Here is a 72,089-nt window from a genome sequence, read left to right on the forward strand (position 1 = left end):
TTGGAAGTATTCAGTTTTCCTCATGCAATCACCTTTGTTTGCTTTAGCCACATGGGCAATGGGCAAAATGTCCTTCCAAGTATGGTTTCAGGAAGATGGAACTATAAAGCTAAAACTGGCTTGACCAATGATCAAGTTGGTTTTATAAGGGACCAGGTAGTTCCACAGTCCCCACATCTTCACAGACAAAGAACAATAGGGTTTGAATGTGATCCTGGGAGTCTCCCATATGAGACTTCTGCTGAAGTTGCCAGAACCTTCACTAGGCTTCCTATATTTTCTTCTTTGATGCAGCACTGCTGAACTGCAGAGAACATCAGGGTTGGAACTCAGAACAACACTTCTAGTTCATATCAGTTGTGCCAAAAACCCAATCCAACAGTAAACATTCTACTCTAGGAGCAACAAAAGTGTCCTGCCAAGTGTCCTGAGAACTTAAGACTGAGAGTTTAATTGCTGAACCATGACCATATACCTCAACTACAACCTAACACTATTTAAATATTAGAAGCATCTCAACTTAAAGAATATAATGATAAAAAGCAAGTCTAAATCAATGAAATAACCCTAGAAACATAATCCTCAACATAGTAATATGAGAACCATAAAAAATCAAGACAGTAAATCTCACTCTCATTCAAATTCTACAGTACTGTCAACAATGAGAAGGAATAAGATGAAATCAGCAAGGAATTTAAAAGAATAGTCATAATAATGTTCAGTGAAATCAAAGAGGATACAAATAAACTCCTAAATGAATTCAAAGATGATACAAGTGAATAAAATAACAAAAACAATGTAAGCCATGAAACATGATATTGATACAGAGAGAAATACTGAGAACAATCAAAATCAAATTTTAGAAATAAAATGCAGTAACTCATTCCCTCTCCTGAAAAGAAAAGAAAGTGAGGAGTTGGAAAGAAACCAACTTAGTAGAAAAACATCAAGGGGGGCAAGATACGAGCTCTGTAGGTAAAGTATTTGTCATGTCTGCATGATGACCTGAGTTCAGATCACCAAGAACCCATATACTTAGGTGTGATAGTATCGGTCTGTATACCCAGGGCTTCTATAAGATACAGGTTGTAGGTATAAGAATGCCCTGAAGCTTGCAAACCAGCTAGTCTGGCTCATACAACATCAAACAAGGCACCTTCTTTCAAAGTGTACAACCTGAGGTTGTCCTCTGAACTGCACATTCATGCCATGGCATGATTCCACCATCAACATACATGCACACATACACACTCCACACACAAGAAAGCCTCACCAATAGACTAGATCAAGTAGAAGACATACCAACTGGCAAAAAAGTCATGATGAATAAATTAGAACATTCAGACATCAACTATGATAAAACATAAGTAGAAAATGTAGGTGTGACTAGAAAGATTACCCAGTGGTTAAAAGTGCTTCCTGATTTCCAGTGAGTCAGGCTAATCCCCAGAACCTATTTACGGTATTTTATGGCTGCCTATAACTCCTGCTCAGGGAACTGAATATCTTCTTCTAGTCTCTATGGGTACCAGCACTCATGTGTATAAACAGACACACATACAAAATCAAATATGTTTTTATAAAAGAAACATAGGAATTACTGGTAATATGATTAAAAAAACAAAATTAGTGAAATTAGAGGACAATATGGTCACCAACAAACAGGATAATACCAGGAGCAAATATCCCATATCATATTGTTGTTAAAACACTAATCATACAGAAGAAAGGAAAACATTAAAAGCTATAAGATAGAAGCATCAATCACCTTTGTACAAAGCTCAAGTCCAAGTGGATCAAGGACCTACACATAAAACCAGACACACTGAACTTATAGAGGAGAAAATGGGGAAGAATCTTGACCACATGGGCACAGGGGAAAAGTTCCTGAATAGAACACCAGTGGCTTATGCTCTAAGAACAAGAATTGACAAATGGGACCTCATAAAACTGCAAAGCTTCTGTAAGGCAAAGGACACAGTCAATAGGACAAAAAGGCAAACAACAAATTGGGAAAAGATCTTTACCAATCCTGCATCCAATAGAGGGCTAATATTCAATGTATACAAAGAACTCAAGAAGTTAGTCCACAGAGAGTCAAATAACCCTATTAAAAATGGAGTACAGAGCTAAACAGGGAATTCTCAACTCAGGAAACTCAATGGCTCTAAAGCACCTAAAGAAATGTTCAGAATCCTTAGTTATCAGGGAAATGCAAATCAAAACAACACTGAGATTCTACCTCACAAGGGTCAGAATGGCTAAGATGAAAAACTTGGGACAGCAGATGCTGGAGAAAATGTGGGGAAAGAGGAGCACGTCTCCATTGTTGGTGGGGTTGCAAGCTGGTAAAACCACTCTGGAAATCAGTTTGGTGATTCCTCAGAAAATTAGACATAATACTACCTGAGGACCCAGCTATACCACTCCTGGGCATATACCAAGAAGATGCCCTACATATAATAAGGACATAAGCTCTACTATGTTCATAGATGCCTTATTTATAATTGCCAGAAGCTGGAAATAACCCAGATGTCCTTCAACAGAGGAATGGATACAGAAACTGTGGTATATATACACAATGGAGTACTATTCAGCTATTAAAAACAATGAATTCATGAAATTCTTAGGCAAATGGATGGAACGAGAAAGTGTCATCCTCAATGAGATAACCCAATCACAAGAGAACACACATGGTATGCACTCACTGATAAGTGGATTTTAGCCCAAAAGCTCAAAATAAACAAGTTACAATTCACAGAACACAGGAAGCTCAAGAAGAAGGAGGACTGAAGTGAGGAAGCTTTGGTTCCTCTGAGAAAGGGAACAAAATACTCACAGGAGCAATAAAGGTGACAAAGTGTGGAGCAGAGACTGAAGTAAAGGCCATCCAGAGACTGCCCTACCAGGGTATTCATCCAATAAAGAGTCATCAAACCCCTAACACCATTATGGACAACAAGAAGTGCATACCAAAAGGAACATTCCATGGTTTTCTCCGGAAGGGCCCTGACAGAGCCTTACACATAAATGTGGCAGATGTTTGCAGCTAACAATTGGTCTGGGTATGGGGTCCCCAGAGAAGGAGTTGGAGGATGGTCCAGAGGAGCTGAAGGGGTCTACAGTCCCATGGGAATAACAATGATGTAGGCCATCCAGAAGCCTCAGGACTCCCAGGGACTAAACCATCAACTAAGGGTTACATATGGTTCCAGCCAAAAATATTGCAGAGGAATGCCTTGTCCAGCATCAGTGGGAGGAGTATTCCTTAGTCAGGTGAAGGCTCAATAGATGCCCCCACAATGGGAAATCGAGGGGTGAGGGAGGTGGGAGTGGGTAGGGTAAAGGGGCATATACTTGGAGGCAGGGGATGGGAAGAGGGGTTGGGGGTTTTTGGGAAGTGGGGAAACCAACCAGGAAAGGATTTAGCATTTGAAATGTAAATGAAGATTATATTCAATAAAAAAAAAGTAAATCCAACGTAACTACAGCAAATTTCTCAACCAGAATCCTAACATCTAGGAGTCTATAGAGGGTTTTAGCTCCTTTGTCAAAAATCAAGTGACCATAGGTATATGGGTTCATTTCTTAGTCTTCAATTCTATTCCATTGATCTACCTGCCTGTCACTGTACCAATACTATGCAGGGTTTGTTGTTGTTGGTGATGGTGTTGGTGTTGCTGTTGGTGTTTGTTTTTATTTTTTATATTTTGGTTTCTTCAAGACAGGGTTTCTCTGTGTAGCCCTGGCTGTCCTGGAACTCTGTAGACCAGTCTGGCCTCAAACTCAGATCTGCCTGCCTCTGTCTCATAAGTGCTGGGATTAAAGGTGTGCACCACCACTGCCCAGCTCAGTTTTTATCACTATTGCTCTGTAGTACTGCTTGAGGTCCAGAATGCTGATTCTCCCAGAAGTTCTTTTATTGTTGAGAACATTTTTAACTATCCTTTTTTTCCTTTTTCCAGGTGATTTTGAGAATTGTTCTTTCTAACTCTAGAAATCAGTTTGGCTGTTCCTCAGAAGACTGGACATAGTGCTACCAGAAGACCCAGCTATACCACTTCTGGGCATATTCCCAGAAAATGCTTTAACATGTAGTAAGACACATGTTCCACTAGGTTCATACCAGTCTTATTTATAATAGCCAGAAGCTGGAAAGAACCCAGCTGTCACTCAACAGAGGAATAGATACAGAAAATATGGTACATTTACACAATGGAATACTACTCAGCTATTAAAAAGAATGAATTCGTGAAATTATTAGGTAAATGGATGGAACTAGAAAATATCATCCTGAGTGAGGTAACCCAATCACAAAAGAACACACATGGTATGCACTCACTGATAAGTAGATATTACCCCAAAGGCTCGGAATACCCAAGATACAATTCACAGACGAAGATGAAAGACCAAAGTATAGAGATACTTTGGTCCTTATTAGAAGGGGGAACAAAATACCCATGGGAGGAGATACAAAGTGTGGAGAAGAGACTGAAGAAAAAACCAACTTGAGACTGTCCATCTAGTGATCTATCCCATATACAGTTACCAAACCCAGACACTATTGTGGATGGCAACAAGCACTTGCTGACAGGAACCTGATATAACTGTCTCCTGAGAGGCTCTTCCAGTACCTGACAAATATAGAGATGGGTGCTCTCAGTCAACCATTGGATTGAGCACAAGGTCCCCAATAGAGGAGCTAGAGAAAGGACCCAAGGACCTGACAGAGCTGTCAGCCCCATAGGAGGAACAACAATATGAACCAACCAGTACCCCTAGAGCTCCCAGGGACTAAACTACCAACCAAAGAGTACACATGGAGGTCACCCATGACTCCAGTTGCATATGTAGCAGAGGATGGGCTTGTTGGACATCAGAGTGAGGAGAGGCCCTTGGTCCTGAGAAAGCTTGATGCTCCAGGATAGGGGAATTCCAGGACAGGGAAGCAGGAGTGGATGGGTTAGTGAGCAGGGTCAGGGTGGGGTGGGATAGGGTGTTTTTGGAGGGGAAACCAGGAAAGGGGGTAACATTTGAAATGTAAATAAAGAAAATATCTAATAAAAAATTAAGAGTGGAGCAGAGACTGAAGGAAAGATCATCCAGAGACTATCCCATCTAGGGATCCATCCCATCTGCAGACACCAAATCCAGACACTATTGCTGATGCCAAGAAATGCTTGCTGACAAGAGCCTGGTATAGCTGTCTCCTGAGAGGCTCTGCCAGAGGCTAACCAATATGGATGCAGATGCTCTCAGCCAACAATATTGGATTGAGTGCAAGGTCCCAAATGGAGGAGCTAGAGAAAGGACCCAAGGAGCTGAAGGAGCTTTCAGCCCCATAGGAGGAACAACAATATGAACCAATCAGTACCCCCAGAGCTCCCAGGGACTAAACTACCAGCCAAAGATTACACATGGAGCGACCCATGGCTCCAGCTGCATATGTAGCAGAGGATGGGCTTGTTGGACATCAGAGGGAAGAGAGGCCCTTGGTCCTGAGAAGGCTCAATGCTCCAGTATAGGGGAATGCCAGGACAGGGAAGAGGGAGTAGATGTGAGCAGGGGGAGGGAGGAATGGGATAGGGTATTTTTGGAGGGGAAACCAGGAAAGAAAATAACATTTGAAATGTAAATAAAGAAAATATCTAATAAAAATTAAAAATAAAATAATTACCAGCCCACTTTACTATATCCAGCAAATCATTTATTATAATGAAGGGGAAAATAAGAATTTTTAAGAATAAAAACCAGTCTGAATTAATTGATTAACATAAAAACATTACAATTGATGATGCCTAAAAGGATCTTATGGTCTGAATGGAAAGATGCATTGTGGGAAATAATAAATTACGGTACATGAGTAGTTAAAGAAGAAGAATATGAGACATCATATACTACTAGATCAACAAAATGACGGGATTTAATACATACATTTCAATTATTACTTTGGTTATTAACATACCAACTACACAACTAAAACACAGCAGATTGTACTACAAAATGGCATGTAGTAAGAATTTTTGGTTTCTTTAAATACCACAAATGTGAATATCTTTTTGTTTTAATGCCAGGTGTGGGGATATGGGTTTGCTTCACCATAGGTGACTATGATTTGCCTCATGCTCTAGTAGAGGTGTGATTTTGCCAGCTGCAGATAATTTCTACTAGTGTGTGGCATTTGTAATTCTTGGATCTCTTCAGAGGGTATATAAATGTTAGGGCCTTGAGAAGTAGGGTTTTTATTGGTTGTTGGTGGGTTGCTGTTGGTTTCTGTAGTTGTGTGTGAAGAGATAGCATATCCATATGGCACTTAAACTTGTCCCAAACAACTGGACAAGAATTACTCTAAAAATATTGTTACTCCCTTTCCTACCCCTGACTTAACTTGGGTATCTCTTTTCCTCTCTCTGTCTCTGTCTCTCTGTATCTCTCTCTTCTATCCTTCTTTCTCTTCTATTTAGTGTTTAGTGTTAGGTAGTTAAAAGGATAGAAGAAGAGGGGAGAAGAAGGATGAAAGAAAAACCCACATAGTAGCTAAAATCTAGCTATAAGTGAAGCCCAGACAAGGCACTATGCAGAATGGGAAATTTCAAATGTTGTAGAGTAAATGGCAGGGCATGAAGGAATGAATATTTTGTTCCAAGATGCCAGGCAAAAACATTTATTGCTGCTACTTCTGCTGGGTTATCCCCACTTTGCTCCCAGAGGAGATTTTTCTGTTTTTTTCTTTTTATTCCTACAGTATGTCCAAAAAAAAAAAGGAAAAGAAAAGAGAAAAGAAAAGAAAACAAAAAAGAGGTTGTGAGAATGGTTAAGCAGTTAGGAAAATTGCAGATCAAAATGGAGAAACTCAAGAAACAATAACCAACAAAAAGTCTGAAATGAAGAAATAAAAGGTTTCACCCTGCTCTCTTATTTCTGAAAAGGTTGCAGAGTTAGCTTTGCAACTGGAAAAATTGCAGGTCAGTGTGGACGCACTTGGGAGGTGAGTAGGGCCAGAAAAGGCCTCAGTCTCCATGACTAAGCAAGCAAGCAGAAGCTTCCCAGAGGAAGAAAGAAGGAAAGAAACTGGAGGGAACTATGGCTCCAGCCATATGGGCAGCAGAGGGTGGCATGTTTGGACATCAAAGAGAGGAGAGACTTTTGGACCCATGAAGGCTCATCGCCTACATGAAGATAGGGGAATGTCAGGTCAGGAAAGCTGGAGTGGGTGGGTTGGTGAGTAGGAGAAGGAGGTATGGGATAGGGGGTTTTTGGAGGGGAAACAAGAAAATGGGATAGCATTTGAAATGTAAATAAAGAAAATGTCTAATAAAATGTAAAAAAGAGTAAAATGAGTTTATATTTGGAAAGTTAAAATGAAGGAGAAGAAGAAAAAAGCTGAAACATACTGTTTTGAAATAAAGGGCTAATCTCAAATCAAGTGCACCAACAGAAATAGAGGAGAGCATCTCAGGGTTACAAGATCACCACCATTAGCTCTCCCAGTAGTTCTAAGGAATATGCCTGCTAGTGGGGTTGAACAAAGTCATGACAAGATAGGATAGCATCCTATAGAAATAATAGATCTAAGGTGGTTTAAAGAGACTGTGATTTCTTATTGGATCCATTCACCTTATGTGAAACAAATTCTACATAACTTGGATAATCAAATTGAATTATTCCTGAAGACTGGAAGGAATTGGTAACAGCCGTTCTAGAAGCTGGTCCACAACTGTAAGGGTTAGCATGGTGGAGGGAAAAAGCTGTGACAATTGGACAGAGAAATAGATCAAGGGGGAATGAATATAGTAAAAGATCAATTTCTGAATAAAGGGTGGTACTCTGATATTCAAGAACAGATTCAACTTGTTGCTGAACATTTCTTTAAGTGCTTCTCAGCCATTTGCGATTCCTCAGTTGAGAATTCTCTGTTTAGTCTGTATGCCATTTTTTGATAGTTATTTGATTCTCTGGGGTCTAAGTTTTTGAATATTTTGGATATTAGCTCTCTATCAGATATAGGACTGGTAAATATATATATATATATATATATATATATATGTTTTTTGAGACAGGGTTTCTCTGGGTAGCCCTGGCTGTCCTGGAACTCGCTCTGTAGACCAGGCTAGCCTCAAACTCAAAAATCTGCCTGCCTCTGCCTCTGCCTCCCAAGTGTTATGATTAAAGGTGTGTGCCATTTGCATGCTGAAGATTGCTGTTTTGTCCTATTGACAGTATTGTTCACATTATGGAAGCCTTTCAATTTTATGAGATCCCACTTGTCATTTCTTGATCTTGAAGCATAAGCCATTGGTGTTCTGTTCAGGAAAATTTCCCCTGTGCCAATGTATTAAAAACTGCATGGTATTAGTATAGTGACAGGCAAGTAGATCAATGGAATAGAATTGAAGACCCAGAAATGAACCCACACACCTATGGTCACTTGATCTTTGACAAAGGAGCTAAAACCATCCAGTGGAATTTGAGAATTGCTCTTTCTGTCTCTGTGAAGAATTGAGTTGGGGACTGCATTGAATCTGTAGAATGATTTAGGTAAGATGACCACTTTTACTATGTTAATCCCATTGATCCATGAGCATGGTAGATCTTTCCATTCAAGAACACATCAAAACAATCATCCACCATGATCAAGTAGGCTTCATCCCAGGGGGGATGGTTCAATATACGGAAATCCATCAGTGCTATCAAACTCATAGAAAAAAAGCACATGATCATTTCATTAGGTGCTGAAAAAGCATTTGACAAAATTCAGCATCCTTTCATGCTAAAAGTCTTGAAAAGAACAGGAATTCAAGGCCCATATCTAAACATAGTAAAAGCAATACACAGCAAACCAGTAGCTAACATCAAACTAAACGGAGAGAAACTTGAAGCAATCCCACTAAAATCAGGGACTAGACAAGGTTGCCCCTTCTCTCCATATCTTTTCAATATAGTTCTTGAAGTCCTAGCTAGAGCAATTAGACAACATAAGGAGGTCAAAGGGATACAAAATTGAAAGGAAGAAGTCAAACTATCACTATTTGCAGATGATATGATAGTATATTTAAGTAACCCAAAAAAGTCTACCAGAGAACTCCTACAGTTGACAAAGAACTTCAGCAAAGTGGCTGGTTACAAAAACAACTCAAGCAAATCAGTAACCTTTCTATACTCAAAGGATAAGCAGACTAAGAAAGAAATTAGGGAAATGACCCCCTTCACAATAGCCTCAGGCAGCAAAAATTATCTTGGGGTGACTCTAACCAAACAAGTGAAAGGCCTATACGACAAGATCTCTGAGGAAGGAAATCAAAGACCTCAGAAAATGGAAATTTTTTCCCTGCTCATGGATTGGCAGGATTAATATAGTTAAAATGGCCATCTTGCCGAAAGCAATCTACAGATTCAATGCAGTCCTCACCAAAATCCCAACTCCATTCTTCATAGAGCTAGAAAGAGCAATTCTCACATTCATCTGGAATAACAAAAAACCCAGGATAGCTAAAACTATTCTCAACAGTAAAAGAACTTCTGGGGTTATCAGTATCCCAGACCTCAAACATTACTATAGAGCAATAGTGATAAAAACTGCATGGTATTGGTACAATGTCAGGCAAGCAGATCAACGGAACAGGATTGAAGACCCAGAAATGAACCCACACACCTATGGTCACCTGATCTTCGACAAAAGAGCTGAAAGCATCCAGTGGAAAAAAGATAACCTTTTCAACAAATGGTGCTGGTTCAACTAGAGGTCAGCATGCAGAAGAATGCAAATCGATCCATTCTTATCTCCTTGTACTAAGCTCAACTCCAAATGGATCAAGGACCTCCACATAAAACCTGACACACTGAAGCTAATAGAAAAGAAACTGGGGAAGACCCTTGAGGACATGGGCACAGGGGAAAAGTTCCTGAACAGAACACCAATAGCTTACTCTCTAAGATCAAGAATTGACAAATGGAACTTCATAAAACTACAGTTTCTGAAAAGCAAAGGACACTGTCAAAAGGACAAAACATCAACCAACAGATTATATCTAATATATACAAAGAACTCAAGAAAGTAGAAACCAAATAACCCTATTAAAAAGTGGAGTACAGAGCTAAACAAAGAATTTTCACATGAAGAACTTAGGATGGCTGAGAAGCACCTTAAGAAATGTTCAACATGATTAATCATTAGGGAAATGCAAATTAAAACAACCCTGAGATTTTACCTCACACCAGTCAGAATGGCTAAGGTCAAAAACTCAGGAGACAGCAGGTGTTGGTGAGGATGTGGATAAAGAGGAACACTCCCCCATTGCTGGTGGGATTGCAAGATGGTGCAACCACTTTGGAAATCAGTCTGGCCATTCCTCAGAAATCTGGGCATGACACTTCTGGAGGACCTTGCTATACCACTCCTGGGCATATACCCAGAGGATTCCCCGGCATGCAATAAGGACACATGCTCCACTATGTTCATAGCAGCCCTATTTGTAGTAGCCAGAAGCTGGAAAGAACACAGGTGTCCCTCAACGGAGAAATGGATACAAAAAATGTGGTATATTTACACAATGGAGTACTATTCAGCCATTAGTAACAATGAATTCATGAAATTCTTAGACAAATGGATGGAGCTGGAGAACATCATACTAAGTGAGGTAACCCAGTCTCAAAAGATCAATCATGGTATGCACTCACTGATAAGTGGATATTAGCCTAGAAACTTTTAATACCCAAGACATAATCCACATATTAAATGATGTCCAAGAAGAATGGAGGAGTGGCCCCTGGTTCTGGAAAGACTCAGTGCAGCAGTATAGGGGAATACCAGAACAGGGAAGTGGGAAGGGGTAGATAGGGGAACGAGGTGGGGGAGAAGGAAGAGGGCTTATGGGACTTTTAGGGAGTGGGGAGCCAGAAAAGGGGAAATCATTTGAAATGTAAATAAAGAATATATCGAATAAAAAATCAAAATAAAAGGAGCTTGATAAAAGGTCCACCTGATTTACAAAGTTTATACAAGGCTCTGGAAAAACTTTCACTGGTTTCTTACAAAGATTAGTCTCAGCTGTGAACAAAGGTCTATCAGACCCTAACACAAGACAGATGCTGATAGAGATCTTGGCCTATGAAAATGTGAATGCTGAATGTAAAAATGCTATTAGACCATTAAAGATGCATGTAATGCCTACAGATGAATAGATTAAGAAATGACCAGTATTGTTTTTCATGTGTACCATACTAATATCATAGGTCAAGCTATAGCTAAACGTCTCAGATATCAAAATGCCCAGTTCTTCAACTGTGGGAAATTTGGTCACTTACAAAGAGACTGTGAGACCAAGTCACTAAAAGTCTCAGATCTCAAAACACCTGGTGTGTTAACTGATAAATACAGTACTTTGAGCCAGAGAAGTGAACAAGCCATTTTTAGCATAATGATTTTCCTAAATATAAATCAGAAAGAAGATCTAGGTTTCCAGGGGTGCCCAGGTGATGTTATAAGTACTACCATTGGAGCAATCAGTGTAGATCCAAGACAGATAACCAAGGCAATTCCTTAACATCAGGAAATGGTTTTGGTGTCTTTGCTCAAGGCCCCACATCAAAAAGTTCACTCCCTTTCAGACATGAGCAGCAGAAAACCACTGGGTAATACAAAAATATGTAGAATTAAATCAGCCTGTGATAATGTGTTAATATAGAAATGGAAGCCTGCAAAAGTTTTGCACTGAGCATACCAGTTTGTTTACATTTCTGCAGGAAATGAAAAGTTGTGGATACCATCAAAATTGATAAAGATTAGAGTTGAGTAGGAGAGGTCTCTTGAAAACCCTTGGTTACTGATCCAAAAAGTGCTTAGTTAATTGAAAATGTTTCTGTTTATAATTTCCCACTAAACAATTTATGTGCTATTTTTCTCTTAAAATAGAAAGAAAAGCGTAGTGAGAAATTTGTTTTTTTTTTAATAAAAAACACAGAAATATGGGCATGTGTTTTCATTTCAATCCCAGGTGTGAGATATGGAGCCACTTTGGAGAAGGTGACTATTATTTGCCTCATGATCTAATAAAGGCATGATTTTGCCAGCTGCAGATACTTTCTGCAAGTATGTGACATTTGAATTTCTGGGAAATCTTCAGAGGTTATATAAATGATAGAATCTTGAGAGATTGAGTTATTGTTTGTTGTTTGTGGGTTGCTGTTGATTGCTATAGTCATGCACAAAGAGACAAGAAGAAATTAAATATTCTGACAGTGAAGATGAAACTCGCTCCAAGAAACTTGACACCTCTAATGATAATATTTCCATTTCCCCCTATTCTTTTTTCTTTCCTGCCTAGTTTTAGAGGCTTTGAAAGTGGAATAGAGGTAGCAGAAAGAACCCATAAAATAGTGAAAATGGCAACAACAATGAAATTCATTTTTTGTCTCCAAAATCCACATCTCACCATCAAAAACAAATGACCTTTTAGTCAAGGTCTAGAAAAGGCTTCCCAAGTAAAAACCGCAAAAAGTCAAGCAGGGGTCATTCTCCTAATATCTGACAAAGTTGACTGAAACTCAAAAGTACTCAGAAGAGTAAATAAGTTTACTTCCTACTGGCTAAAGGAAAAATTCATGGAGAGGAAACTACAACTCTAAGCATATATACAACAAAGACCAGTGCACTTGATATCATATGAAAATACTACTATGTGGAGAAACACAGATTAACTCTAATACAATAGCAGTATTATTTAATTGGTAATTTAATTTTCCATTTGTACCAAGAGATTGGTAATTATGAATAAAATAAGCATAACAATTATAATTAAATCATACCGTAGATCAACTAAACTAGGTATCTATTAAACATTCCCACTCTGCAGCACAATAAACTGATTCTAAAACAAGTTCTAAAATAGAATGAAAAGAAAACAAGTTTTAACAAATATAGGAATACTGAAATACTGTTTTGTATTCTCTCTGATCATAATGGAATAAACTAGAATTCAACAGCAGGAACAACTACAGAAGAGATGCTTATCATAGAAACTGAGTAAGATACTACAGAGTGATTAACCAAGAAATTAAGAAAGAAATAAAAATACTAGAACTGAATGAAAATTAAAGTATAACATACCAAAGTCTATGTGATACAATAAAAGCAGCAGTAAGAAGGAAGTTCATATCTCTAATGCCTACATTAAGAAATCAGAGAGAGATCTAAATAAATAACTTAATGATTCACATGAGGATAATCCAAATCCAAAGTAAGGAAAAGGTAGCAATCAATGTCAGAGAAGAAATTAATGAAATGAAAACAATAACAAAAATGATATACATAATCAATAAAATGAAGATTGATTATTTGAAAGATTATATAATATTGACAAACCTTTGGCCAAACTAACCAAAGAAAAAAGAGAAAAAAATCCCAATTAACATTTAAGAAGAAAAGAGATCACCACAGATTATAACAAAATTCATAAATCATAAAATAATTAGAACATATCTTGAAAACTTGTATTCCAAATAATTGCAAGATATAAAAAAAACAGATGACTTTCTAGATTAATGTAACCAAAAATTAAACCAAGGTGAGATAAACAACTTGAATGAAACTATAATAAACAATAACATGAAGGTGGACGAAATACTCTTAAATTAGGAAAACCTGAGATCCAGATGCATTCACTGTTTCTCAAACTCCCACAAAATAGAAAAAGAAGAGACACTGCCAAGTTCTTCCTACATAAACACTATTACCCTGATACCAAAGCCAGGTCATGATAAAACAACAATAATACAAACTAAATTGTAGACTGATCTCACTGATGAATATACATGCAAAAATATAAATAAAATAATTGCAAATAGAATTCAAGAACACATAAAAGATCATTCACCATGATTTTCATTCCAGAAAAAAAAAAACCATAGAAATCACAAACTGTAAGACCAGAAATCACATGATCCCCTCAACACATGTAGTAGATGTAAATGCAAAATATCTTCATAATTAAAGCCCTTAAGAAACTAAGAGTAGACCCTCAGGCAGGAGCCTTCCAGTTGCTGTTGCTGGCTGGAGACCTTCCTATGCCACAGAGCACCTTATCCAGGTGGGGCAGGGAGATAGCTAACCACCCAGGAGTGCAAAGAGGCCTGAGAGTGCAGGTAGTACCATCCCTGTTGCTCAGAGCGACCTGTCCAGAACCATCAGGCAGGAGTCTTCTGGTTTTTGTCCCTGGCTGGGAACCATCCTCTCCCACAGAGAACCATATCCAGGTGGCACAGGGAAGTGGCTAATCTCACAGGAGTGCAGAGAGACCTGAGACCACAGGTAGGACCACCCCTGCTACTCAGAAGAACCTGCCCTGAACCCTCAAGCAGGAGCCCTCAGGTTTCTATCTCCAGCGGGGACCCATCCACAGCTACAGAGCTCCATATCCAGGTGGCACAGGGAGCTAATCAGCCTCCCAAGAGAGAAGAGAGGCCTTAGAGTACAGGTAGGACCACCCCTGCTGCTCAGAAGAGCCTGCCCGAAATCCTGAGGACAGAAGAACCCAGGGACAGCCTGAGACAAAAGTCTTCTGATTTCCGTCTGAGCCCAGAGCTGATCCTGGGCCACAGAAATACATACACAAATACCACAACAAGAGAGTTGGTCTCCCAGGAGTGCCTACATAGCTGTGTATGCAGGTGAGACCACCACTTCCCTTCAAATTCCTGGCCCAAGAGGGGAGCCATCAGGACACAGGAACCAAGGATTAGCTGAGAACAGAATCCTTCTGGTTTCTGTCTGCACACATGGGCTGACCCTGTACCATAGTTCTCCATAACTAATTCCCTCCCAGATAGAACTGGTCTCACAGGAGTACTGGTACAGAGGTTTGTAGGTTGGATATGCCCTGGTCAGAGACAGCAAGACCAGCTAACACCAGAGATAACTAGATGACAAAAGGTAAACACAAGAAAATTACCAACAGAAACCAAGGCAACATGACACCACTCAGTTCTCCCATAACAGCAAGTCCTAGATAACCCATCACACCAGAAGAGCAAGATCTGGATTTAAAATGACATCTCATGGTGTTGATTGAGGACTTCAAGAAAGACACAAATAACCCCCTTAAAGAAATACAGGACAACATAGGTCAATAGGTAGAAGCTCTTAAAGAGGAAACACAAAAATCCCTGAAAGAACTACAAAAAACCAAAAACAAACAAATGAAGGAACTGAACAAAACCATCTAGGATCTAAAAATGGAAGTATTAACAATAAAGAAATAACAATAGGAAACACTGGAAAGAATTCAGGAGTCATAGATGCAAGTATCAACAACAAAATAAAAGAGATAGAAGAAAGAATCTCAGGTGCTGAAGATACCATAGAAAACATTGACTCAACAGTCAAAGAAAGTGCAAAATGCAAAACTCTTGTAACCCAAAACATCTAGGAAATCCAAGACACAATGAGAAGACTAAACCTAAGATTATAGGCATAGAAGAGAACAAAGATTTATAATTTAAAGGGCCACTAAATATCTTCAACAAAATTATAGAAGAGAACTTCCCTAACCTAAAGAACAACATGCCCACGAATATAAAAGAAGCCTACAGAACTCCAAAAAAACTGTACCATAACAGAAATTCCTCCTGTTACATAATAATCAAAACACCAAATGCACTAAACAAAGAAAGAATGTTAAAAGCAGTAAGAAAAAAAGGTCAAGTAACAAAACACCAAATGCACTAAACAAAGAAAGAATGTTAAAATCAGTAAGGAAAAAAAGGTCAAGTAACATATAAAGGCAGACCTAAGAGAATTACACCAGACTTCTCACCAGAGACAGTGAAAATTAGAAGACCTTGGGAAGATCTCATATAGATACTAAGAGAACACAAATGCCAGCCCAAACTACTATACCCAGCAAAACTCTCAATCATCATAGATGGAGAAACCAAGATATCCCATGATAAAAACAAATTTACACAATCTTTCCACAAATCTAGACCAACAAAAGATAATAGATGGAAACCCTGAGATTTCACCAACACAAGGAGGGAAACTACAACCTAGAAAAAGCAAGAAAGTAATCTTCTTTCAACAAACTCAAAAGAAAATCACTATACAAACATAAAAATAACAGGAAGCAACAATCATTTTCCTTAATATTTCTTAACATCAATGGACTCAATTTCCCAATAAAAAGACATAGACTAACAGACTGGATACATAACACAGGACCCAGCATTTTGCTGCATATAACACCAATAGCTTATACTCTAAGATCAAGTATTGACAACTGGACCTCATAAAATTACAAAGTTTCTCTAAGGCAAAGGGCACTGTCAATAGGACAAAACGGCAACCAACAAATTGGGAAAAGATCTTTACCAATCCTACATCTGACAGTGGGCTAATATCCAGTATATACAAAGAACTCAACAAGTTATACTTCAGAGATCCAAATAACCCTATTAAAAATGAGGTACAGCGCTAAACAAAGAATTTTCACCTGAGGAATATCAAATGGCTGAGAAGCACCTAAAGAAATGTTCAGCATCCTTAGTCATCAGGGAAATGCAAATCAAAACAACCCTGAGATTTCACCTCACACAAGTCAGAATGTCTAAGATCAAAGTCAGGAGACAGCAGGTACTGGCGAGGAGGTCAAGAAAGAGGAACACTTCTCCACTGCTGGTGGGATTGCAAGCTGGTACAACCACTCTGGAAATCAGTTTGGCAGTTCCTTAGAAAATTGTGTGTAATAGTACTGGAGGACCATGCTATACCACCTGGGCATTTACCCAGAGGATTCTCCTCATGTAATAAGGACACATGCTCCACATTGTTCATTGCAGCCTTATTTATAATAGCCAGAAGCTAGAAAGAAAACAGATGTCCCTCAAAAGAGGAATGGATACAGAAAATGTGGTACAGTTACACAATTGAATGTTACTCAGCTATTAAAAACAATGAATTCATGAAATTCTTAGGCAACTGGATGGAACTAGAAAATATCATCCTGAGTGAGGCAACCCAATCACAAAAGAACACAAGGTATGCACTCACTGATAAGTAGATATTAGCCCAGAAGCTTGGAATACCCAAGATACAATTCACAGACCAAATGAAGCTCAAGAGGAAGGAAGAACAAAGTATGAATACTCTGGTCCTTCTTAAAAGGGGTATCAAAATACCCACAGGAGCAGATACAGAGACAAAGTGTGGAGCAGAACCTGAGGGAAAGACCATGCAGAGACTGTCCCACCTAGTGATCTATCCCATATACAGTTACCAAACCCAGACACTATTTTGGATGCCAACGAGTTCCTTGCTGACAGGAGCCTGATATAGCTGTCACTTGGGAGGCTCTGCCAGTGCATAACAAATACAGAGAGGGACACTCTCAGCCAGCTATTGAACTAAGCACAGGGTCCCCAATGGAGGAGCTAGAGAAAGGACCAAAGGAGCTGAAGGGGTTTGAAGTGCCATAGGAGGAACAACAATATGAACCACCCAGTACTCCCAGAGCTCCCAGGGACTTAACCACCATTCAAAGAGTACATAAGGAGTGACCCATGGCTCCTGATGCATATGCAGCAGATGATGGCCTTCTTGGACATCAAAGGGAGGAGAGGCCCTTGGTCCTGAGAAGGCTAAATGCCTCAGTATAGAGGAATGCCAGGACAGGGAAGTGGGAATGGTTGTAGAGGAAGGGGGGACAGGTTATGGGGTTTTTGGGGGAGAGGGGAGAACCAGGAAAGGAGACAACATTTGAAATGTAAATAAAGAATATATATAATAAAAAGAAATTTAAAAAAATAGGACATTCCTCAATACAGCAATGACATCATATATACATAGAGGCCACATCACAGCAAATGGGGAAAAATTAAAGCACTTCAATTAAAGTCACAAACAATACAACAGTTATGTTGTTACTCAACATAGTGATTGTGGTCTTAACTAAAGAAATAAGACAAGAGATGAAAATAAAAGAGATACAAGTAGGTAGGGAAGAAATAAAGGTATCTTCATTTGGAGATGATATGATTGATCTATACAGCAGAGATAATGAGGTCCTACATGTTTCAACAGAAAACACTTAGATCAATGGAACACTTCTACAAAGTGGCAGGAGACAAAAATAACATGTGAAAATCAGTTGCTTTCATATATATCAATAACAAACTAGTTGAAGAGGAAATCAGGGAAACAATCTTTTCACAGTTACTTAAAAAAAATACCTAGCAATGAACCAAATCAAGGAAATAAGAGACCTTTACAATGGAGACTCTAAAATATTCAGAAGTGAAGCTAAATAAAAATAAAATTTAAAAACCTAGCGGATAGAAAGAACTCACATGCTGTGTTAGAAGAATTCATATTGTGAAAATGGCTGTGTTGCCAACAACAATCTACAGGTTCAGTGAACACTCAATGACATTCTTCGCTGAAATTGAAAACAAAACAAAACAAAATATGAAATAATACAGGAACACATAGACCCCAGATAGCCAAATCAATCAGGAGCAAATAGAACAATTCTGGAAATATCACCATACTTGATTTCCAGTTGTTCCACAGAGCTGTTGGAATTATAAAACCCTACAGTACTAACACAAAACAGACCCAAAGATCAATGAAACAGCACAGTACCCAGAAATAAACCCATACAGCTACAGACACCTGTTTTTGATAAAGATGCCAAAAATATACATTGAAGGAAAGACATCCTTTTGAGCAAATCATTCTGGCAAAGATGAATATCTATAATTCATGGATGAACTGGGCCTGGAGAGATGGTCCACTTGATAAAGTGCTTGCTCTTTGAGCCTGAGGAACTGAGTTTGGGTCTTCAGCATTCACATCAAAAGCCAGGCGTAGTGAAGCAGCTCTGTAATCCCAAGGTCAGGAAGGCAAACTGAATCAGGAAAAGACCTAGTCTAAAATAATTAGATGGAGAAGGTAGGTACTGAGGAAGGTACTCTGTACTGATCCTTTACCTCCACATATACACACGAGTATATGCATCATCATAAACTAATACAACTGTATACATACATACATACACACACACACACACACACACACACACACACACACACGTGCACACAAGTAAAGTTAAAATAAAATCTAAAAATTTAAAAGAAAACACATCACAGCAAATGTTGGTTTGGTTGCAGACAAAAAAAAAAAAAAAACTGGTTCTATTGAGAATGTTAACTATTCTAACCACTCTATTGCAAGGCAACGTTTCCTTCAAAATCTAGAACCAGATCTATCATGAACCCATTTACAATACATTCTCCATCTTTATCCAAAGGATTCCAAGTCAACCTACTCAGAGATGTTTGCACATCAGTGTTCATTGTGGCACTGTTGACAACAGCTAAGTTATTTGACCTCCTGGTACCCACAACAGAGTGACAGGAGAACACAGTGTGTGTACACTAAGGAAATGCTTTCCAGCCAGAAATCAGCAAGTTTTATCATTGGCATGAATGTGGATCCAAGTTGAAATCATCACATTACGTCAGTCTCAAAAATAGTCACAGTAGAGCAACCTGGATTCCAGATTCATGTAAAAATCATGTGTGAACAGGAGACCTGAAAGCGGAAACAAAACTATATGGGGGACAAAGAATCGAAGGAGCAGTGGGAAGAAGTAAAAAGAGGTAGATATCGGGGCATGGCCAGGAATATGCACAAAGTACTTTATATGCTAACAGGAAGATGGCATATGCCACTCAATTATTGAAAACAGAAAGAACTTCACTATCTGTAGGTCATAAAATGTTCTTTTAAACTAAGTGACACAAAGGTGATGTACCAAGATCCACCAAACACTTTATTCAATGCCACTAAATTGAGTAAGCTTACGTTACCCTCCAGCAAATCTGTGTGCTTCATGGTAAGGCAATAGACAAATCAAGCACACTGAGACCCTCACTCACTGTGCTGTTTAAAATAAGAAATAGCACATCCATTGGATAGCAGTTATTAAATAAGTTAAGTTGCAAAATATCACAGGACCCAGCAATTCTATCCTGAGGCAAATTCCAAAAGCCATAAAAATATACATGGATATAGAAAACTTGTAGATGCGTGTTCAAAAAGCACCTTATTTATAAGAGCCAAAATAAAATGATTAGTGAATGTAGTGTGTCCACCCAATGAAACGTCATTTCACATAAAAGGAATGAGCTAGTGATAAATGGTTCAACACAGCTAAGCCTTGACTGCATTGTGCTAAATGGACAAAGGCAATCACAAAAGAATATACATTATATAAGTATACACGTGTAAAAATTGAAGAGTTGTGAAAATCTATAGGAATAGCAAGCCGATTAGTTGCAGTTTAAAGTGAGAAGAAGGCAGAGTGGGGAGTGACTGTTTGTGTGTAGGGAGTGTATTTCAGAAGTAATGAGAGCATTCTAAACTTGGATTGTAGAGACAGTTGCAAAACTCTGGAAATATAAGACCTAATTATACACAGGGTAAGTTGCATAATATGTAAATTATATATTAATAAACGCATTACAGGGAAAGAACAAAACAGGCAGTTTGACCAAAGCTAAGGAGGGAAGGAAACATTTTAAAAAAATATCTGTGGGCAATAATCACAGATGAATCATTCTAGGCCAATAAATTGGAATATTAGCTCCCAACCAAGGGAGATTTTGCCCTCCAGAGGACACTTAGTAATATCTGGAGTCATCTTCGTTAACATAATAGAGAGGGTTGCAACTGGCATAAAGTGAGCAGAGGCCAAAGATGCTGTTAAAAATCCCATGGTACACAGGAGAGCTCCCAGTAACAAAGAATTATTCAGCCCAAAGGGTCAAACATGATGAAATTAAAGTATCCTTATGGGACGGGAGCTAGAAAAATGGCTGACCCTAATTTCATCAGGTTACTCTTTGAATGCCCCACCCCAACCAAAGAAATCTAGTTGAAGCAGAGACAAACATGTCTTACTGAATGGCAGTACTTACACAGAAAACTTCAGAGTCTATGTTCTGACTCTCAGGGATTCTGTCCACCAAGAGTCTGCAGTGTACAAACCTACTCTTGTTTAATCAGTTTTTAAGCATTGATGGATATAAAGCAAATATGAAGTACTATATCACTAACTCACCCTAAGAGGTATGCCTTGTGTTTAATCTATCTTTTACAAATTTACAAGTCTCAAAGAAGCATTATTAGTCCTTTACTTCCAGTATCTAGAAAATAAACTTGTCTTTGTTTATAAATAATCAGCACCCATTGTCTCTGTGTTATATTTGAGCTAGATTTTTCCAGGATCATAAAATATTAACCAAGTCTTGGTGGTATACCACCAAGCCAAATTGTGGACAAGAACATTTGTTGGTGAAAATTGTACTCAGAAGCCAATAAAAATATGTGACAGTGAGTACTGCTACTATTAATAGATATTTGTTAAAATTGGCCATAGCTACAGACAAGTCAGGCAAATGAATCAGGAAAGTTATTGGCAGGAATTTAGAAAAAGGATATTGTCATTAGACTGTGCATGCAGCAGGCACATGCAGGGAATTCTTCCAGACTGGAACACATGAACTTGTACACAGCTTGCCCTTCAAATGACAGGAGTTGCCAGGGGTCAGGAATTTGTTTCATTGCCTTTTAGTGGTTTCAGAATCTCCTTTTATTTATGCATAAAAGTATTGAAATAGTCAGAGACTTTCCAAATTAATGGAGCTTATTAAATCAGTCAGGATTCCTAGGCTGAATTTTCAGGGCATGGAGACAATAACAGGTATCCAGACTTCTGGTCCTCAATTATTTTCATTCGCATCTTAGTTTAGGAAAATGGTGCATATTTAACATGGGCACTCTAGCTATAGCAAAATTCAGACCTTAGTATGGTAAGGCAGTAGGTACTCACTGAATATAAATCATGAAGAAAAAATAAAAAAGAGATCTTCCATGGAAGATGAGGCCCTGGCAAGGAGGGCACTAAGGGGAGGGAGGATTTGAGAGTGGTGGATACTGTTGCTATGGCAACCCCATCCTTTCACAGCATGTGTGCTCAAGGGCTGTCTGTGCTGTGAGGTGGGCCACACATCTGATAGAGTGCACATCACTCATATCATCAATTTGTAGGTGAGGACTTGTGGATACAGAAGGATAATTAAATAAATGTAAGTCTGACTATTAAGAGCCAACATTTCTTAGTAATCTTGAGTGCTTGGCTCACATCCACAGGAGGTAAAGCTAATGGAGCTGCACTCTGTTTTGTTTTTCTGTACAGAGCCTTCTCTGAGATCCTTACTGTGATGCTCATCCCCACTTGAAGCCCTTGCCTTATGAAGGAAGGTTCAGTGTTTCTGTTTTTAATTCGGAGGAAAACCAAGAATGACACAAAATGTTTAGGTTAACTCCAACAATACCTGTGCTGGTCCCTTATAGACAGTTGAGGAGAATTGACTCTAAAGCACCTGTATGGTGTGTTTTGTCTGTCTTCCTTGCAAGATAAGATGACAGGCAGGGTGGAGCTAATGTCTGACACATAGTCTGACGTACTGGAGCCTTTACCTCTATACTGGTGACACAGCAGTCTAATGTGGTGAGCTGGGGTTGACTGGAATGTGACATGTGAAAACTTACTAGACAACTGACAAGATTTAGGTATTTATTGACATCTCTAGTATACTGGCTACTACCCTAAGAATTCCAAATGAAAGAAATGTTTTCAAGACCTTCTCAAACCTGTTTATTATGTTAACAATCCAATAAAACAATCATTATATTTCATTTTTCTTCCACTTTGGAACATAGTTCTCTCTCATCTTCATGACTGCTAATGTAGAAAACACTATCTTAGAAAATAATAATATTTTGATGGTCTTCAAGGAGCATATTAGCAGCAACATAAGCATTTTCTTTCCCTCACATGCTCATATTTGTATTTCCAATGTGTCAAATTTTCTCTGTTCTTTTCCCTTACCTTTGAAACCATCAATTCTATACAAGTATTACTTATAAAGTATGTGTAAAGTGTTTAATTGGTTTTGCTCTAGTGAAGATAGTATATGGGTAAATAGATATTTAATACTTCATTTATCCATTTATCTACAGATGGGCACGTGGGATGCTCCTATATCTTGGCTCTGTGAATAGTGCTGCAGATAACCTAGCCAGCTGGCCATTCTTCCACACATATGTTATTTTCTTTTCCTTTGACTGTATATTCAGGCATAGATTTCTGGATGATAATCCTAAATTCTAGTCTTAATGATTTTTGAGATCTCAATTTGTCCCTAACAATAGTGGTAAAATATTTACATCCCTCCTCAACCACTTCCACTTTCCTCAACACCATTCTCAACATTTGTTACTATTGACTTTTTAAATTATTATTGTTGCCATCCTAAGAGATATAAGGGATATCTAATCATGGTTGTTGACTTGCATTTTGAGATAACTCATGGTATCAACTCCTTTTTTCATATTTGTATACCGTTTTTTGGAGAAATGTCTTTTCAGATCTTTTACCTCCTTTGAGTGACTTTTGCTCTGCTGTTGAGTTCTTTATATATTTGAATATTAACCCCATCAGACATATGCTAAATATCTCCTGTATTCATAGGGTTATTTCCTTTGCTATTCATACATTTTGTAGTTTGATAAACTCCCCTGTCAGTTACTGCCTTTGTTGCCTTTGATTTAAGAATCATATCCAAATGCCATAGTTAAGTTTTTATTTTATCACTGTGAGAAAACATCATGGCTGAAAGCAGCTTGGAGTGGAAATGGTTTGTTTCATTTTCTACATTGAAGACCATCATCTAGGGAAGTCAGGGCAGGAACTCAAGCAGGCAGGAACTGAAGCAGAGGCCATGGATGAGTGCTGCTTACTATTTTGCTCCTCCTACCTGGCTCAGCTTGATTTCTTATACACCCCAGATCCTGTGCCTGGAGGTGGCACCATCTGTATTGGGCTGGGTCTTCTGCCATTTACCACTAATTAGGAAAATACACTTCAGGCTTTCCTAGAGCCTGATATTACTGTGATATTTTAACAACTGAGTCTTTCTTCCTAAATAACCCTAACTTGTATCAAGTGGACAATAAACTAGCCATGATAGAAGATTAAAAATAAAACCAAACTAAATACATAAAAGAGTGAACCTTTGTGCTATAATTTCTCTGATCTAGTACATTTTGTCTTTTATTTGAGTCTTTAATAGATTTGGAGGTGGTTTTTGTATATAGTTTAAGAAAGTGTGAATCTTTATTTCTCTGTTGTAGGTTGTTTGTTGTTTTTTGAGACAAGGTCCGTTTTGACTGCTCTAAAATTCACTCGATACTCCAAAGTGGCCTTGAATACTTGATTCCCTGCTCTCTTCCTCCCCGATATTGAGCTTACAGTTTTGAATCACCACATCCACTCACCACTCACTTATAATGTAACTATAAAAGAGAGATTGTGTAATTGGGAAAAGATCTTCACCAATCCTACATCAGATAGAGGGCTAATATCCAATATATATAAAGAACTCAAGAAGTTAGACTCCAGAAAACCGAACAACCCTATTAAAAAATGGGGTACAGAGTTAAACAAAGAATTCTCACCTGAAGAACTTCGGATGGCGGAGAAGCATCTTAAAAAATGCTCAACTTCATTAGTCATTAGGGAAATGCAAATCAAAACAACCCTAAGATTTCATCTTACACCAGTCAGAATGGCTAAGATTAAAAATTCAGGAGACAGCAGGTGTTGGAGAGGGTGCGGAGAAAGAGGAACACTCCTCCACTGCTGGTGGGGTTGCAAATTGGTACAACCACTCTGGAAATCAGTCTGGCGGTTCCTCAGAAAACTGGGCACCTCACTTCCAGAAGATCCTGCTATACCACTCCTGGGCATATACCCAGAGGATTCCCCACCATGTAATAAGGATACATGCTCTACTATGTTCATAGCAGCCCTATTTATAATTGCCAGATGCTGGAAAGAACCCAGGTATCCCTCAACAGAAGAGTGGATGCAAAAAATGTGGTATATCTACACAATGGAGTACTATTCAGCCATTAGAAACAATGAATTCATGAAATTCTTAGGCAAATGTGTGGAGCTAGAGAACATCATACTAAGTGAGGTAACCCAGACTCAAAAGGTGAATCATGGTATGCACTCACTAATAAGTGGATATTAACCTAGAAAACTGGAATACCCAAAACATAATCCACACATCAAATGAGATACAAGAAGAAAGCAGGAGTGGTCCCTGGTTCTGGAAAGACTCAGTGAAACAGTATTTGGCAAAACCAGAACGGGGAACTGGGAAGGGGTGGGAGGGAGGACAGGGGAAGAGAAGGGGGCTTACGGGACTTTCGGGGAGTGGGGGGGGCTAGAAAAGGGGAAATCATTTGAAATGTAAATAAATTATATCGAATAAAAAAAAAGAATTCAAGGATAACTTAAAAAAAAAAGAGAGAGATTGTGTGTTCTTAGTACCTTTTTCAAGTTAATTGACTACAAATGCACAGATTTATTTTGTGGTTTCTGGCCTATTGGTCTATCTGGCTTATTACTCCTAGGCCTATCTTGTTTTCCCTTTTAATTTAATTAGTACAAAACACTGATCAAAAGGGACATCATATCAGTCATGTAAAATCACTTGGCTCCAGAGCACTCATTCCGCCTTTCACTGTGACATGTAGTTCTTCAATAATCTGACCCACAGAGGAGAAATTAAAGGTATGTGTGTTTGAGGAATCCAGGGAATTTTATTTTTTAGGAACAGTAAAACAAAGGACCCAATCACCATGTTACACAGAAAGATGCTTGGCCTTTCAACAGCATTTATGTGAAGAGAATTAATTTTACAATCCATGTCATTTGGAAGAGCTGTTGGGATTAGAAAAATGTGCCTTAACTGAGTCAAGTTTGTTGGAGCTTCTACTGTGGGAATAACGATTTTCTAGATCCTGGGGAGAGAGGGGAAGACCAGTTCTAGCTATCAAGGGCTGAAGATTCTAGTGTTTCCTGTATTACTCTTTGTCTCAGCATTCAGGAGTTTCAGTTTTATGGATAAACAAGATCAAACAGTTTGTCATTAAAAATGATTTATCAAGTTCATTTTTTGTATGTTTGACAAGTTTAGAGATTACTTAAAGCTATATCATTCAAATGTTTTCTCAAAAGGTTAGTAAGAAACATATATGTATATATATATATGTATATATATATATATATATATATATATATCTTTAAATGTGATACTGTCAAAAAACCCATCTGACTTTTGAATATAATTACAAATTTTTAATGGCTTTTTACATGGCTTTAGATAATTTTAACTCCCAGTCAGCCAAAACAATTAGTGGAATGTCACAATCTCAGCCCAGTAGGCATCCTAGACAGTCTCTGAAGGGACAGGAAATGATCTGTGTGTAGTGACAGTTGAAGGATAGCACCTGACAGCACTGCAAGACACCTGTGGTTTCTTCACAAGACAAAGACTCATGATACATTCTGTTCAGGGTCACACAGCAGGCTAGTGCTGGAATAAAGCAAGAAATCACAGGAAATGAAGCAAAATATAGTTATAAATTTGCTACTCTGGGGTGAGATGGATCCTGAACATCAAAAGGAGAGCTCAGGAGACCCTAGCAGGCTTCAGCTAGAACAGGAGACAATCAGGTAGGTGAGCCTGCAGTGGAGGGAATCACATTTATAGGGAGATACACAGAGAGACAGAGACAGAAAGAGACACACAGAGACACCGACAAAGATAGACACACAGAGAGACAGAGATTGACACAGAGACTCAGAATGAGAGAAAGAGACAGACAAAGACAGGCAGTTGGAGGGTTAGTTATTACCATGCCTGTATGCGTGCTTCTGTCTGTGACGCACTGTGGATGGAAGCAATTGTCAGCTATATTTTTTTAAAGGCATAGTCTCACTATATGGGTGGCCCTAGCTTTCCTGGAAGTTAACACATAGACTAGGCTGGCAAGAAAACTCAAAGAGATATCTGCCTCTGCCTCCTGAGTGCTATGATAAAACACATGGGTCAGCATATGCAGTGTGATTAGCTATTGTTTTGTTTACCTTTGAGATTAGAATAAAATTACAATATTTCTCCCTTCTCTTTCCCCTCACAAACTCTCTCATACAACCCTCCTCATTCTTCCTCAAATTCATGGCCTCCTTTTTCATTAATTGTTATTGCATAAAACAGACTATATATATCCCAAGATGTCTAAGAACAAACAAAATTAAAAAAGGGAAGAATCCCTGAATTTACCCAACTCAAAATCTTATTTTATTTCAGAGACTGTAATTTAATTGCAATGCTTTTACCTCCCTCCTTCTCAACCCTTCCATATACCCCTCCCTGCTCTCCTTCAAATTCTTGACTTTTTTTCGTCAATTGTTCTTGTATGTATGGGCTTGTATATACATATCTATCTCTAAATATAGCCTATTGGGTACACATAATTTGTCTCTGGGGAACCCACCCCTCCCACTTCCACCTTTCTGAAGAAACCTGTAGTTCATTCTGTAGAGCTGAGGTCTTGTGGACTTTCCCCAGTCCAATTTGGCATGTTGTCTTTGTTGAGTTCATGTATGGATGTTCATGTCAGGGAGACTTTACAGGTCTGTGCTCAGGCCTTTTTTTTCCTTTTTTATAGTCCAGTTGTTGCTCCCCTCCAGGTTTGCCCTCCCACAGTTCCTCATCCCATTCTTCCTCCCCGCTGTCTCCAGGAGGATGTCCTCCCCTCTCCACGCCAGGCCTCCCCACTCTCTAGGACCTCAAGTCTCTCAAGAGTTAGGCCCATCTTCTCTCACTAACACCAGACCAGGTAATACTCTGCTGTATATGTAGTGGAGCCTTGGACAAGCTCATCTATGCTGTCTGGTTGAAGGCTCAGTGTCTGAGTGGTCTCAGGCATCTGGGTTAGGTGAGACTGTTGGTATTCCTATAAGGTCACCCTCTTCAGCTTCCTCCAGCTTTTCCCTAATTTAGCAGGTTCCCCAACTTTAGTCCATTGTTTGGGTGTAAGTATCTGCATCTGTCTCAGTCAGCTACTTGTTGGGCCTCTCAGAGGACAGCCATGTTAGGTTCCTGTCTTTACAGGATATGGTGATAGGACAGACATGGTTTCCTTAGATAGTTGGGACTGAAGGGTGTTGAGAACAGCTTGAGTTATAAGAGGTATGGAGGTGGCTTCATTTCCAGAGCACTACTGCCCACGCTTCCCGCTAACCATTTTAACTGTAAGATTCATTTGCTATCTATTTATTTGCTCTCTCATCTGTTTATCAGTTCTCTGAATAGCATCATTTTAAAATTCCCACTTAGCCCTAGAAGTAATAACTGTGATCTAGGTATGTGCCAGGTTGCCAAACATTGTATTGCTCCAAATTGTTAAATAGAGCACTTAGTTAAAACATTTTTTAATCATAGGCATATTGGCTTCTGTAGAACACTATTGAAAGATCTGGGGGGTCCTTATTCAGAATTAAAACTTCACGGAAACTTAAAATATGTGTTTTATGTGGTGCTCGCTCAACTGTGAGCTTTGCTACAGCATCTCCTCTGCCTCAGCGTTTGGAGTCCATGCAGCTGTAGCCCTTTGTCTTTACTCTTGTTTCATTCCCACACTTACGGCATTGCAAGCTCTTAGACAGTGCACACCTACTGGGCCAAATTTGTTCTAGCTCTTAGGGGTGATGCCAGGCTGGGGCTGGCTGCCATGTCAGTGAACCATGGAGGAAGCCAGCCCAGGGCTAGATACTGTGCCTTTTCTTACTGAAGCCTATTGCTGACTTCTAATTAAATTACCCCATGTTTACCTCCAGAAAACTATTTCCAGACATTTTTTTTCTCAAATTATGTCATATTGTCTAGCATCTACTTTCTCTGTCTTGAATCATCCTGGTTTAAAATAGTAGTGTCTAAGTAAGACAGAAAATATCAATAACCTTGGCTTTCAGGAGGTTGAGACATGAGGAGCGCCAGTTCAAGGACACCTGGGCCATGCATGCAGCAAGGCCATGTTTAAAATATACACTAGAACAGGAAATGATTTAAAAAAATTCAGATCTGAAATATTTAATCTCTTGTGAAATGTTTTGAGTTATTAGGTTTGAGACCACAAAGCAGGTCTCAGTCATCATCTTTGACCACTTAGAACCCAGCACAGTGCTACAGAAACAGTGGTTACATGTTTAGCACTTGTCCTTGGTTATCTTCTAATTCTCATCATTCTGTGTTGGAGCTCCAAGACTGCTTGGTATTTGGCTCGTGGTTCTCAGGGACGTCTTCTTCTTCTTCCCACTGGCCTCATCCCAATCTTATCATTAAAGTACTCATGAGGGGGGATACCTGAGTAGAAGGAAGAGAGTCTGTGTTAATAAATGTGCTCTAGCTGCATAGGTATCAGCGGATGGCCTTATCTGGCATCAATGGGAGGAGAGGTCCTTGGTCCTGTGAAGGCTCATTGCTCCAGTGTAGGGAAATGCCAGGATGGTGAGGTGGGAGTGGGTGGGTGGGTGGCAGAGCGTCCTCTCAGAAGCAGGGGAAGGTGGGATGGGGTAGAGGGTTGGCAGAGAGAAAACTGGGAAAGGGGATAACATTTGAAATGTGAATAAATACAATGACAGAGACATTTTCATTTGTGTTGTATTGATAGCTAAAGATGCTGAACATTTTAAGGAATTTCTCATGCATTTGCATTTCATCTTTTTAGAACTCTCTATTCAGTTTCTATGTCCCATTTTAATTATGTTGTTTGGTTTGTTTGCATGTTTGTTTAATTTTTGAGTCCTTTATATACTCTGTTATTTCACTTCAGCCTAATCAGAATGGGTAAGACAAAAATAAATGATGACAAGTGATGTTGCTAATGGAGGGAGGAATACACTTCTTTACCACTGGCAGCAATACATGCTAGTATAGCCACTATGGGAAACAGTATGGAGGCTTCTCAAAAGGCTAAAAACTGATCTATCACATGACCCATACTCTACTTTAGAGATACCTGATCATTCATTTTCATTACTGCTCTTTTCAAAATAGCTACAAAATGGAAATACCCTAGAAGTCTATCAACTAATGAAAGGACAATGAAACTGTGGTATAGCTGGGCGATGGTGGAGCACGCCTGTAATCCCAGCACTCTGAGAGGCAGAGGCAGGCGGATTTCTGAGTTTGAGGCCAACATGGTCTACAGAGTGAGTTTCAGGACAGCCACGGCTATACAGAGAAACCCTGTCTCAAAAAAAAAAAAATCCAAAAAAACAAAAATCCAAAAAAAACAAAAAAGAAAGAAAGAAAGAAAGAAAGAAAGAAAGAAAGAAAGAAAGAAAGAAAGAAAATGTGGTAAAGCTGTACAATGGAATATTATTCAGCTATTAAAATTTTTCATGTATATGAATGGAATTGGAAACAATCATTCTGAGTGGAGTAATCCACACCCAGAAAAACAAAGGTCACATGTTCTTCCTATATGAGTATTAGATCTTCATATATGAGTGTTTCGTTTGGAATACCCAGAGGTCAGAAAGTTACTAAGGGGCTGTAGGGCAAGGTGTTCAAAGGAGGGAAATAGAATGCACTCGATGCAGCCGTATGAAGGGTTAAAGGGGAATATAGAACAGAAATGGGTAAAGTTAGTTTGGGGAGTGGTAACACCCAAGAGCTTTTGAAGAACACACATGGAAATTTACCACTGTAGAGTCACACACACACACACACACACACACACACACACACACACACACAAAGAGAGACAGACAGAGATAGAAACAGAGACAGAGAGACAGAGAGAGACAGTGCGCTAATATGGAATCACTTTATAATAGGGAAACAGTGCTTCTCCTAGATACCAGAGAATAACAATACATCCCAGTTTTCAGCTATGAGTTAGCCCCCACGATTATTGGCTATTGCCACTACTTTTGGTTATAGTCCAGAACTTAAAGATAAAACAGTATTGCTTTCAATAATACCTGCTTGAGACACAGAACAATGGTAAAATCAAACTGTTATGAACCTGGAAGTTTTAACCCCATTGGATAGCTTTCAAAGTGCAGAAAGGGGTTATGTAAGATACAAGGGCAGAAAAGTAGTCACCAATTATACTCAGTTATGAACCCTTCTAGTGCCAATTAATGGCTTGCCTGGAAAGACATGTCCACTGGGGAAAATGGCACAAATATTAAGGAAGTGACAAATCTTTCTTTGTAAATTTAAGTCCAATTCTGCAGGATAAACTCTTATCTGGCACCATTATGGGGCTAAGAACCTAGGTCTAAATAGGTCATAGGTTCTAGGGGAGAACTTCCTGCTAAATGTGACTAACTAGACATAGTATTAACCTGATTTGTCATTATGCCAATAAATCAAGAACTTTCTCATTCGTTGTGTGAGAAGTTTCTAATTAAAGTAGATGGTGACTAACACAGAAAACAACTGGCCTAGGTGCACAGAATGAGACTACAGAATGCTCAACCCAAAAAAGGTGTGTGTGTATGTGTGTGTGTGTGTGTATGTGCACGTGCGCGTGCATATATATATACTGTAATACCCTTCTAAGACTCAGAGAAAATTGCAGAAGATGGGATGGAAGGAGTGTAATAGACTGAGGCAGTAGATGACTATAAGGAAACATGATCTGGAAATGGAAGGGCAGCTACACATATAAACTCGGCAATTCCAACAGCATGTACAAAACATATGTCAGCCCAAGCCAGAGCAAATCCTAACAGAGAGAGGAGTTGAGAGCACACCATCTTATACAAAAGTGTGGAGCTATTGTCAATTATAAGATGATGGGAAAGAGCTGGAGGAAAGGGAGAGAGAGAGAGAGAGAGAGAGAGAGAGAGAGAGATTTATTCAAGAGTATAGCTCCTGGTAAGTTGATCACTCTACACTAGAAGACCACATATGCAAGAATATTTGGGCAGCACAAAATTTGTCTTGCAAGATTAAAAACAATGACACAAACTTTGTTGTGTAGGGAGGGTAGAAGTGAATATGAGTTAAACATATTGTATGAACCACTCAAAAAAGTGATAAAAAAGAGAAAGACAAACCTTCAATTTACTGATAGTAGATGTAATTTGAAATTTAAATTGTTACTGAGGGCATAATGCGAGAAGGAGCACATGACTATGTATAAAAACTGGCTGGTGAATATGCAGTTCACTGTTTATGGTGAACAGAAAAGAACAGAGAAAGATAAAAAAACTGAGTTGGACTATAGAGCGTGGCAAAGCTCACAGAATTTGAAAATGGGGCATGAAAATCAAGAAAATGGCCAAAGAAATAAATGGGGGAGTGTCAGGATGTGTCAGGTTCAAGAGATAATGGAAAAAACTGTTTTAAAGTCTGCCAGGGTCTTGTCAGACAATGAGTTCTCTTGAAGATCAGACATCAGGGCCATTGAGGTTGAAGGACAATGATCTGTTTCATTCTTTTCATTTTCTAGTTCAACCATTTCACTACAATTTTTTGTAGCATGGTTTTAACAGCACAGAAATAGATACATTTAGAAGCTATGATTGAAGCATTGACTTCGGTAGTTTTCTTGTGCTATCGAAATGTTCTTTGCATCTTAATAGTAATCATTAGCCAGGGGGTGGTGGCTCACGCCTGTAATCCCAGCACTCTGGAAGGCAGAGGCAGGCAAATTTCTGAGTTCGAGGCCAGCCTGGTCTACAAGAGTGAGTTCCAGGACAGCGAGGGCTACACAGAGAAACCCTGTCTTGAAAAAAAAAAAAAACCAAATCCAAAAAACAAAAAAAAATTAGTTATCATTATTATGCTTGCAATTATCTATATTTTCAGATATAGAAATTCCCTCTATCTATATTTTTTAGCTATGACTGGGTTGTGAGCTCTCCTTTGTCTTTATAATAAATTTAGCTGCAGTCTGAATATTTGGACTGACTGAACCTCTAACCTGACTTCATTTCCAAGACTGTCAAAAGTAATTAGGGACAGAGATTCTCCCTCTCAGCCTCTGGAAATGCAGAGATATCAAGAAGGAGTCTGAAGTGTCATTAGCGTCACCTTTCTGCCTGCTTTTTATATCACCGTGTAAAATAGTCTATTTCACAGCCAGCAGGGTCTATTATGGGAGCTGTCCTTATCTTCTTGAAGCATCAGATTTCCCACTTCTACAAGGAAGAAAAAATAAGCAATAGGTTCCTATCTCCTGAAGACATCATAAGGTTTGCTGCATGACCCCCCATTCATGGCCACATGATACCAGACAGGCAGACTATTAAATTTGTCTGCCTTGGTTCCCTTATTAGAGATTAATAACTTCTAAGGGTTTTGTGAAGAAACCATGAAAAAGCATGTTTGAAGCAATTTACAACATAAATAAATGGCTTATTATAAAAATAGCATGTGGTTCCTACCAGAATTGGTAGATACAGTAGTGTAGGACTTTGAACCCACATGGGTTTACGCAGATTGCTCCTTTAACTAAAAAGTTTATAATATATATTATATGTTACTTATAATATATGTTATATATAAGCATATAACTAAATAGCAATATAATATTTTATTATTTTTATTTAGGATTTACTAGGATTTTTATTCTTAACATATTTTGCTAGTTTAATATATATATATATATATATATATATATATATAAAATCATCTTGATTATATCTATTACTATCCCTCCCCAACTCCTCTAATATCCATGCCACATGTCCCATCCCCTCTCACAAATTCTTGTCCTTTTTGTTTTTATGTAAATCTCAAGAAGATCAATTTGTGCTGCACATATATGAAGGGTATAGGACCATCTACTGGGGCCTGGTCCATCCACCAGGGACCACATCCTTAAGTTAAACTAGCTTTTCATCCCCTAGTAGCCACTAACCCTTGGTAGCTCCTCAGCTAGGGATAGGAACTTGCATGCCCCTCTAGTCCATTCCAGGGTATTTACTGGCATAATATTGTGTCAGTCTTATACAGTCAACAACAGCAGCCATGAATTTATTATTGCAGTGGTCCTGTCATATCCAGAAGACACTGTTTTGCCTTGGTCCACTGTGACCTCTGTCTTGTGCAATCTTTCTGACCCTTCTTACACCACAGTTCCCAAGGCATGTGTGAGGAGAGAGTATGGCAGAGATGTCCTGTTTGTGACTGAACACACTTCATTCTGCAGATGTCTATTCTTTTAGTTCTGACGGTTTGAGCTTGACTTTGTACTTTGAGTTTTCTGAATGAAGCCTCCATTTTCCACTGAACAAAGAGACTTCTTTGATGGGGACTGAGAGCTGCATCAGTCTATGGATACTGAGATGCATATTTAGAGGACAGTTTACTACTACATCCATTTAGGAAAATAACACTGGTAGGTTTACACCTGGGGCCTATGAGCTCCCCAGTCATGGCTTGTCATCAAATCTATAGTGTCAGTCATATGTTTTCTTTTGCAAAGTGGGTCATAAAGCCAATTGGAAAGCCGTTGTTTGCTCCTGTGATGTTTGTGTTACTATTGCAGCCTTTGGTCTATCTTAGCAGGCAGATTATTACAGCCTACAGGTGGCGCAGCTAGGTAACACTGCTGATGGCTTTTCCCTCCCAGCATCCTGTGGAGCATTTTCTGATAGCTGAAGGTTAGTCAGCAAAGAGGAAGCTTCTCAATTGGCACCAGCTTGAGTTCTCCATTTCCTCTGACAAGGGCATGTGATGCTTTCAGCAATAGAGTCTTATCATCAAGTTCTGGTGGGTAACTAATGCCAATAAGCTGTATTGTCTCAGAGGTCTCCAAGACACTCTTGACTAAGAATTTTAGAAGCATTCTATAGCCAGCACTAGGCAACTATGGCATCTGGGATGAGCGTTATTCTTGATGTAGGGTAATTATAATATGAATAAATATTAGATATGTATATATTAGATATATACATTCATATTATAAAATAATAAATTTCCAATAGAGTTTTCAAACAACAGCCTTAGCAATAATTAACCCTGCCCACTCACCCTTTCTTCTACAACACCTTTCCATCAGACATTATATTTTAGACACATATTTGTTTTTTGTTGTTGCTGTACACAACCATAACCCAAGGTATCCATACCCTGTGGTAATGAGATAGTACCCAGAGCATGCCTTACGTTTTAAAAAATGTGTGTATTTATTTTAATTTTATGTGTATGAATATTTACTTTTGTGTGGCCAGCACAGTATTGGAATTAATCTAACTGAGGCAACATGGTCTGGAGAATGAGAGACACATGTACAGAAAAGCTGATATTTAGTGGGCTACACACTCCTATGCAGACACACCAGCAGGCAGGAAACTGAGCTCATCTGTTATGTAAAGCTGAACAGGCAGTAGGCTTATTATATACATTTGAAGAAAGAGGCTGGTTTATTCTACACAGATGAGCAAGGGGCAGGTTAGCCAACCTAGGGAGGGGATCTCAGTAGGAAGCAGAATCAGGCATCAGTCACCCAGGAGGAGGAAGCTGTGGTTAATTCTTTCTGCACATACAGTTATAGAACATATTCACACCAGGAGAGGTTTTGGCAATACCATGAAACTTAAGGAAGAAGGGCCATCCTTGACATGGTCTTCCCACAACAGCAATATACATTCACTCAGGACTGTATCAGCTCCCCTCATGCCTGTATGCATACCTGATACCTGTAGAGGACAGAAGAGGGTCAGATACCTGGAAATGCAGTTACGTATGGTTATAAGACACCATACTGATGCTGCAAATTAAACCCAGGTTTTATGCAAGAGCATATCCCCAGCCCTGATTTTTAATGTCTTGCAACTTACAGAAGAATGACAAGAGTGTCTACATACATAAAATCAGGTGAGCATAAAGTATAAAGAAGTAAGCTGATACCTACACAATCTTAGTCGAGCCCACATCATCGCTAAGAACTTTCTTCTTCAATCAGTGGAGAAAAGACAGTGCATTTTCAATATACTGTGGCTCTTGAGTCTAATCCTGTCTACCCAGTGCTCCAGAGGAGAAGATACCCTAGCTTTTCATGATTTAAGATGAGCTTTGTTTTAAGCATAAATCCCTTCTGTTTTAAAAGGGGCTTATTAATAAAGCTATTCTGCACTGGCTAGACTAGCTAAATAGGCTAACCTCAAGTTAATTCAATTAGTTGCACTGGTTTCCTGGCAGTATGTTTTTAGAAGAAACAGGCAATAGCAGGAAGAAAGCATGAATAATTGCAAACAATGCTACAAGATATCTTTATCTGAGGCATATCTGGTGAAGCATATAATAAACACAAAATTTCTGACTTTAGATACAATCTTAGAGTAATAAGAAGGAGCCACAAACGGGGGCTTTATGACTTCGCTAGATACTGCATCCATTGGGGCATGTAACAGTCAATGGGAAAATAGTTGTGGTAAGTTTGGCCAAGAATGACAGATGCCATTTATCAGAGTGACAAGGCCACCAGGTGACAGAAAGAGCTTAAAATGGGTAAATCCCAGGGTCATTGGAAATTCTTGGAGAAATGGTTGCCCTGATGAAGATAGAATCTGTCCCAACAGAATCTTCCCTAGACCCTCAATTCTTCTTACCTCTAATAGACTATGAAAGAATGTACAGATTAGCTACTGTGTGTGCTGGGAACTGAACTCAGGTCCTCTACAAGAGCAATATACGCTCTTAACCAGAGTCATCTATCCAGCCACTAACAGAAAAGTTTAAATGGGACCCTAAGCATTCAACTAACCCAAAAGAAGTACAGGAACAAACCACAGACAGAGAGCTAATAATAAAAGCGTAAACCCAAATCCAACCCTATTAATACTAATATTAACTCAAATGCTTTTGGGCTAAACACTCCAGTTGTGATGGTTTGTATATGCTCGGCCCAGAGAGTGGCACTATTAGAAGGTGTGACCCTGTTGGAATAGGTGTGCCACTGTGGGTGTGGGCTATAAGACCCTCATCCTAGCTGCCTGGAAGCCAGTCTTTCATTAGCAGTCTTCAGATGAAGATGTAGAACTCTCAGCTCTGCCTGCACCATGCCTGCTTAGATGCAGCCATACTCCAACCTTGATGATAATGAACTGAACCTCTGAACCTGTAAGCCAGCCCCAATTAAATGTTGTCCTTATAAGAGTTACCTTGGTAATGGTGTCTGTTCACAGCAGTAAAACTCTAAGACACCTGGCCTTACCGTCAGATTAGGATGACATTTTTTTCCTTTGTCTAAAAGCCCTGAAAACATTGTACAACCAGAAGGTCCTGCCTTCTAGAAAGACTGAAAACTAGAGGATCTATGATTCTGGATTACAGTAAGTGAAGTAGGTCAAATATGGTAAATATGGTATGATAATGTCTTCATTTTCTATGATTTTTTCACAAATATTTTCTAATTTGCCTAGGACCAGAAAGGGCCAGCACCATAATAATGAAAATGAAAAAATGAATCCACAATTAGACGAGATAATATAGGTTTTAAGTATGCAAATCTGTGGCTCATTTGGCCTTTTTTATTTATATCATTTCACTCATTAGCTCCGGCTGGCCCTGCAGTTGTTGATTCTCCTGTCTCTCAAGTGCTGAGATTACAGGCCTGTACCAATACCCACACCAAGAAGCGCGGGTTTTAAATGTCAAGGTTTCTAATGTGCATAAGAGAACAAATGCCAAGGTCTATGACTGTTCTACTAAATCAGAAAGTCTTGGATGCAGGACAGCGATCTCTCTGTATATGTATGTGTGTAGGGGTGTTCTTTGTTGTTGCTTGTTTCAATTTTTTAAATGTTTTATTGATTCTTTGTGAATTTCACACCATGCACCCCAATCCTATTCACCTCCCCATACCTTTGTATCTGCCCTCTGCCCATGCAACTTCCTTCCCAAAGGAAAAAAACAATTAAAAAAAATCATCTTTTTGTGGTAGCTGTAGTGTGTCACAGTGTGTCCGACAGTATACCTTTTGTCCACACATCTTTACTTGCAAATGTTCACTGCAATGAGTCATTTGGTCTGGTTAAAGGCCTTCCTCGGCCCATTTTCTGCTACATGATCAATACTGGATTCTTACCAGGACTTCTCTCAGATCTCCTGTTGTTGCTCCACGTCGTTGAGTCTGCTGCTCTGAATCCCCAGAACCAGCCCTTTCATGCCTTTCAGCAGCTTACAGATGCAGTAGATGCTGGGATGAATCAACTCAAAGCCCAGGATCTGGGCCTGGATGGTAGATGAATTGGTCGGTCTGACAGCTCTCCCACACCCACACCATCAAGGTAAGCTCTCTAGCACTGCCCAATGCTAGCTCACCCAATGCTGCGGCAACAATGAGCCTGGCCAGCTCTCTGACTCTCATGCCCTTGGGGCCAGTTCACCGGCCTACACCACCAGGGCCAGGTCTAGTGTGCTGGCTAGTTGTGGTGTAGGGCCCACTCTCCTGAGTGCTGCAGCTGGCGAGGGGCAGGGCCAGCTATCCCTCTTCTGTGACCTGAGCCCAGCACTCCTGCCTACCACGGGCAGAGAGGGGTAAGGAAAGGGAAGTGAGACCAACTCTCCCACCCATGCACAGCTGGTGGGGCCAGCTGTCCTGTGCTCATAAACTCAGGACTGGCTCACCCCTGCTCCTGCCACCAGGACCAGCTCTACTATGCTGACTGATGAGGTGCAGGGCCCACTCTCCTGAGTGTGGCAGCCAGTGAGGGGCGGGGGCCAGCTCTGCACAGCCCCTGGGCATCAACATGGTTGGTGGTAATGTGAGCCATAGCTATTGATACAGACCCTTGCTATTGCATGGTCCTGGACCCAGACAAGGCTGTCGGTGGCATCACAGTCCGTGACTTCAGCACAGCCTCAGGGGTCAAGGCAGTTTACTCATATCAGACCATCCCTTTGTATCCTCCAGTCTCCAGTTTCTTCTCTCTTCATAGTGCTCAAACTATTATACTCTATCTCGCCCATCTCTCCACCACATTCTTGCACATCTTAGTGGCCTTCCCTGCTGGCTACTAGCAGGCCCATGGAAGATGGGCCTCTGGGTGTCTTCAGACCTTCCTCAAAGAAAGGCCTGGCTCTGGACAGGCTTCTGAGACCCAAGTTAATGAATAAAAAAAATGCTGAATGATGGGGGGGTGCCTAAGAGGACATTACAGTTTTTATCTCTGCTAGCTATAAAATTAAAGCACCCTTGGTTTGACACTTATTGTGCTTTGGAGAATAAATGGCCAGATGTTAATTTTCATAAAGAAACTAGGATTTCAATCTCATATAGGTGACTTTAGAGAGTAAACTAAAGTGCTATAAACTGTAAGAATTTGTATTAAAGCTTTTTACTTCCATGGGCATCTTAAGTCCCTCTTATACAATCTATGCTCAGACCCAAGGCCAGTGCTAAAGAGAGCTGTGGGTTTCTTTCCAGCTCTTGCCCTTTTCTTGTATCAGAGGGCAATTGTTCCTAAACTCCTCGTAAACTTGCGGGTGCTCCAGAGGAACTCATATCCACATCCACACAAGTCTGGGGAAACAAAGAAAGTAGACCTTGTGCTGATGTGGAGAGGAAGCTTTCATTTTCTTAAAGACTGTGGGCACTAGGATATCTCTGACTTGGGAAAGGATTCTTTACTTTGGATCACGTCAAACTTGAGGAGAGAAAGTGAAGGATGCAGGGCAATAAAATAGTACCAAAGAGCTTGGCATGGCAGAGGGAAAGTAGAGAAATGTGGGCAAGAGGGTCACCATTGCAAGGCTTTGCTGGGACTTACTGTTAGGAAAAGGCTAATAGACTATTCTCTATGTGGCTGTGAATATGAAAGTTGAAGGATATGTCTTATTACATTAGGATTATGGATGTTCCTTCTCTTCTACTCAACCGTTAGCACTTGTGTGCTGGACACTCAATGTTTGAAGACAGCCAGGTAACTGACTGGATGGATTTGGGAAAGAAACTGCAGTTGGACACAGATCACTAGTGTGCTGGGAATACATGCACAGATCTCAGCGGAGGCTTTAAACTTCTCCAGTGGAAGCAGAGTTTACAGTGAACTTACCCTCTTACTGGGTTGCTTCCTCCAGCCTTGATCTAAAGGTGGGTGCTTCGCCATATTGCATCTTGTTATACCATGTTTGGTTGATATCACTGGGAAGCCTACCCTTTTCTGAAGAAGCAGTGGATCTCAGGAGATGGAATGTTTATATGGGGATTACTAGGAAGAGGGGATAGAAGGAGGTTGAGATAGGATAGTGTCTTAACACTAATAACTTAGCTAAGTTCACTGTGACTGTAGTTCTAACCATGATCAGAGTACATACAGTGAAGATAAGATCAGAATTTGTTTTCAAATTTTGTATATTCTGCTCCCTTGGTCTTGAGCCTATAACATAGTCTATAAACTCTTAATTCCAAGTGTACATAAAAACCAAGTCATGCATATTCAGTAATATGTACTTCAAATCTTCTGTAATCTGTCTTCAATGAAACTGTTTGGTCTAGCTTCTATTCCCTGCCTCTTTTTATGAGTGACTTCCTAGTTCAGTCCTTTGATTCAGGGTCTGAGACACTTATCCTAGCCATTCAATGATGCGATGTAGCTAACACAAGTGAATGAATTAAGATGGGTGTAAAGAGTGGGGCAGGAAGGTACTGGCACTAACCATAGAGCTTGTGCCTACCGGTTGAAGGTTACGGAGCCAAGTCAATAGATAGTTCACTAATGAAAAAATAAGTATAAAAAATGGAAAGGAAGAAGTCAAACTATCATTATTTGCAGACGACATGATAGTCTACCTAAGTGACCCAAAAACTCCACTAGAGAGCTCCTACAGCTGATAAACAACTTCAGCAAGGTGGCAGGTTATAAAATCAACTCAAGCAAATCAGTGGCCTTCCTATACTCAAAGGATAAGCAGGCTGAGAAAGAAATTAGGGAAATGACCCCCTTCACAATAGCCACAAACAGTATAAAGTATCTTGGGGTGACTCTTACCAAACATGTGAAAGATCTTTATGACAAGAACTTCAAGACTCTGAAGAAGGAAATGGAAGAAGACCTCAAAAAAATGGGAAAACCTCCCATGCTCATGGATCGGTAGAATCAATATAGTTAAAAATGGCCATTTTGCCAAAAGCAATATACAGATTCAATGCATCAAAATCCCAACTCAATTCTTCACAGAGTTAGAAAGAGCAATTATCAAATTCATCTGGAACAACAAAAAACCCAGGATAGCTAAAACTATTCTCAGCAACAAAAGAAAATCTGGGGGAATCAGTATACCTGACCTCAAGCAATACTACAGAGCAATAGTGTTAAAAACTGCATGGTATTGGTACAGTGACAGGCAGGAGGATCAATGGAACAGGATTGAAGATCCAGAAATGAACCCACACACCTATAGCCACTTGATCCTCGACAAAGAGGCTGAAAACATCCAATGGAAAAAAGATAGCCTTTTCAACAAATGGTGCTGGTTCAACTGGAGGTCAGCATGCAGAAGAATGCGAATTGATCCATCCTTGTCTCCTTGTACTAAGCTCAAATCCAAATGTATCAAGGACCTCCACATAAAGCCAGACACTCTGAAGCTAATAGCAAAGAAACTGGGGAAGACCCTTGAGGACATCAGTACAGGGAGAAAGTTTCTGAACAGAACACCAATAGCGTATGCTCTAAGAGCAAGAATTGACAAACGGGACCTCATAAAATTACAAAGTTTCTGTAAGGCAAAGGACACCATCAAGAGGACAAATCGGCAACCAACAAATTGGGAAAAGATCTTCACAAATCCTACATCAGATAGAGGGCTAATATCCAATATATATAAAGAACTCAAGAAGTTAGACTCCAGAAAACCGAACAACCCTATTAAAAAATGGGGTACAGAGTTAAACAAGGAATTCTCACCTGAAGAAATTTGGATGGCAGAGAAGCATCTTAAAAAATGCTCAACTTCATTAATCATTAGGGAAATGCAAATCAAAACAACCCTAAGATTTCATCTTACACCAGTCAGAATGGCTAAGATTAAAAATTCAGGAGACAGCAGGTGTTGGAGAGGGTGTGGAGAAAGAGGAACACTCCTCCACTGCTGGTGGGGTTGCAAATTGGTACAACCACTCTGGAAATCAGTCTGGAGGTTCCTCTGAAAACTGGGCACCTCACTTCCAGAAGATCCTGCTATACCACTCCTGGGCATATACCCAGAGCATTCCCCACCATGTAATAAGGATACATGCTCTACTATGTTCATAGCAGCCCTATTTATAATTGCCAGAAGCTGGAAAGAACCCAGGTATCCCTCAACAGAAGAGTGGATGCAAAAAATGTAGTATATCTACACAATGGAGTACTATTCAGACATTAGAAACAATGAATTCATGAAATAAATTCTTAGGCAAATGGATGGAGCTAGAGAACATCATACTAAGTGAGGTAACCCAGACTCAAAAGGTGAATCATGGTATGCACTCACTAATAAGTGGTTATTAACCTAGAAAACTGGAATACCCAAAACATAATCCACACATCAAATGAGGTACAAGAAGAAAAGAGGAGTGGCCCCTGGTTCTGGAAAGACTCAGTGAAACAGTATTCGGCAAAACCAGAACGGGGAAGTGGGAAGGGGTGGGTGGGAGGACAGCGGAAGAGAAGGGGACTTACGGGACTTTCGGGGAGTGGGGGGTCTAGAAAAGGGGAAATCATTTGAAATGTAAATAAATTATATCGAATAAAAAAAAAGAAAAAAAAGGAAAAAAATGTGTACTCTGTGTAAAACATCTTCTAATCTTCAAATAGACAGTTTGTTCCAAATTGTTAAAAATGGGTGCTTCACAATTAAGAGTAGGACCTATGCCCAGTAGTAGATACTTGCCACAAAAGAAACTCAGTAGTACTTTTGGAGACTTCCATGGGGGTTTCAGTTTGCTTGTTTTGTTTTGTTTTGCCTCATAATGCTTTGCCGGGGCTTACTTCCTCTTATGAGTCTTTCACTTATTTATTATGGCTTCCAATGTTGTGCTTTTCTGGGTTTTCTGTATGTGCAGGCATCACTAAATGTGTACTGCTTCTCACGCTTTACCACAACCCTCAGCCCCTGTCTATTTGTTTGTGCTAACCTGGTTCGTTTGTTTGTTTCTGTCTGTTTGCTGAAAGAAAGAGGGAGGGGGAGGGGAGGGAGAGGGAAAGAGGGAGAGAGAGAGGAAGGGAAGAAGGGAAGGGAAGGAGGGAAAAGAAGAGGGAGAGGGACAGAGAGAGAGGAAGGAAGGAAGAGGGCAAGGAATTGGCTAGGTAAAGGTTTATGTACTATCTGAGAGAGGATGAGGAAGGGAAAACTGGGATTACAATAGGGGAAATCATCTGAAATGTAAATAAAAAATATATCGAATAAAATTTTAAAAAAAGAATATATTATATGGAAAATCCATAAGAACAAAATAAATTATTGTTTCGAATAAACAATCATATGTCAAATAAAACAAGATAGCATAGCATAGTCCTACGTTCCCAGTTTTAGAGATTTTTGTACTGCAGTTCCTGCGTCTTACAGTTGATTGCTGAATGATCTTAAACAAATGGATTTATCTCTTTATTGCTTCAGTTCCCCCATCTTTAGATGGGGAGAAGAATAATCCATCTTCAAAGTCATAGTGAGGATGAAATATATTGATCATAGTTACCGAGGGGCATCCTTGACACACTAGAGACATCACATATGTGTTGGTGACTGCTCGTAAGCCTTTGGGCTGTCTTATATTCATAGGTCTTTATGTCTTTTGATATAAGGCCTGACATTTTATTTTATAATGCCTGATATACTCTAGAAAAGCATTCCATCTGCCTGTCTGTCTTAGCCTAGATTGGAAACCATCTGCAACAAATCACTATAATCAACCCTGATCTTAATGTCCAGGCCTCTTGTGAACTGATAGTCCTGACCTTTGGACAGTGTCAGGCCCTGACTCTACAGTGGTGTCAGCACCTGCCCTAGGCTCCAGATCCTCATAAGAATTCTTCAACTCTATTACTTCTTATGTGCCCTTGACTCTACAAGGGTGTTTGTCCCAAACCTGCAACTGCAGAGTTTTGATGGCCTTATCCTGCTTGCAATATCATTGGCAATCTCTGGCCTCGTCTATCCACCCTGAACTGTTCTAGCTCACACATGCTTACCTCATGATAGAGCAACAGTTAAGTCACTCAGACATTTTTTGCATTCTGAGTCTAGTCTCACACTCTTAGAACCTCTACAAGAGGCCTGGTCTCAAAACTCAAGATGCACAGTTCTTGAGAATGACATATAAAATTGGCCTCTGGTCTGAACACATGTGTGCATGCATGTGCATTCACACATGAGCATGTATATATATACACAAGTATGCATATGCATGCATATATACAAAACAAATAAAAGAGAGCTTTGAAAAATAGACTTTTAGATCATGCCTAATGATAATGGCATTTATATTTCCTTTTGTAGGTTATAAAATAGTATCCTCTTGAAACTTTAGTCATTATGAGTTTTTAATCAGACCACGTGTTCTTTGAAACAAGAATATGTCTTTCCAACTCTAATCTCTATACCAAGAACACAGCATCTTCAACTTATCCTATCTCCAGCACCTCCAATCCTCAATATTTCACCATTTTCATTTGTGTCTCTTCATGTCTCTAGCATGACTAAGGATAGCTTGGGTTGAAGCTGCATTGCTACTGGAGACTCTGTTACTAGAGGTTGAAAAGTCATCAAAATGAGCTGGCAGTAATGTTCATGTTGCCAGCAGGTCTAAAATATTAGTGTATTTCCATCTCATGAAAAATATGAATATGGGCCTAAAAGCGGGAAATTATGTAAAAGAAGTTTCATTTCTGCAGTGGAAGATAAAGACAAATATTATAAAGCAGAATATATGGATATTTATGTATAGATATTTTATGGGGACGAATGAGTTAATCTTAGCAGCATATATATATATATATATATATATATATATATATATATATATATACCCATTTGCTTTTTATAATTTATAACTCCCAGTTTTAATGTATAACCATGAAATTAAAATGCTCCAAAAATAAAACAGTAGATTTTTGAGCCAAATAAATCCACTGCCATTAACACCCAGCAAGCTGTATGCTGCTAATTACTAATTATTCATAGAGCTAACACAGCCCAAGCAGAAAGGAGACAGAAGAGAGCTTGAAAAGATTAAAAAGATGATTTAGATTAGGCAAAGATACTTGATCTTATTCCCTGAAAGTACGGTAAATTATTAGAATATGTTGTCTGTCACTCATACCTTCTGAGATACCAAACTGTTGTGCAACCTGAGGATAGACCCCTGGCAAGACTGGAAGGCATGGAGAGACTTTTTTATTCTGGTTTTTCTAGGCTACCAGAAAGGGAAGCTTCTTTCAGAGCCTCAAAGCACGGCAATGGAATCTTGACTGGGTGGCCCTGGAGCAGTGCTTTCTCTCCTTTGTGTATTTTTGGTGCCCATCTTTAGCAAATGAAATTATTCAGTTGGCATTTATAGATGAATTTTATAGGCAAGAAAATGATGAGGTCAAAGCAGTGATGTGTTGTCACTGACCTCTGCTCAGGTTCTGTCATTCATATTCATCCCTGGAATAAATGCTGGGTCTCTCCCGAGAGGGATATATTTTCAGGGCTGAGTAGGAACCAAGAGGCATCTGCTTCAATTATCACAAATAAATGACCAATAGAGAGGGCTAAAGGTTTACATAGTGTCACAGCCAAAAGTGGAGTTTGAGACAGATCTGCAGATGTTGGACAAGAACAGTCTCTCCTCCCTCACCTGCCCCTAAGTGAAATACAGCCCTGCTCAATTACAAGAGGTCTTTGACATACTTTCTTTGTTTAAAGATGTAACCATTCATTTATTTGAAAATCAATCTATATGAACAAAGATGTGTGCCTTCCCTCTGAACATGTGGTTTTTTTTGTTTGCCTAAATATGCTCAGAACAAAAATTATAAAATTTATAGTTTGAGAGCTCTCCAGTTAGAGGCTGTGGATTTTAAACGTGCATGTGAATTTTTAGTTATAATAAGCTTAGCATTCATCAGATTCTTATTATGTGCCAGACACAGCTCTAAGCACTCTCCATGTGGTTATTCATATGACTCTCAAGACAGAGTTACAAAGTAAAGGTTATCATTCCTGATTTAAGAATAAGAAATGTGAGACCCGTGGACTTCATACTATTAGTAATAGGATGTGGAGTTGATTCCAGAAAATCTGACTTTATGGATTTTTGTCCTAAGCTACCAACAAATGGAAGAAAATATCAAAATCATAAAATAAAGATCAAAGTCTTATTCTATGCTCTACTAGCTAAACCCCTCCATAAGTAACTAGATTTTAGCTTTTCACTAAAATAAAACAACATAAATCTTGCAAATGTCAATGCACATCGTACATAAATTTGTAGGTGTGCCCTACACATGTCCAAATGACTACATCAGGAGCCCCCATTGCATGGCTGGCTCAGTGGGTCTGTAGACTTTGCCGCTTTGTGGATCACTACAGTATTAGTGTATATGTGTGCTATGGCTTTAGTAAGCACTAGAGGTTCCTACTGTAGCCTAGTTTACCAGTTGACAGGTAATAGGGAAGTGGTAGACTCAGGAAGGTGCCACCTCTGTAAATAGACAAAATCCACAGATGGAATTAAATAATGAATACTGTTGGGATGTAGTCACACTGTGGAGAGTGGGCCATAGTTGGGAGAAATAGTCTGGTAGGGATGTGTCCTTGGGAGTTGCATATCTCACTTTGGTGGCTGACATCACTACTTCATCCTCCTTTTCCTCCTCACCTCCCCCTCCTTGTTCTGACACTCTGTTCTATCTTCTCTTTTGCCTCAGAACCGAAAACAATGGGTTGAAAACTTTGAAGTTATGAGACAAAAGAAACAATTTCTTCCTTTAAATTGTTAAACAGTAGTCTGGCTAATTCTGCAGCCTTCCAAGCTCCAGGCTCCTGAATTGGAAAGTAAATAGGTAGTGTTCCTTCCTGAGCTCAATCACCTACGGCTCCAGTAAGATCCAGAAGGCTCATTTAATGCCTTTTATTAAAGAGAGTCCAATGTCAGGGCAGGATTGAGACAGTGAAGCTAACAGGATGCAGTCCCCAGGGCCAGCATAGTAGGAAGCTGTTCCTACCACAGGAACTAAAAGGGCAAGTTATTGGAGCCCCTCCAATGCATGGCCAGTATAGGACAAGAGGAATGTCTGTGGGGGGCTGCACCAAACAGAAGCCACAGCGAGATATGGGGGTAAACCGCAACATCTTTCTCTGCTTCAATCCTCCACTAGCTGAATTCAAATGGGTTCTAGAAGGCAAAATGTAGCTGATGCTGCCCGTGGAAATCAGCTCTGGGGCTGGAGGAAGATGGTAATAATTGGGGAAGAAGTAGGCAAGGGGAGTGGCAAGGGAAGAAGTTCAGTCCGTTGAACTCAGGATGGTAGGCAGATCCAGGAATCCCAGCACTGTCCATTGAGACTTCCAGCCACCTGTGTCCAGAGCCCCACGGTTCCGTGTTCCCTCCTTGTGAGAGAGTCAAGGGTCTGTTAGTTTATTGGGCCAGTGCCCTCCATTTTGGATGGCTTCCCAATGCTCTAGCAACTTCTACTCTCTCTCTCCCACTTTCTTTCCTCCAAACCTAGGGGATCAACCTCATCTGAACATTGCTATACCATCCATGCCTTTGAATTTACCAGATTAAAGCATTACTTTTTAATATTCTTTGAAAATTGAAAATAAAAAGCTTCATTTTTTATTACATTTTTCATACATTTTGATCTTGTTTTTCTCATTTCCTCCCAGATCTTACCCACCTGTAGTCTGTATATAATAGATGTTCTAACACTATCCTACCATGTGAACTCTACTCCTGTAGAACTTCATTTACACCCCTGGAAGGAATGGCTCTGACTGCCCAAGGGAGGCCATAGGCAAGATGCAGCCTTCCCCTAGTTAGCATTCAAGGACATTATGGAAACAGTTCCTATTCAGCCATGAGACTCTGTCTCCTGAGCACATCTGGTGACAGTGATGAGAAATACTCAGTATGTTTTTTTCATTGTTTCTCTGTCCCTGCTTTGAACTCTGAGCTAGCTGGAACAAAAGCTTTACAGAATGCCAGTAAAGGCTCTTGAACAGCATAGCCTTGAGGGCCCTGCTTCTGCTGAATATCAAATTTGATTTCAATTCTTTGGCTTCAGTAATCCCTGGCAGATACAATACTCACTTTCCTATCCGCCCAAGTTTATGTGCTCTCTTCCACCTCCCTCTCTCTCTTCTTCGTCAAATTAAATTATAAACAACCAAACCAAATCAAAACACACAATAAAAAATCACCCAATGAAACACAAACACACACACACACACACACACACACACATTAATTTAATAATAGTAAAAAATACATGGATTTTGTTTTGTGTTGGCCCACTGATCCTGGGCATGGGGCCAGCCCTGGAGTGTGGTTGTTGTGCCAGTGACACTCCATTCTTTGCTTTTTGGTTGGGGTCACTATCCCATATCCACTTAACCATTTTCCATGCTGGACCCATCTAGCTTGAAGCCTGTGCAGGTCCTGTGCTTTTTCACAGTCTCTGTGAGTTCATGTGTACATCGGTCCTGTTCTTTCTAGAACACACTATTTCCTTACAGACATTCATCATCTCTGACTCTTACAGTATTTCTGCCTCCTCTTCTTCATAGGTCCCTGAGCCTTGAGGGGAGAGGATTTTATGAGGACATTTCATTTAGGTCTAAGTGTTCCCAGTCTCTTCTTACCTTCTGCATATTGGCCAGATGTAGGTCTCTCTGTCAAGTTCTATTTACTGCAAAAGAAAGCATCTCTGGTGTAGGTTGACTGAGGCACTGATGGGTAAACCAATATGGTATTAAAAGTGATGTTATTGCTATGTTCCATTAATAGAATAATAGAAGTAAGTATTCCCCTAGTCCATAACCTATTTATTCTCAGGTTCTTGGCCACTTTAGCAATAATGTCAGGTATAGATTGCAGTTCATGAAGTAGATTTAAATCCAATCAAAAAGTGACAGGTGTATATATATATATATATATATATATATATATATATATATATATAAAATGTGTGTGTGTGTATGTATGTATGTATGTATGTATACATGTGTACATACATACATACATACATACATACACAAATACACTCAAGTCTGGCCTGAGTCAGTGAGTCAGTCTCTCCTAGCTGCGGTCAGACCAAGAGGCAGAACTCTTGGCTCCTCCAGCACCATATCTGCCTCACCCTACCATGCTTTCAGCCATGATTATATAGACTGAACCTTTGAAAATGTAAACCAATACAAAGAACTCAAGAAGTTAGACCCCAGAAATCCAAATAACCCTATTAAAAAATGGGGTACAGAGCTAAACAAAGAATGTTTACCTGAAGAACTTTAGATGGCTGAGAAGCACCTTAAGAAATGTTCAACATCATTAGTCATTAGGGAAATGCAAATCTAAACAGCCCTGAGATTTCACCTCACACCAGTCAGAATGGCTAAGGTTAAAAAGAGACAGCAGGTGTTGGCGAGGATGTGGAGAAAGAGGAACACTCCTCCACTGCTGGTGGGACTGCAAGCTGGTACAACCACTCTAGAAATCAGTCTGGAGGTTCCTCAGAAAACTGGGCACAACACTTCCAGAGGACCCTGCTATATCACTCCTGGGCATATACCCAGAGGAATTCCCTAGCATGTAATAAGGATACATGCTCCAGTATGTTCATAGCAACCCTATTTATAATAGCCAGAAGCTGGAAAGAACCCAGATGTTCCTCAATGGAGGAATGGATACAAAAAAAATGTGGTATATATACACAATGGAGTACTATTCAGTCATTAGAAACAGTAAATTTATGAAATTCTTAGACAAGTGGATGGAGCAGGAGAACATCATCCTAAGTGAGGTAACCCAGTCTCAAAAGAACACTCATGGTATGCACTCACAGATAAGCAGATATTAGCCTAGAAGCATGGAATACCCAAGACACAATCCACATGTCAAATGATGTCCAAGAAGAAGGAAGGAGTGGTCCCTGGTTCTGGAAAGGCTCAGTGCAGCAGTGTAGGGGAATACCAGAACAGGGAAGTGGGAAGGGTTGGATGGGGGAACAGGGGGAAGGAAGAGGGCTTATGGGACTTTCAGGGAGGGGGGATCCAGGAAAGGGGAAATAATTTGAAACGTAAATAAAGAATATATCGAATAAAAAAACCGAAGGTGTAAATCAGCCGCAATTAAATACTGTCCTTTACAAGAGTTGCCTTGGTCATGGTGTCTGTTCACAGCAAAGGAAACCCTAACAAAGGCAGTTACTCCCGACATTATACCACTCTTACAGCAGTATATCTTGCAAGGCAGGTCACTGTTACCGGTCACAGGGTTTGTAGACTGGTGATATTGCCGTTTACCTTTCTCCTCTGGTAGCATGCAGAGTAGAGATGAAGGAAAGCATTGTTTTTTAAACTGAATTTTAATGAGATCTGAGGAAGGATTTAAAGTATAAGAAGTCAAAACATTCAGTTTAACAGAAAAACATTAATAGAGCCTTAACATTTTAAAAATAGATTCCGTATTTTTTCAGTAATTTGACTTTTAGCTATTTTACCTTTTAGGCATAGAATTCAAATTGTGCATTTTGTCTCTTTCATCATCAACCCTATAACTTTTTATAAGGAAATTTTTATTTATTTCTATACTGAGTTATCTGTCAACTTCCTGCACTGCTTAGTTGTTTCTGGTTATATTTTGGCTGAAATACTCAGAGCATTTTTTAAGAACAAATTATATTAATACTATATACTTCATTCCAACACATATGCTTTCTATGATTTTTATAACTTCCTCCACTAAAGAGTCCAGAAAAATATTAGAATTTGATAGCATTTTAATTTCATCTGTGAGTAGAAATACTTGTCACTCCTACCCTTAAACACAGTAATTTCCATTCTACATATACTTATCCCACCCCACAACTTGTGCTCTCTCTGTTTTCGCCATGTTGTTTTTCCTTTGCAATAAGCAAAAGAGAATGAAACATTGCAAATGTCAGTGCCTTTTCAAATGTAATTAGTTTGGGTTTATCAAATTGGTTCTGCTATCAGAGAAATATATTACATTACCACTGGCTATATATTACCAGTGGCACCATGGGAAATTGCAAGATTCTCTCTCACACTACTTGGATTCCAGAGGGGCGGGTGGATCTTTCTTACTAACTCTCTGGATCCTTCCTCCATGGGGATGCAATGGGCAGACAGTGTTGTGGTGCTATCTACAAGAGGCGCAGGACAGAAGAGGACCAGTGACATTTTTTTGCTCTCTCTTTCCCCCAAACCAGGGCATAAGTTCTCTCTACTCAGTCCTTCCAAGGATTGATACTCCTTTTGCCTTTCAAAATCCTTCTTTCTCTCTCTTCCCAGCAGTGGAGTGATGCTAAGACTGATATGTGTTGCATCTGGACATTAGCTATAAATTATATCTTGCATCTCTTTAGCATACAAGCAGGGAGTCTCTGCAACTATACCGTGGAGGTGAAAGAAAAGAACATCGATGAATACTTTGATGACTCTTGCTAGAATTCTAGCAATAAATGCCGCCCCCCCCCCCCCCAGCTGATGACAGTCTCTGAGATCTATGCTGTGGTGAGTTAGGGTGAGTGACCTCAGGTTTGCTATACTACAGTTTTTGTACATAAATTCAAGATCAAAGCTCTGTTGGAATAAGGCTGCACCACAGAACATGCGGGTTGAGGCCACACATTCATCATGCCTGTTTTTCACATGTCCCATCTTCTGACTCTCCCAGCATTCCTAGGAACCCTAACTGATTCATGTCTCACTTCAGATTACAGCAGGTACCTTCACTACATTTGTTCATAAAAGAATTTGGCTGCTTAATGATAATTTAACTTATTTTCAGTTTCTGTTTGGAGTTCCTAAATATACCTCACACATGCTAAAGAGCCTTCGTGGTGGTGCCAGTTATGTTCAATCTGGTGTCTATCCTGAGAAGCAGATAAGCAATAGGGGAGTAAGTTAGCAAAGAGATATTTTTAAATATTTTATTTTTATGTTTATAGATGTTTTCCCTGCATGCATTTTTGTGTACCATGTGAGTGCTGTGCCTAGTTAGGCCAAAAGAGAGTGTCAGGCTCTCTGAGAGTTAGAGATGTTATATGCATTCCATGTGAGTGCGGAGACTTGAACCCAACTCCTCTAGAATAGCAACCAGTGCTCTTCACTGCTGAGCTGTTTCTCTGGCAATATACCACGAGCTCTTAATCTCAGCTCCCTAGTAAATACCTTTAGTCATGAAAATCACAGACTTGGAAATCACTTACAAAACATAGGTGTAAGCAAGATGAATGTTCTACTAACATTTGGCATTAAATCAGAGTAGAGACTCCTGTGGCATCATTTCATATGAATCACATGCATGTGATGATGATAAACAGTGACTTCACATTTTTGACTGGGTTGACAGTATAGCATACAAGTATAGTATAGTTGACTACATGAAAATAGCCCCACATTCAAAGGGGCATGCTCTCCTTGGAAACTTGACTTCAAATGGGTAGCCTTTCCTTGTAAACGTGATTATAGAGACGTGAAGGTTGTGATAATCAGAAGCATCTGTCTGGTTAAGGGTGTTCAGCTTCTTGGTTTTTCTGGTAATTAAAAGTGACTCTTTGGGGTATATAAAAGCAGATGAAAGTAGAAGCTTTTCCAACACAGCTGGGACTAAATCTTCAGATGAGAAGTGAAGCGGAGCCAACCTTCTCCAGCCCTTCTGCTGCGAGGGGCAACTCTTCCTTGCTTTCTTTTAGGTACCAGATGGAAACCACTGTTAAATGACCCTCCTTGGTGGCTCCCTGGCTCATTATTCCATGGCCAACCTCTGGATTCATAACACAAGCATTTGGCCTAGTGAATTCCTCAGAACATTTGTGCCTGATGGGCCATTTTATTGGGCCCATCATTGGCCATTGTGTGTGGCATTTAATTGGGAAAGAATTTTCAATGCCTTGTGTGTATATATAAAGGCAGGAGTTTGTTCAAAGCATCTAGTCACAGGAAAGGAGAAGAAAGGGCTCTTTTTCTTATACTCTAGAGAGATCTTGCAATGTACTGTCCCTGAGTAAAGACAGACACAACCACGTGCATCTCAGCTCATGCTCGACCAGTCAAAATGACTCAGCTGTAATTTTTTTTCCTTTTTTTTATTCGATATATTCTTTATTTACATTTCAAATGATTTCCCCTTTTCTGGCTTCCCATTCTTCAAAAGTCCCATAAGCCCTCTTCCCTCCCCCTGTTCCCCCATCTACCACTTCCCACTTCCCTGTTCTGGTATTCCCCTATACTGCTGCACTGAGTCTTTTCAAAACCAGAGGCCACTCCTCCGTTCTTCTTGGACATCATTTAATATGTGGATTATGTCTTGGGTATTCAAAGTTTCTAGGCTAATATCCACTTATCAGTGAGTGCATACTATGATTGATCTTTTGATCTTAATAATAATTTGATCTTTTGAGACTGGGTTACCTCATTTAGTATGATGTTCTCCAGCTCCATCCATTTGTCTAAGAATTTTATGAATTCATTGTTTCTAATGGCTGAATAGTACTTTATTGTGTATATATACCACATTTTCTGTATCCACTCCTCCTTTGAGGGACACCTGGGTTCTTTCCAGCTTCTGGCTACTAAAAATAGGGCTGCTATGAACAAAGTGGAGTATGTGTCCTTATTGCATGCCGGGGAATCCTTTGGGTATATGCCCAGTAGTGGTATAGTAGGGTCCTCCAGAAGTGTCATGCCCAGATTTCTGAGGAACTGCCAGACTGATTTCCAAAGTGGTTGCACCATCTTGCAATCCCACCAGCAGTGGAGGAGTGTTCCTCTTTCTCCACATTCTCACCAACACCTGCTGTCTCCTGAGTTTTTGACCTTAGCCATTCTGACTGGTGTGAGATGAAATCTCAGGGTTGTTTTGATTTTGCATTTCCCTAACGACTAATGATGTTGAACGTTTCTTAAGGTGCTTCTCAGCCATCCTAAGTTCTTCATGGGAAAATTCTTTGTTTAGTTCTGTACCTCACTTTTTAATAGGGTTATTTGGTCAGCTGTAATTTTAACCTACCAATTATTTTCCCAAGAAAAACATGCAACTGTGTTGTATGTAAGAAAAGCATGTGTCACAGCCACAAACAATATAAAGTATCTTGGTGTGACTCTAACCAAACAAGTGAAAGATCTATACGACAAGAATTTCAGGTCTCTGAAGAAGGAAATCAAAGAAGACCTCAGAAAATGGAAAAATCTGCCATGCTCGTGGATTGGCAGGATTAATATAGTTAAAATGCCATCTTGCCAAAAGCAATCTACAGATTTAATGCAATCCCCATCAAAATCCCAACTCAGTTCTTCACAGAGTTAGAAAAAGCAATTCTCAAATGCATCTGGAATTACAAAAAACCCAGGATAGCCAAAACTATTCTCAACAGTAAATGACTGTCTGGGGGAATCAGTATCCTGGACCTCAAGCAACACTACAGAGCAATAGTGTTAAAAACTGCATGGTATTGGTACAGTGACAGGCAGGTAGATCAATGAAATAGGATTGAAGACACAAAAAATGAACCCACACACCTACAACCACTTGATCTTCGACAAAGGAGCTGAAAACATCCAGTGGAAAAAAGATAGCCTTTTCAACAAGTGGTGCTGGTTCAATTGGAGGTCAGCATGCAGAAGAATGCGAATTGATCCATTATTATCTCCATGTACTAAACTCCACTCCAAGTGGATCAAGGACCTTCACGTAAAACCAGACACACTGAAACTAATAGAAAAGAAATTGGGGAAAACCCTTGAGGACCTGGGCACAGGGGAAAAGTTCCTGAACTAAACACCAATAGCTTATGCTCTAAGATCAAGAATTGACAAATGGGACCTCATAAAATTACAAAGTTTCTGTAAGGAAAAGGACACTGTTAAAAGGACAAAATGGAAACCAACAAATTGGGAAAGAATATTCACCGACCCTAAATCTGATAGAGGGCTAATATCCAATATATACAAAGAACTCAAGAAGTTAGACCCCAGGGAACCAAATAACCCTATTAAAAATGGGGTACAGATCTAAACAAAGAATTTTCACCTGAAGAAATTCGGATGGCCAAGAGGCACCTTAAGAAGTGCTCAACATCATTAGTCATTAGGGAAATGCGAATCAAAACAACCCTGAGATTTCACCTCACACCTGTCAGAATGGCCAAGGTCAAAAACTCAGGAGACAGCAGGTGTTGGCAAGGATGTGGAGAAAGAGGAACACTCCTCCACTGCTGGTGGGGCTGTAAGATGGTACAACCACTTTGGAAATCAGTCTGGCGGTTCCTCAGAAAACTGGACATGACACTTCCTGAGGACCCTGCTATACCTCTTCTGGGCATATACCCAAAGGATTCCCCGGCATGCAATAAAGACACATGCTCCATTATGTTCATAGCAGCCTTTTTTATAATAGCCAGAAGCTGGAAAGAACCTAGATGTCCCTCAAAGGAGGAATGGATACAGAAAATGTGGTATATTTATACAATGGAATACTACTCAGCAATTAGAAACAATGAATTCACAAAATTTTTAGGCAAATGGTTTGATCTGGAAAATATCATCCTAAGTGAGGTAACCCAGTCACAAAAGAATACACATGGAATGCAATCTCTGATAAGTGGATATTAATTAGCCCAGAAGCCCTGAATACCCAAGGCACAAATCGCATAACAAATGACTCCCATGAAGAAGTATGGAGAGGGTCCTGATCCTGGAAAGGATTGATCTAGAATTGGAGGGGAATATAAGGACAGAGAAAAAGGAGGGAGGTGATTTGAGAATGGGTGGAGAGAAGAAGGTTTATGGGACATATGGGGAGGGGGGATCTGGGAAAGGGGAAATCATTTGGAATATAAACAAAGAATATAGAAAATAAAAACATTAAAATGAAAAAAAGAAAAACATGTGTCTTTTTCAATTGCCCTATGTTCTTTGCACTGTTTCTGAATTTCAATTCCCTAAGAAAGCTCCCTTCTTCACAAGGTATCAGCTTTGATATTACTGCAAAGTCTAAGTTCCCAGGAAAACTATGAATTCTTTGTTGTAAATCACTTTTGCATTGTGACTTCGTTGGTTGTATTATAATTACAGCAGGTGAACTGGTAGGTGTGGGCAGCTTCTCACCCATGAGCAGAGGCCACCCCTTTGGGGGTTGTATATCAGATGTCCTACATACAAGATATTTGCACTAAGATTCATAACTAGCTAAATTATGGTTATGAAGTAGCAACAAAATATTTTTTTACTGGAGGGTCATCACAACATGAGGAACTGTATTAAGGGTCAGAGTATTAATAAGGTCGAGAACCACTGCTATAGACCATCTGAGCTGTGCTTTTAGATACTGCTGCCTTGTAGAAGAAACCTGAGGATTAAGATAAGATCAAGCACTTCTCTGGAGAAATGTATTAATAAGAAGGAGGGAAAATCTTGCTATTTCTAAGAAAATGTGTTTTATTCTTTTTTCTGATTAAAACTCTATGAAAGGAAGATGAGAACCACTATGTGTCACTTCCACATTTGTGATATTCTCACATATGCATTGATTTGTGATCCTTCATTTAAGAGAATAATAAGCATTTTCTAGCTAGGCGTTTTTTCATACTATTAATTCTGAATTAATATTAATATCTTAACATATATTTGATATTAACATATGAATCATAGTGTACCAAATGGTTACTCTCATGACATATTTTGTGCTGTCATGGAAATTCTATGTATTCTCCTGTTTAGATGTTAAAGTGATATGGCAAGGCACACCTATTATTTACTTAGGCCCTGGTGTGCACTTACTCTCTTCTACCAAGATAGCCACTGAAAGTACCGAGTGGAAATAAATTCTGGCTTATATCTTTGGTCTTCTTTAGCTTACAATGCTGAAAGATTCCCTGCTGGTTCAGGAGTTGACAGGTGAAGGCTTTTGCTATCCATGGTCTCATTACTGTTTAGAAATGTGCCAATTTATACATTCCCAGTAGTTGATCACACAATCTTGAGTCAAATATAGTATTTCACAGGTGCTCACACAAATCTAAAAACAGCTCCACCCACTGGAGAAAGCTGATGGAGACTTAATTCTGACAAACAGATTTTTCTGTCTTCTTCAGAAATTCACTAGAGTGAATAAACCAGATTAACTCATTTAACTCGGTAAAAATCATTTGAAAGCATGCAAAATGGAAGTGAGGGAGGGTGGGAGAATATCACCTGGGCTACTGAATTACCTAGTGGTGCATTCTCATAAAACAATGATGCTTCAAAAGGTGCCTGGGTTGAGAATAAATCTTCAGAAGCTCTATGATAAAACAGTACTATAATGGAATTGCTTGTGATATCAATCTGCTCTTTTGTCTAAACTGTTGGGTATGTGGTAATGATATACCTCAAAGATTGGTCATATCATTAGAGGAGAAATGAAGTGATAGCTTGACACCCTGCAGTTGCCAGCAACACTGTGAAACTCAATAGGCATTCAAATGTGATGAATGAAAGCTTGGCCCACTGATTTTGCTGTGAAGCTTGTTTGAGGATGCTTTGTATTGAAAGGAAAAGCTCCCTTTTTGACCTTGGAGCCATAAATTCACTTGTGTCCCTCTCCTTACAGTAAAGAGCTACTTGCTTGGTATTTTAAAATACCAATGGTATTACCAATTCCTAGTGAAATATTTATGACTTTATCAACAGGGATAGAAACAAACTCAAGTCGTTGAGCACATAATTAGAGTAGGCCATAAAGAGACAATAGGGAGACTGGGGAGAGAGCTTAGTGATAGAAAATCTGGATAGCTTGTGAAAGATGCTATATTCACTCTCCAGTACCACACACACAAAGAATACAGTTGTCAGTATCATCCTTGTGGATCCATAATGAAGCCACATCTCAAAGGGTGAAAGCACAATATCTGATTAGTCTAGGTCCTGCAGAAGACTTGCAGGAAGGCTTGGGATAGAAGTGGGATTCCTGTTTGTAAAATAATTCAAGTTTACCAAACTACATCCCTTAATAATCCTACTAAAAATAATAGAAGATACTACTGCCATGTTTCTGCTTTATGCTAGCTATTTTACAAAGTACTATTATATAGCCCAACTTATTATGCTCTCTGCAAATACAGGAGTAAGGTATTTTATTCCTCTATATGAAAGTTGCAAAGTAATTGGGTTCAAGTAATCACTTAAGGCCTCACAATAAAGAATACTTTGATTATCATAGATAGTTGGTCAATAACTTAGCTAGAGACCAGTGAATGATTATAATCAGCAATCCTGAGATTCAAATAATTTGGAGCATCAACAAGGACCTACTCTTAGCAGATGAATTCAGGGTTAGAGATCTGTAAATCCATTTGCTCAGGAGAAAGTTAACCCCAGGCTTTAGGGAAGTCCTAGGAGGTGCTCTTAGTAATAAAGGTTAAAAACTCATTGGAGGAGACATGGGTCCGTCCTTTAAGCTCTAAGCCTGTCTTGGGGCTTTCTAGAGTCATCTTCTAGGTGCAACTTTCCTAATCAAAATTCTAAGACACTTATCTAGGTTTAAATTAATCCTTCTTAGACACGTATGATACTTTAAAAGAGACCGAGATAGGCCAGATCTGTTCTGAAGTCCTGCTTAAATAACAAGTCTTACAGAAAAACTTGAGAAAGTGAAGGATTGATTGAAGACCCCTTTGACAGTACAGAGTATACCCCCTGACGATTCTGCTCATTTTTAGAAAAAGCTGTGCTCACTACGGAGACGATCTTAGCAAAGCAAGCTCTGTTAAAGAAAGGGATGTTCTCTTCTCAAAGTCCTGTTTGAATTCTGGCAGCACACCTAAGCTGACCTTCTCTCAAAGCAGAAGTCACAACCACTGAAGTACAAAAACTGAATATGTTTAGAAATTTCAATGGCACGTTGGCATTGCTGCGTGCTGTGGGTAACTATTGTTGTGTCACAAAGCACTTCAAAGATAGCGGTCTAAAATGAGAACTTATTCTCTTCTTTCATGGTTGTGTGGGTTGCCTGGGCTCCTCTGGGCAGTTCTCACATAAGAGTGTTCCTGTGTTTGTTGTCAGATGTCCACTAAAGCTGGATTAGCGGCAGGTTCCCTGGCAAGATTTTCAGTGGCAAGGTTTTCCTTTCCCATATCTGGCATCTCAGTGGAGCAGTTAGAGGCTGGATGGTCATCTGACTTTATGAAGGTTCTCTGTGTGACCACCATAGACTTCTCAGCATGATGGGTGAAGGGAATGTGGCTTTTTAATTGTTTGCTCCTCCCAGAGGACATACTCAATGACAAGGGTGGATACTGTAATGCTTCTTAGGAGCTGACCTCAGACTATGTCACTTCACAGAATTGCAAGGGAAGGTGATCATATAACTACCAGAAAGTGTCAGTCATCAGTGGCATCTTTGGAAGATAGCCCCCAGGATATCCTATCCATGTCTCTGGTCAGTAAAGCACAGTAGTTCTGGTTCAAAGTGGTATAAACTAGATTAGGAATAGAACTCACATGGTGATTTGCATCAGGCCTGTACTACTAGTGGTTATTAAAACCAAGCCAAACAACAGATAGGCTGAGAACTCTTGACCATCTTGGTGCCTGATTCTGCTCAAATTGTCTCTGTTCTAAAGTACATTCAATACTAGTTTTCTGCTTCAGTACAGACATGAGATTCCAATATATGAAATTCTTTTTCTCCCATAATTCCCTGGGAGCAGTTCACCCTGTATCTACATGTAGCTGTTCTTAAACTGTACTGCGTGTGTTCGCCTTTTCTGTGGTCCACTCTCATGTAGAATCTGAGGCAGGTTTACTTCCATTAGACTATGTTGCCAGTGTTTTGTTTTGTTTTTTTTGTTTGTTTACTCTTGATTTTTGACACAAGCGCTCAAAAATGGGTAACATTGACCTCCCAATTCTCCAGCATCTGCCTCCACAGTACTGGGATTACAGATGTGCGTCAACATGCCTGTCCTAAGTCCTGCTTCATATGACCAGCACATGCCACTGTGCCCTCTGCTCAATTTTAAACATTGCTTCTTGGAGGATTTTGGGTTGCCATAGGTTTTGGTTCTATTCACCAGTCCCCCATCTCTTCTCAGGCCCACCCCCTTCCTTACCTACCCAACTTTTCTAGGATTTTTTTTTAAAAACCCTCCAAAATCAGTCTGTTCATATTTGCGTTATGAAATTTGCACGTAAAAATAAAGCCTGGGCTGGGGATTGGCTCACTTGATGGAATGCTTGTCTACACAGAACTCAAGGCTCCGTGCCCAGCATTGGATGAAACCACACCTGGAGAGCAGTGTTTTGGTTTAGTTTGGTTTGGATTTTTGGGTTTGTTTTTTGTTTTTTTTTTTTTTATTGGATATTTTATTTATTTACATTTCAAATGTTATCCCCTTTCCTGATCCCCCCCCACAAGAAACCTCCTATCCCATGCAGCCTCTTCCTGCTTCTATGAGGGTGTACCCCCAAGCCTCCCACTCCCCCCTCCCCATCATCACAGTCCCCTACACTGGGGCATTGGGACTTCTCGGGACCCAGGGACTCTTCTCCCATTGATGCCTGACAAGGCCATGCTCTGCTACATATATGACTGGAACCATGGGTCCCTCCATGTGTACTCTTTGGTTTTTCTTTAGATCCTGGGAGGTCTGGTTGGTTGATATTGTTGTTCTTCCTATGGGGTTGCAAACCCCTTCAGCTCCTTCAGTCCTTTCTCTAACTGCTCCATTGGTGACCCCAAGATCAGTTCAATGGTTGGCTGTGAGCATCTGCCTCTGTGTATGTCAGGCTCTGGCAGAGCCTCTCAGGAGACAGCTATATCAGGCTCCTGCCAGCATGCACTTCTTGGCATCCATAATAGTGTCTGTGTTTGTTTACTGTTATGGGATGGATACCCAGGTGGGGCAGTCTCTGAATGGCCTTTCCTTCAATCTCTGTTCCACACTTTGTTTCCATATTTCCTCCCGTGAGTATTTTGTTGCCTCTTCTAAGAAGGACTGAAGCACCCACACTTTGTTCTTCCTTCTTTTTGAGCTTCATGTGGTCTGTGAATTGTATCTTGGATACTTGAGCCTTTGGGCTAATATTCACTTATCAGTAAGTGCATACCATATGTGTTCTTTTGTGATTAAGTTACCACACTCAGAATGATATTTTCTAGTTCCATCCATTTGCCTAAGATTTTCATAAATTCATTGTTTCTAATAGCTCCATTGTGTAAATAAATGTACCACATTTTCTGTATCCATTCCTCTGTTGAGGGACATCTGGGTTCTTTCCAGCTTCTGGCTATTATAAATAAGGCTGCTATGAACAAAGTGGAGCATGTATCCCTGTTGTATGTTGGCTTATCTTTTGGGTATTTGCCCAGGAGTGGTACATCTGGGTCCTCAGGTCCTATGTCCAATTTTCTGAGGAACTGCCAGACTGATTTCCAAAGTGGTTGTAATCCCACCAACAATGGAGGAGTGTTCCTCTTTCTCCACATCCTCACCAGCATCTGCTGTTACCTGAGTTTTTGATCATAGCCATTCTGACTGGTATGAGGTGGAATCTCAGGGTTGTTTTGATTTGCATTTCCCTGATGACTAAGGATGTTGAACATTTCTTTAGGTATTTCTCCACCATTGTAAAGTGCCATTATGCTTGGCACTTATCCAGATATTTATCCATTTTATCTCTATTTATCTATCCATCCATGCATCAATGCATCCATGCATCCATGCATCCATCCATATTCAAGTTCTCAATCTGCAGGACCAGCCAGCATCAAATTTCCTTCCTAGTTCTGAGATAGTTTTCATTAATTTTTTAATATCATATATTTTGATCTAGATTCCTACCTTCCCAGGTAGGAATATCCCTACTCCTTACCCACCCAACCTTATTTTATTTTTTCTCTTGCTCTTTCAAAAACAAAAGCAAGAAACAAATACCCTACAAGAACAAAAGTCAAAACAAAGAAGCAAAAGACTACTAGGGCAAAAAGGCCCAAATAAAGCAAAGTGAAACAAAATGTTCACATACAAAAATTACTGTTGAATTCAGTTGTTGTTGTTGTTGTTGTTGTTGTTGTTGTTTAACTACTCATGACCATGGGATCTGCTCTGGAGCATGACTGATAAACTTAGTGACACTCTACTAGAGAAAATTGAATTTTCCTTTTGCTTTTGGTTAGGGGTCACACCCCAGGTCTACCTCTTCCTCTCGGTGCTGAGACCCTATGTGGCTAGAACCCGTGCTGATCATATATAATGCATGATCTCTCTGAGTTCACATGTGCATTACTCTGTTGTGTCTGAAAGATACTGTTTCCTTGGACTCATCCATCCCCCTCTGGTTCTTATAATCTTTCTTCACCTGCTTATTGACAGATCTTTGAGCCTTAAGAGGAAGGGTTTGATGAAAATGTCACCTTTTGGCCTGAGTGCTCCAAAGGTTCTCACTGTCCAGTTGTTGATGAGTGGTGAAAATCCAGTTGATAGTGTCCACTGTGCAAGCATGAAGACCTTAGTTCAGATCTCTAACACACACATTTACAAAAAATGCATAAAGAAAGGAATAAAAGAAAAATAAATAAACAGGTGCGGTAAGACCACGTCTGTAACCTGAGTACTGGGAAAGTAGAGACAAAAGAATTTGCCAGTCAGTACAAACCAGTAAGCTCCAGGCTCAAGGAGAGACCCTGCCTCACAAGATAAGAAGGAGTGTGATTGAGGAAAGTACTCAACAACAATTTCTGGCACACACACACACACACACACACACACACACACACAGTCTACTCACATGAACATGTAAATATACCACACACACAAGAAAATTCTAGAACTAACTTATGTTACATTGAAAGATGGAACACAATCAATCTAGCCTAGCCAAAGATCAATTCAGCAGATAAAGTCCTAAATATGGGTTTTAAATATATACATTAAATATATATGTATATATATGTATATATATGTATATATATATACTTGTACACATGTGCACACACATAGACACACATGCATGTATACATACACACATATATTCATGCATGTTCAAATGCACAATTTAAAACAATGGTCAGATGTAAAAGTATCTTTTATTTTCCTGACATATGCTAACTAGTCCTAGAAACTTCTAGCCTCTATAATGTTAACAAGGTCTAGAATGTTTTCAGTCTCTGAGACTTACAGTTGAATAAGCTCATCCTGTCTAGTTCTTTCCGAGCTCTGGCTGGCTGGTTCAACTCAGCTGCTCTGGCTCAAAACTCCTCTCCATGCTAACTGATTCAATCTAGCTTCTCTCTCTTGAATTGCTCTGCTTGGCCTCAGACTAACTTTGGCAATCTCTGGCTCCTTCTCATTCTCTGACTCATTCTGTCTTCACCTGTGTCTAGCTTGTTCTCTCTCTCTCTCTCTCTCTCTCTCTCTCTCTCTCTCTCTCTCTGCAACCCGCATCTGTACAACTGCCTGCTTCTCTCCTCTCCCTTTCCCTCTTCCCCTCCCCCTCCCTGCCTCTCTCTCTGCACTGCTCTCTTAAGAAGCTCCCCCTCCCCCTCCCCTCTCTTCTTGTTGCATATATCCTATTCTGTCAAATGTTTCTCTGATTAATCTGTCACTCAATTAGATGTCACTTTCCAACATGGTGCTCCCTTCTACAAACTAACTTTATCCTCATTATTTAGGATTAAAGGTATGTACTAAGAAGCCAGATTGTATGTCTGTATTCCAGCCAGAGGGATTAAAAGTGTATGCTAATCCCACTGAAATCAGGGACCAGACAAGGCTGCCCCCTTTCTCCTTATCTTTTCAATATTGTACTTGAGGTACTAGCTCGGGCAATTCGACAACATAAGGAGGTCAAAGGGATACAAATTGGAAAGGAAGAAGTCAAACTATCATTATTTGCAGACGACATGATCATCTATCTAAGTGACCCAAAGAACTCCACTAGAGAGCTCCTACAGCTGATAAACAACTTCAGCAAAGTGGCAGGTTATAAAATCAACTCCAGCAAATCAGTGGCCTTCCTATACTCAAAGGATAAGCAGGCTGAGAAAGAAATTAGGGAAATGACCCCCTTCACAATAGCCACAAACAGTAAAAAGTATCTTGGGGTGACTCTTACCAAACATGTGAAAGATCAGTATGACAAGAACTTCAAGACTCTGAAGAAGGAAATGGAAGAAGACCTCAAAAAATGGGAAAACCTCCCATGCTCATGGATCGGTAGAATCAATATAGTTAAAATGGCCATTTTGCCTAAAGCACTATACAGATTCAATGCAATACCCATCGAAATCCCAACTCAATTCTTCACAGAGTTAGAAAGAGCAATTATCAAATTCATCTGGAACAACAAAAACCCCAGGATAGCTAAAACTATTCTCAGCAACAAAAGAAAATCTGGGGGAATCAGTATCCCTGACCTCAAGCAATACTACAGAGCAATAGTGTTAAAAACTGCATGGTATTGGTACAGTGACAGGCAGGAGGATCAATGGAACAGGATTGAAGATCCAGAAATGAACCCACACACCTATGGCCACTTGATCCTCCACAAAGAGGCTGAAAACATCCAATGGAAAAAAGATAGCCTTTTCAACAAATGGTGCTGGTTCAACTGGAGATCAGCATGCAGAAGAATGCGAATTGATCCATCCTTTTCTCCTTGTACTAAGCTCAAATCCAAATGGATCAAGGACCTCCACATAAATCCAGACACTCTAAAGCTAATAGAAAAGAAACTGGGGAAGACCCTTGAGGACATCGGTACAGGGAGAAAGTTTCTGAACAGAACACCAATAGCGTATGCTCTAAGAGCAAGAATTGACAAATGGGACCTCATAAGTTTACAGAGTTTCTGTAAGGCAAAGGACACCATCAAGAGGACAGATCGGCAACCAACAAATTGGGAAAAGATCTTCACCAATCCTACATCAGATAGAGGGCTAATATCCAATATATATAAAGAACTCAAGAAGTTAGACTCCAGAAAACCGAACAACCCTATTAAAAAATGGGGAACAGAGTTAAACAAAGAATTCTCACCTGAAGAACTTCGGATGGCAGAGAAGCATCTTAAAAAATGCTCAACTTCATTAGTCATTAGGGAAATGCAAATCAAAACAACACTAAGATTTCATCTTACACCAGTCAGAATGGCTAAGATTAAAAATTCAGGAGACAGCAGGTGTTGGAGAGGATGTGGAGAAAGAGGAACACTCCTCCACTGCTGGTGGGGTTGCAAATTGGTACAACCACTCTGGAAATCAGTCTGGCGGTTCCTCCGAAAACTGGCCACCTCACTTCCAGAAGATCCTGCTATACCACTCCTGGGCATATATCCACAGGATTCCCCACCATGTAATAAGGATACATGCTCTACTATGCTCATAGCAGCCCTATTTATAATTGCCAGATGCTGGAAAGAACCCAGGTATCCCTCAACAGAAGAGTGGATGCAAAAAATGTGGTATATCTACACAATGGAGTACTATTCAGCCATTAGAAACAATGAATTCATGAAATTCTTAGGCAAATGGATGGAGCTAGAGAACATCATACTAAGTGAGGTAACCCAGACTCAAAAGGTGAATCATGGTATGCACTCACTAATAAGTGGTTATTAACCTAGAAAACTGGAATACCCAAAACATAATCCACACATCAAATGAGATACAAGAAGAAAGGAGGAGTGGCCCCTGGTTCTGGAAAGACTCAGTGACACAGTATTCGGCAAAACCAGAACGGGGAAGTGGGAAGGGGTGGGAGGGAGGACAGGGGAAGAGAAGGGGGCTTACGGGACTTTCGGGGAGTGGGGGGGCTAGAAAAGGGGAAATCATTTGAAATGTAAATAAATTATATCGAATAAAAAAAAAAGTGTATGCTAAGGGATAAGCCATACCAAAACTAGAAACAGGTTTTGTTTTATTTTGTTTTTCAGTAAAAACACACAATCTCAGGATTCACATTATGATCAGATATCCTGTAACAATCAGGAATGTGCTCTGTTTCTGAGAACAATTTCTGCCACCCCACACACGGCACATACGCAGGAGTATCGTAGCCCTATTATGTGTATGCTAGCTAGATTTCCAGCTGTATGTGAATCAGGGTGAGTCAAACAAACAAACAAACAAACAAACAAACAAACAAACGCTTGGAATGGGATGCCCCCAGAGCTTTCTTTGTGAGGAAAAATGTCTTTCTGTGGTTCATAGACAAAATGATTTTCAACAATCTGTTCTTCTAGGGAAAACGGTCACATTTTGGTGAGGAAAGTGAACCCTTGGGAAGAAAACTGTATTGCTCAGGTATTTCAAGAACTCTCCGACAGAAAGAACATTATACGTTATACTTCCACTCTCCTTTTGAGGTTAAGACTAGGGCAAATGGAAATCATACTTCCCATTAACTTAATAAAAACAAAACAAAACGAACAAAACCCCCACAAGCTCAGCACTTTTCTGAAGCACAGAAGGCTTCCACACAAGATAGCTTCTAGGCATGAACTATCGAAGAAAGGGTTAGGGACAGATGTCATAGCTGTCTGTGGAGGAGGCGGAAGAGCAGTTCCTGGCAGATAATCCTTTTCTGTTTCTGTGTATGGGAGATTAAAAAACTCAAAACAGCCTTCAAACACCAGTAGTAATTACAGTCTGATCATCACTGTGTAATAATGACAGCCCAGAAACTCCAGAAAAACTAGGAACTGTTTGCACACGATATTACTATCTGTATTGAACTTCTTCCTATCAAGAAAGACCCTCACATTGAATCCAAGAGCAACATCCTGGCATGTCCCAATTTTAGCAGAAATTCAATTTCTCTCTGGTGTTAGGTTGATGCTACCTTATGCTTTCTCATTTTAAAACTCACCTTTATCCAGTGCAGCCTTTAGTAGTGGCCTTGTGTAGTTATGACAAAGAACTTTGCCATGTGTATGAAGGTCTCTGACTAACTCTTGTCTGGGCATTGTGTATATAGTGCACTGGATCTAGTCAATTTTAAATTTTTTTGTGTTATTCTCTATTGTGATTTTGTTTTAATTTGTTTTTTGTTGCTATTGTTTTGTTTCTTATTTTTGTTTTTTGTTTATTTCTATTTTTATGAAGTGTATAAACTAATAATGAGTACATATTCCCAGCATGTTATGGAAAAACATTTTTCTCTTGTAAAAAAAATATTTTAAAATTAACAAAGGAAGGGAAAATTGTGTATAACATATTCTTCTTTTAAAAAAATCTTGTGTTTTGTTTTATTTGTTTATCAGTTGGATTTCTCTAAAGGGAAAAAAAGAGAAAGTAGAGTTTGGTGGGTGGAAAGGAGGATCAGGGAAGAGTTGTGGGAGGGGACCACGATTGAAATTTATTGTATGAAAAAATCAATAAAAAAGGCTTTTTAGATTTTATTTATTTTATTTTATGTCTAGAACTTTAGAATTCTGAGTTTAAATCTCAACGATAGGTTTTGTGAACAAAATCCACCTATATAGAAATCATAGATCACTCTTACAATGAGGATTTGAAGGGTATGTGATGCAGCTCCTGAGAGAAAATGGAGTCGCATTACTCTACAGCGCCACCTTGAGTTGAATATGCAGGTCATGAAAGCAGTACACATGGAGGGACCCAATGCTTCAGCAGCTTATTTAGCAGAGGATGGCCTTGTCTGGCATCAATGGGAGGAGAGGCCTTTGGTCTGGTAAAGGCTCAATGCCCCAGTGTAGGGGAATTCGAGGGCAGGGAGGCAGGGGTGGGTGGATGTGTGTGTGGGAAAACACCCTCAAAGAAGCAGGGGGAGGGGGGATGTGATAGGGGGGTTAGGGGTACGGGAAAGGTGATAGCATTTGAAATGTAAATAAAGAAAATATTTAAGAAAAAGAAAGAACTCTGAGAATCAGCACATATTATTTGATACTTTTATGTGACAAAATTTTAAAGATCTAATGCTAATAAATTAAAAATCCCCCTTGAATAACAAATAAGCACAGAAACAATTACTGGTCCTCCCTACTAAGAGATCATGTCTGTTCAAATACTGACAACTATTCATAATTACTGAATATAACTTTGCGTGATGTGAAGAATCAATAGTTACTAATAAGCTAGAAAACCAAATCTTCCACATGTATTGCCACAGCTGAGATGGAAATGAACAATTTGTTTGACCCAGAGGTGACTAGAAACATTCTTGGTAAAGAGAAATATGACTTGGTTTTGCCACGGTGGAAAGTTGGGAAGGAAGCCTGTACCTTCTGGTCACTGGCTAGCCCAAATAAGGACAGGGATAAAAATGTACGTGAAGGAACACGGTATCCAGTCAACAGGCCAGGACCTGACAAAGGGTACCCTTATTTGACATTTCCCAACACCTAGGGCCCAGAGTTCATCCTAATTGTTCTGGGATCTTCATCATTTACCTGAAGATCCCAAGATAAAGTCTTCTAACAGACACACAGCAGATGTTGTCTAAGCATCCACTGAATGGACCAGCAAAACAAATTCATCAAAACCAAAGCAGCCTTTTCTGCCATCCTGTCTCTTTCAGTCATGAATTGACCTCAACAGGCCTGTCCTTTTCATCTATGATTATAAATACAAAATATGAACAAGCTGGATACTATGCACAAAAAGCTTGTCTCCCTAAGTCCAGCAAACCCCTGTCACTCACCACAGATTTGGACTGCAGGAGAATTTGCACTGAGATGCCAGTTAGAAAATCATTAGGCATGGATGACCTTCAAGTAATTTAATAATAGTGCCTAGCTGTAGGCTAGTCTCTGTATTCCAAAAGAAAAGAGCACTTCAAAACCGGAACAGCACTTTCCCCACATTGACCCTGGAAACTTCTTTCTATTCAGTTCTGAAGGCAGAACGACTAATCATGGTTGTCATATGATCCTCTGGAAGGTCACTCTCACCTACAGCTAACACTCTTCAAAGACAAAACAATGAGATCTTACTCTTGCTTCTCATTAAAATCTAATGATTAAATGAATGCAGGATCTCTCCAGACAGTCTAGCCTTCCCTCTGGTTGAACACAATCTGTTGATGAAGGCCAGACAGGTGACTGGGCCATTACTTCAATATGGCATCTCCAAGCAAGTAGAAACAATATTTTAAAATCAATCAATTATATTTTTCAGGTTTAAAGTGCATTGCACTGGGTGACAAAAATGCCATTTCCCCACTAATATATAACGTACTTTGATGATCTTTTCCAACACCCTGGTCTTCCTCTATTTCCTCCCCTTCCACTTCACATAAGTTCAAATCACTTCTACATTTGTGTCATAGACATGATTATATATATATATATATATATATATATATATATATATATATATATGTATATGTCAAATCCAGGACCCACAAATTAGAGGAAACATGCATTTGTCTTTTTAAGACAGGCTTAATTCACTTAGTATTATCTATATTTGTACCTTTATTTTTAACCTATAGAATAATTTTGTTCTTCTTTATAGCTGAAAATTACACACACACACATTTATATAATTGTCTTTAACAGTTCTTGCTGGGTATGTTGGTTTATTCCATATTTAGCCATTGTGAGTGGGGGCCTACAATAAGCACTAATGTGAAAGTATCTCTTTAATAAACTAACATGTAAAAACACAGGAATGATATAGCTGGGTCACATAGTAGATGTATGTTTAGATTTCTGATAATCCCCCTCCTGATTATATGTAGACGGACTAATGTGCATCTCTCCTAGCAATGTGTAATTCTTCTCTTTTGTCCACATCTTCTTCATCACTGATTATTAGTTGTAGGTCATACATTATTGTGGGTCTCCTTCAAGTGTAGTTTAGTTTCTTTGTTTGTTGTTTTGGGATAAGATTTTACTGTGTATCTAAGGCCAAAAACCTGGCCCAAAAGTTCACCCAAAAGACTACTTGAGTAGCCTTGGCTGGTGTCAAATCTGAGGCAATCTTCCTGCCTTAGCCTCCTTAATCCTGAGATTACAGGGTTTGCTACCACCCCCAGCTTCATTTTGTGATATCTTGATAATTACTTTAACATTATTATTCTCTTTTGAAATTCTACGTATTTAATCATTTTAAAATGTCATCCCTAGAAGAGTCCATGAACTGTCCAGTTGATTGCATTGGTCCACTTGATTCCTCAGGCTGTCCAAATGATTGCATTGGCTGTTTTCACATTACTGTGACCAAATTACCTTGTAATTTGGAGTAATGTAAATCTATGTTCCTGGGCCACTAAAATTGCCTCAGGAATAAACTATCTCTTGTTCCTTTCCAAAAAAAAAAAAAAAAAAAAAGGCAAAGAGGAGGAGGGAAAAGAAGGAGTAGAAGAGGAAGATGAAGAAGGGGAGGAAAAGAAGGAAGGAGGGGGGAGAAGAGGAGTAGATGGAGAAATAGTATTGCATTCGGCTCAGAACATTCAGTCCATTACAGTAGGGAGGCACAGTGGAGATTTCAGTTTACATCAACCTAGGAAGCAAAGAGAAAAGACAAGAAACACCCAGAGACACTATATTTCCAGGACCTGTGCCTCTCACAATCTGAGCCTTATAAGGACTATCATATATGCAAGCCATAACTATGATCATGGAGATATGGGCAAAGAATCTGTAACTGAAAGCAGGTGAAGTTACAGATATCAACTGCCAAAATTACTAGATTCAGAGCCATAGGAAGCGCATAGCAAGAAGAACCCTTCAGCGTGGCTTTAATGGGAGCCAGCTGGCCTGAATCCAAACTCTGTTCTTTCCCATCCTTCAGTTTTGCTCTACAGATGTGGTACTGAGAAGGCAAACATGCAGGGCATTTCTGGCACGGAGCCTCATGCCCCATTCACAGGACGTTTACTTTTTTCTAGTCTCTCTCCACCGCAGGGCAGAATCCTCACTTCTATCAGGGCACATTTGTTTTAAGCTGGAGTTTTAATTATTCATCACTTCCTGAGATATTTGTTTCTCAGATCTGTTTCTAACCACGTTAACGCGTACACACAGACTTTATCCTTTTGGCAAGCAGTCAAGCAAAGCCAATGTCGGGAATGTCACTGGCCAGTCTGGCCATGGAGCCAAGTTGACAGAAGAATCTCCTTAGAGACATGGTAATATGCTTGTCAGAATGGATATTTACTTCAGGAGACAGATGATTTGTGAGGCAGAGGAAGAAGGGGGGATGGAGAGTGTAGGCCTTGTCATGCCACGCACTCTAAATGTAAGCATACGGAGGAGTGCCTCTCCACGTCTACATGTGTTTCTTCTGCGTTTTCTTTGGCTTTTTTTCTTCTGTTTGTTTGTTTTTTCTTATTCCAACTTATATGTTTTGTTTTTGTTGTTGTTGCTTTACCTTATTTTTTGTTGTTATTGTTCCTTATATGCTTGCTTGTTTTCTAATGAGAGATTGAAAGGGTGTGGATCTTGATGGGAGGGGAAGTACCGAGATGGGGAAAAATCTATTTCAAATAAAAGAAAAAAAATCTATAAAGTCTGTGTCCTGTAGGGCTGGGCACTTGGGTACCAAGCCTGATTCTTCTTCTGCCCTAAAAAGCCCATGGAAATTTTACTGGTGAAAATCTCAGTGGCTCAGAATGGAAACCTGGGTTTGCTCTCTTGAGTGCTAAAATAGCTCTTCAGAAATAGTCTGATGAAATTTAATGAGAAACTACAAGTCATTTACTTTTTCAGTGGCAGATTCTATGAATTTTAACAGTCAACCTGTATGACTGTAAAGGCAAAATTTCACAGGCAGAACGGGTTTTAATTGAACAATAAGGCATTTTTAAATTGATTGACTTTTGTCACAAGCCAGCAATGTCTGAAATACTGATGCTGGTTAGGTATGATTGTACAGAGATTCAAAGATTCATTATTTATTGAGCAATAATACATTTCTCAGATAAAGGTAATCTGGCAAATATTTAGTGCAATGGTTCTAAACTGGTGGGTCATGACCTCTTTGG

Source organism: Apodemus sylvaticus, chromosome 5 (assembly GCF_947179515.1).
Source record: "Apodemus sylvaticus chromosome 5, mApoSyl1.1, whole genome shotgun sequence".
NCBI classification, from domain to species: domain Eukaryota; kingdom Metazoa; phylum Chordata; class Mammalia; order Rodentia; family Muridae; genus Apodemus; species Apodemus sylvaticus.